This window comes from Carcharhinus amblyrhynchos, chromosome 5 (genome assembly GCF_965287045.1).
Source record: "Carcharhinus amblyrhynchos chromosome 5, sCarAmb.v2.hapA, whole genome shotgun sequence".
Taxonomy (NCBI): Eukaryota; Metazoa; Chordata; class Chondrichthyes; order Carcharhiniformes; family Carcharhinidae; genus Carcharhinus; species Carcharhinus amblyrhynchos.
Genome location: NC_137328.1, coordinates 35,034,727 through 35,095,719, shown reverse-complemented (window position 1 = coordinate 35,095,719; position 60,993 = coordinate 35,034,727). Strand labels below are relative to the sequence as shown.

The following is a 60,993-nucleotide window of genomic DNA, read 5'->3' as shown; positions in this document are numbered from 1 at the left end:
CTCTGCACCCTTTCCAATGCTTCCACATCTTCCTTATAATGCAGCAACCAGATCTGTACACAGTACTCCAAGTGCGGCCACACCAGAGTTTTGTACAGTTGCAACATTATCTCACAGCTCTGAAATTCAATCCCTCTACCAATAAAAGCTAACACACCGTACGCCTTCTTAACAACCTTATCAATGTGGGTGCCAACTTTCGGGGATCTATGCACATGTACACCGAGATCGCTCTGCTTTTTGACACTACCAAGAGTCCTTCCATTAGTCCTATATTTTGTACTCCTGTTACTCTTACCAAAGTGAATCGCCTCACACTTTTCCACATTAAACTCCATTTGCCACCTCTCAGCCCAGCTCTGCAGCTTATCTATGTCCCTTTGCAAACCATCCTCACTGTCTACAACTCCTCTGACTTTGGTGTCGTCAGCAAATTTACTAACCCATCCTTCTACACCCTCATCTAGGTCATTTATAGAAATGACAAACAACAGTGACCCCAAAACAGATCCCTGAGGCACACCACTAGTAACTGAACTCCAGCTTGAATATTTCTCATCAACCACCACCCTCTGCCATCTATCAGCTAGCCAATTCCTGATCCAAACTGCTAAATCACCCTTAATCCCATGCATCTGCATTTTCTGCAGTAGCCTACCATGGGGAACCTTATCAAACGCTTTGCTAAAATCCATATACACGTCAACTACCTTACCCATATCCACCTCTTTGGTCACCTTCTCAAAGAACTCGATAAGGTTTGTTAGGCATGACCTACCCTTCACAAAACCTTTTCTGTGAAAACAATGCCTCTTTGTTTTTCCAGAAAATGTTCCAAATTTACTATTTCTGTATGGTATTAGCCAGCGCTAAGGGGTGGTGGTCATGCCCACCTTTATAACGAAGGGTTCACTCGAGACTTGAGTACGTATTCCAAGTTGATATTTAAATGCAGTATTGATGAGGTGCTGCACTCTTGGAAGCTCCATTTTTCAGATGAAACATTAAACTGCTCTCTAAGGTGGGCATAATAAATTCCATGACACTTTCATTCAAATAAAGGGAAATAATCAGCTGTTTCTCTTGCATTTCACATCAAATTCCATTGAATATTATGATGACCAATTGCTTGTCACATGCAGAATCACTTGTGTTTTGGAGAAATTAATAGTTTAAAATTACAAACATGGCATATCTTACGCTTTGCATTTAATACCTCGATTTTAATAGTTTTGAAAGGTATCAAAGGATCTCAATGTCTAGACCAATGTTTGGGGCTCAGTAACATCAAGCTCACATGGTTATGAATGTGCAGTGGACCACCTTAAAAAGGCCACTGGGCTGACTAATAGGTAGATGTAATTTGTTTGGGAAGCGCTCTGTCCCATTTAAGCAAACAACAACAAAACCCAGATAGTTTGATCATTAATCTAATTTCCTATTATGTTTTCCTATATAACAAAGTGACTGCACTTTTAAAAAAAATGCTACATAAATGCATCTTAAGAAAACAATTAATTGCATGTATTAAAAAAGAGTTTGGATAATATAATCAGGACATCTCTAAGCACTTTGCAGCTCAGAATGACATGACCAACAATCAGTCGTTACATGGGTAAATATGACAACATACAACAATTAATGAATGAATGACTAATCTGTTTTTATATGATTTTAATTTGATAATTGTAACAGTTAGTCTGTAATGGATAGCAAATGGCACTTTTCAATTTTGATATCACAGAGACAGGAATTCAAATTCAGTATCATCTTGCCAACTGCCTCTCATCTGTTTGAAACTATTAAAGTAGTGTGACAAAGAAGGCTGCATGTTTTTAAGATTTCCTCATGATGTGAATTTGTGTAGAATATATTTTCACTTTAATATACAATGGCAAGGACCAAGAGATCCTTGGAGATGCATTCTGAACCAGCTTAATCAAAATGTTTATTACATAATTAAGTAAAAGTTATAAATTAAATATTCTATTAACATAGTGATTGATCATAGATCAATGTTATTGGGACTTGGATGATTTGAAAGGAGGAGATATGATGGGTCATATTTCTCCTCTTTCACACTTTTTGCTGGGTTCTTGGTAATATCAATTCAGATCATAAAATCCTTAGCATAGAAAGCCATTTGACCAATTGTGCTTGCGTGACTCTTTAAAACTTCCCCACTCCTTTCTCCACAGTGCTGCATTTTCTATCTTTTTTCTGTGAATATTCAATTCTCGTTTGAAAGTTAGTACATTTCAGAATTTGAATTTGTCATCTAGTCTTCCTTTCAGTAGAAACAGTTCCTTTTCATTTACTTTATTAAAACCCCCTCAACATTTAAGCATCTCTGTTGAATCTTCCCATATCCTCTTTTTGTAGGATAAAAATAAGCCCATATTGCAGCAGGTGCTCAAGTTGAGAATGAGGTTCAACTGAAACTTTGCAGTTGAGATCATTGTTGTATTACTTCTATGTTCAGTAATATAGGATACTGTGAATACTACAAAGCTGTGTTGTAGTGAGGTTTGAGGGGAAAACTCATGTTTGGCTTGTCCTTTCAAGACTCCAAAAATAGCACTTCCTTTACTCCATACTTTGTAAAGTTGGCTGGAAATTGACATGAATCCAAACATTTTTTATGTACACTTGCTTTATTTGCCGATATTTCTTTGAATTGTTTAACATTGGAAACTCCTTACCTTGATTGCTGCTGTTTATGTAGGTAGGCTTATCCATTCTACTCTTTGGAGAGAATGGACAGTTGCACAAAGTCAGAGGCACCGAGAAAAGCATTTGGGCCATTGAATGCATTTGGGACAAGGGAACACATCAAGCAGATTCTTGGTATTCAGGCAGAATTGGTTGCCTACCCTTTGTAGAACCTGCCTGATTTTCATTCTGTTGATTTCAGTGCATTGAAGATTGGTCTGCTCTCTGCCAGGTAATCTGTAGTTCGGTACTGGATAACAAGTGTTCCATTCCTTGATACTGTTATTTCTTACCTTGATTAGTGCAATCTATAAAATTAAATTCAGTACATGCAGAACTGTGTTTCATTGAATACTCATATCTATTACAACCTTCGTTGGATAGGTATCAATGATCATTTTTCCCCAACGTTAATCGGTATCACACTATGTGATTATGCATGTAGGTTGCTATCTTATCATCCTCAGATCTGGTCACTTAATTACTACAAATTATTCAATGCTTTCTAAATACTTTTCTCAGGAACTGAAATTTCAAAAGCCCAGAATAACTGTGCAAACAATTTTATAATATACACATGTTACAGGAATTATCTTTTTAATCTCTTAATGCTTTTGTTAGTCTTTATTGAAAGACCTTGTCTTTTCTCAAAAGCCCAAGCTTGAACTTGATTTTTTGCCACAGCTCAACTTCAACTATGCAGAGTATCATTACGTTCTCGATTTAATTATGGGCGAGTAGTTGATTTTGTATTCAAAACCCGGATGCATTAAGGTGAAGGGGAGGGAGAGTGTTGACATTTAATTTTTTAAATAGAATAGTTGAATTTTTAAGTCAACTAATTGTGTGTGGATTTTGTTATTTGTCAATTTAGGTAACTAATTATTTAAAACTCAAACATAGCTAGGATTGCTGAGGGAGACAAAGACAAACAAATGTTATTGCTGGAGTGAGTAACATTTTACTGGAAAGATTTTAATTGGTTTTCATCCAACATTTTGCCTGTGCTCCTGCAGAACTAGACAGTGAACACTAATGATCCATCTTTAGTCATTGTGCGTAAGGCAAGTGACTAATTATCTGGTGTGTTACTGGGTTAATCTTCCTCTGATGGCATTACAGCCAAACTCAGTGCATTCTTGCCCTAGCTAATGGCATTACCAATTGACAGGTTTTGTAACACGTAGACCATGCTTTGTTGCTGTTGTCTTCACACTATCTGGTCTAATATGGTTAGAGATCCCATGGCTCAAATTGAATTTACACTTACAAATTGGTTCAGAGGCTTCATGCAAGGTGGGACTAGAAACAAAACATTTTTCATAAGCCAACAGGGAAAAGAATAGCAGTGATGTTGTGATAACCTGTCAATCTGCAAAAAGGCTTGGGAGAATTGTTTAATGGTAATAAACCTAGAAATTGAAAAGCTCATTCCATATATAATCAATTTTAAACAAATGATTGAATATAGAGTTCTAAAATTTTACCATTTGTACTTGAAGTAAAACCAAATTGCATATTGTCTAAAACAGATAGACTTCAGCTTCTGGTGAAAATTCAAATGGCCAGTAGTGGCTTGGTTACTTATTATAGGACACCGCTGATATTCATCTTGCAGGATTTTCCTTTAAAAGTGCCTCTGTTGTTTGAAATTTGCTTCCTTACTCTTAGGTTTCCATATGTTCAATAATTGATTTCATTGTCCCCAGCTTATCTTTTAAATGCTAATACAATCAACTGAGGCTGTATACAGAAAAAGTTGTCATTACTTGCAAGTGTGAGGTAGCTGTTCGCATTCTGCCTCGAGCATCTCCCTTGAGTCCAAATAAGTGAGTATGAGACATGATCACAATTATAACAGAACTCCAAAAACACTTTTCAGTTTCTAGGTTTATTACTATTAAACAATTCTCCCAAGCCTTCTTGCAGACTGACATGTTTGCTATTTTTTTTCCCAGTCCCACCATATCCCACCCCCACCACCTGTAACTTCGGAAGGAGTTACAGTAGTTTCTAATTCTCCAATGACAAAGCCCACAACATGATATGAAATGTTCTTTTACTCTTGAAGATAAAAACTTTAGAAGGAATTTGGTACTAGTCCACAAAAAAATTAAAAAGTTTTAGGAAAAATTAAATGTATGGTAGGTACTCAAATAGGTGAAATTACATTCATAACCATCACTTATTTAAGTGCTCAGAAAAATCTTAGTTCTGTGCAGATGTCAGCTCAAAACAGTTTCAATTTGCATGGACACGAGAATAAAAGTCATCCCTTGTTACATTGCAGCTGGAGTTAAAAATACATGTATAAGATTGGCAGCTGTTAATAATGGTATGAAACTAGGAACTTCAATAAGCAGGTCTACACTTCTATTAGAGAGTTGCACCATGTTATTAAACTCCAAATGGAGATTGCCAACAATAGAGACATTCATTTGATTATATTATCTCCAAGCTAACCTGTGAGGAAGTGAATTAAAGACAATGCCCCCCCAAATTTCTTTTCCATTATTAAAAACACGTTTGATACAGGAATTGAGGGATTAAATCATTTTACTGGCACATTCTGTACCAGTGCTGATTTTAATTCATTAAAGGATGGAACAGAAAATGCTCCCGTTGTCATGGCAGCCCCCTTCGACCCTTGCAGCTATTCGAGTTGTCATGGATGCAACTCTTTGACGAGTCTGAACCATGGAGGTGGCTCGATTTGATCCATCAACAAGTGGCCGTGGTGGAGGATTGTCCAATTTCCAGGCTATGCCAGATCTACAAGAACTAACAGAGAAATGTTCCATTAAAGATGTGATGAATATTGTTTACAGGTTTCATTTGATATCGTGCACAAGCGACAATGGTGTTCAACCTACAGGCTGCTATAATGAAGCTACCATTACTCAGTCTGTAGAGAAAGCCGAGTGACTAATTCATTCTTGACATCAAGAACCTATCGATTCCCATTTGCTGAAATACTGCTGTATTGTACAAGAACCAAGCCAATCACATTTGAAATAGAATGCATAGCATAAAAATCGCAAATGCATTAGTGCTGACGTGCTGCAGTTTACTATAAAAATTATAAAAGGACATATCCAGGTTTGGAGTCCACCATGGCTATACTGTGCTCACCACTTACAGCATCCTCATTTAAAATCAGGCAAATGGCAATAATCAAGTTCAATTAACTGCCACCCATTATTCCAATGATAAGTCACCACTTATAGTGTGTTAAGTATCCCATTTATTTCAAACAGTATGAGGCGTGCAGTAAATTTGAAATTTCACTGTATTAAGTCAAACTTAATCCCCTCCAAGTGATGTTGTGTTACAGTCTGCAATTTGTTGCCTTACAATTGCTCACTGACTGTGTGGAGGAGTTTGCATGTTTTCCCAGTGTCTGCATGGGTTTTCTTCGGGTGCTCTGGTTTCCTCCCACAGTCCAAAAGATTTGTAGGTTAGATGGATTAGCCATGCTAAATATGTGGGCAGGAGGTGGGCCTGAGTAAGGTATTCTTGTCAGAGAGTCATTACAGGCTCAACAGGCCAAATCGCCTCTTCTGCACTGTAGGGATTCTATGAAAGGTCACTTTTACATGAAGCTTTATCAGACAATTGTAATAAGAGTTATTGAAGCAATCAAATTTTACCTGATATCTTGGCGAAGATCAAATGGAATAAACCATCCAAGAAAGATGGTCTCATGTTTCCCTCCATAGTTGAGAGGTATCATTTCACGACTAAGTCAAAAATTTTACCATGTTGTGCAAGACAGAGTACAGCAATTAGGAATACAAATGGAAAATGATTTATAGAAGATGCATCATGGCAAGCATTCCAAAATAGTAACAGGACTACAGTCAAATCATGTTTGTACCAAAGCACTCAGTATTAGTGATGGGGATTGTATTCACAGTTTGATATCATAGCAGTGAACATTAACACTGAGCATGTTTAATGTCCCCTTATCAGTAAATAATAGTTGTGGAGATCATAAAACCCTCCCATGTGGAATATAGTCATTCTATTGACTGGTATTGTGATGATCATGGCCATGGAAGAAGTGTTCACACTACCAGTCTGCAAATTCTTCCAATACTTCACATTTTCCTCTAAAGAAAGAATGTGAAGATTTGAAAATAGCAAATAAACTGACTCATGTCTCACCGATTTCCCACTTTAAAAAGTATTAAGGAATAACAAGTAAATATAATTTCCAATCTTTAAAATCTCAATGAAAACCATAGATGTATCTATATATACACATCTCTTCATCCACACAAAAATTAACTTTGATTCTTTAAATCCCAACGTATTACATTTCCTTGATTTGTCTTTAGTTAACATGAAGGAAACAACTTTGAATGAAAGTGCCTCGACAAAGTTAGAGAGAGAAGCCATTAGAAATAGCTTGTCCACTGGAATCAGGTGGTGTTGATGCTACATGGATATCAAAAGTAAATTGGAGTAAACAACTGTGATTCAGGAATCATCTTTCTACTCAGAATGAAATGATTCTCTGCAGATTACTTTTTTTAGTTTTTATGTTGTGGCACAAAAGCGAGCACTTAAAAAGGAAAATTCACCAACTCCACCCTGTCTTTTTTTAAAAAAAAAATTTTACTCCATCCTTAAAGTTACAAAGTCAACACTCAGAATGGATTGGGCAAATCTGAATCCGTTCCTTGCTTGCTCCAAAAACCAAATTCAGAATCCAATTCATGTCCCCAAAAAAGGGACAAAAATGATCCAAAGCTGACAAGATGAGGCATTATACCGCATCTTGGGATTGGTCTGATTGTTTGATCTTAGCCAAAAGACCGAGACTCCAGCATGCCAGCAGGATACCGAGCTCATAGAGAGAAAGGATTAAAAATCTGTTCCAGGCCATTCACTGAAACTTGTCACCTTTGAGTAGCAGTTGCTGCAGGAAGTGTTGAATTGATTAACTTATCCAGCTACCAAGCCCTTAAACTGAGCCCACACTTACCCTATGATCCATTAGAAAAGTCTCAATGAAGTTCAGTCTAACCCTTAGCTTTCCACTTTCAATACGGATTCAATCCCAATTTCAATTATTCAAGACCTGCCAAGTTCGGTAAGCTATGGGCAGATTGGCCAGCATAGCATTAATGCACTAGTACACAAGGGAGGAATTTAGACTAGGAATTTTAGTAACTTTAAACTTCTAATATAGGATAACACACAGACTCCTGAAGCATTCCCAATGGATCGAGGAGATGGAAATATACTGTTTGGCATATCACAAAGATCCCATGTTAATCCCTGGCTTTAGCCAATAAGTTACAGCAGCAGTAGGGGTGCCTGAATTTGGCTTGACACTATGGGCTGACCACATCTGAATAACTGTTGCAGAGGATGAATTATGTGCTGATAGGATGGGTCTGTGACGCTTGGATTTGTTTTGCTACAGGTGACAAAAAACGGACACTGCTGTTATAAGATAAGCATTTTTTATTACTTTAATTGGAAGGAGAGATTGTGCCTCACTAACCTGAGAGTTTTTCGAGGAAGTGACGAAGATGACTGATGAGGGTAGGGCAGTGGATGTTATCTACATGGACTTCAATAAGGCCTTTGACAGGGTCCCTCATGACAGACTGGTACAGAAGTTGAAATCGCACGGGATCAGAAGTGAGTTGGCAAGATGGATATGGAACTGGCTTGGTCGTAGAAGACAGAGAGGAGCAGTGGAAGGGTGCATTTCTGAATGGAGGGCTGAGACTAGTGGCATTTCTCAGGGATCAGTGCTAGGACCTTTACTGTTTGTAATATATATATATATATATAAATGATTTAGAGGAAAATGTAACTGGTTTGATTAGTAAGTCTGTGGACGACACAAAGGTCGGTGGATTTGCAGATAGCAATGAGGACCAGAGTAAACAGATCGGTTGGAGGCTGGGGCGGAGAGATGACAGATGGAGTTTGATCCAGATAAATGTGAAGTAATGCACTTTGAAAGGTCTAATACAGATGGGAAATATACAGTAAATGATAGGCAAAGGGATCTGGGTGTACAAATACACAGGTCACTGAAAGTAGCAACGCAGGTGGAGAAGATAGTCAAAGCGGCAGAAGGCTTGCTTCCTTCATTGGCCGGGGCATTGAGTTTAAAAATTGGCAAGTCATGTTGCAGCTTTACAGAACCTTGATTAGCTGCACTTGGAATGTAGTGTTCAATTCTGGTCGTCGCACTACCAGAAGGATGTGGAGGGTTTGGAGAGGGTACAGAAAAGCTTTGTCAGGATGTTGCCTGGTGTGGCGGACATTAGCAATAAAGAGAGGTTGGTGAGACTTGGTTTGTTCTCACTAGAACGACAGAGATTGAGGGGTGACCTGATAGAAGTCTACAAGTTTATGATGGGCATGGACAGAGTGGATAGTCAGAAGCTTTCTCCCAGGGTGGAAGAGTCAATTACTAGAGTGCAGATGGCTTAAGCTGCGAGGGACAAGGTTTAAAGGAGATGTACGAGGTGTTGGTTTTTTTTTTTACACAGAGGGTGGTGGATGCCTGGAACTCGCTGCTGGAGGAGGTAGTGGAAGCAGATAACGATAGTGACTTTTAAGGGGCATCTAGACAAGTACATGAATAGAATGGAAATAGAGGGATATGGTTCCCAGGAGGGTACTTCAGACGGGCAGCATGGTCAATGCAGGCTTGAAGGGCCAAAGGGCCTGTTTCTGTGCTGTAATTTTCTTTGTTCTTTGGAAAAGGTATTCACATAAAGTTAAAAGCAAGCCAAGTGATAAAATTCTGATGGTTCATTTCATATTCATCAGTCCTATGGTATAACGATCATGCATTTTTTTAATTAGAACTGAAATTGTCAGGTTCGGAGAAGTGGAATTCCAGCAGGTGCACTTGCCCCCACCTCTCTCCAAACCAGAAATCCTAAAATGGCAGGTCCCACCCTAACCTTTCGCAGCCTGAGAAAGTGTAGGCAGAAAGAAGAAAATAAGCAGGTAGAGGAAATGATCACACTGCAGACGGCCATGTGGTGGATGACATATTTATCTAAGGAAATTTTTTCCAAAAATACATAACTTACAAAGAACAGAACTCACTTTTTGTTGCAGGCTAAAATTTCATTATTCTGCATGGTACATCTCTCTGGGTTTTCAGTTTTCTCCAAAATAGTCTTCCCTACTTTTCCTCTGAAGATTTGATTCTCTTGCACTGCTCCCTTAGCTTGGTCCAAGATTGCAATCCCATAATCGTGAAGAGATTGGATTCTGTTTTTTGTCACCTGAAGCAAAGCACATCTAGGCGTTAGGTCACAGATTCATCCTGTCAGTACTTAATTCATCTACATTCAACAAAACTGCAGGGTATTTTAACACTGATGAGTAATGTATCCTAATTAGGCAAGACGACAGAGGGAGACATATTCTGGATTACACTCCAGATGAAAAATACTGCAACTGTACACTCAGAAAATAATAGCCAAGGTTACTAAAAGACAATTTAAAATTCTGATGCAGAACCTACCTTCATGTCTGCATTCTCGAGTAGCTGCAGACCACATCCATGATTTCCCAGGATGTCATTTTCCAAGACAGTGCCTTCTCCCTTCGAGGTGACACCATGGCTGCTGTTGTCATAGATACCATTCCCCCGAAGTTCAACTTTGCATCCTGCTTCTACAAGAACTCCACCTACACTGTTGCAGGTGATGCTATTGTTTGTGATGTGGGTGAATTGACTGCTCTGATAAACTGCAATCCCATTATCATGGTTGGCATGGACTGCATTGGCTATTATGTTGAGTGTCTCACTGCTTTTTATGTACAGTCCAGCAGCTGATAAGAAATTAGAGGAAAAAGGATATCAGCCAGAACACAAAACTGCATTAGTAATAAATGCACAGGATGGAACAGGAAAAGGGAATAAACAATAATCCTTTATATAACCAATTTATTTGCACCAGGCTAAATTTCTATTGAAATGAACTGATAATTCCAATTCTGCCTTTTGGGAGCACCACTACTGCAAGGAGACGACTCAAGCATTCACAAGGCAACTGGACTTGGGCAATAGTTATGGCCTAGTCAACGTCACCCACATAGGAACGGGAGGAGTAAACCTGTTCTGTCATTCTATTAGATTACGGCTAATCTGTACCTCAACTCCATTTATCAGTCTTTGATCCAAATTTCTTGATAACCTTTTAAAAAAATTAATCTCAGTCTTAATTTCAACTGACACTATCTTTCAGAAAAAAGTGTGTCAGGTTTCCACTACCTCTTTCATGCAAAGAGCAGTAAAGAACAAAGCAGAAGACTGAACAACATGCCACTGGGACAGGTTAATGGATGGAAGAGCATCACATTATTTCTGTGGGGTAGTATAATGATACACCTGGCCTTTAAATCAGGTTGCTTGAAAAGTAACAACCCAGATATCAATCCATATAGCCAATCCTAGTGATGTTTCCTGTTACTATCACTTCTCAAGTCTCTGTGCACTTTCAGTCTTGGCAAAAGCTACTAACTGCTGAGATTACATTCTTAAAACCTTTCAAAATTTCTGACATGTCTGTGGAGCAAAGAGATATTTCAACTTTGGCAGCAAATCAAAATAAATGCAACAGAAGGTCAGCCACGCATTATACATTCCATCCAAATGGAAAGGAAAATCAGGATGTTGTGCATAATGAACAACCGATCTGCCACTGCCTGTTCTTTCCATGCAATGAAACTGAATTTTAATCTTCAACCAATTACATTGCACATACATGCAATTTTCCATTCTCGTTGCAAGTATCTACATCAGCTAGTATCTGCTAATAATTAAGAAAGTGGGCTGATCCAGAAACCTTGAGTGGTGTTCGCACATTGCGGGAGTGTAACAGAAGTCAACAGAAACGAAAGAGAATGTTTAATGGGTTGACTGAAACAAAACTTTTTAAATACCATCACCCCATGTCCAAATTACTTTGGTGGGGGCGGGAGGGATTGAAAAGTAAATCTTATCAATTTAGAACTGAATTATAACAGTGGGCTTTGCATGATACTTTCCTTATAACACAGCCCATCTTCCAGTATACATTGAGTAGCAAATGGAAGATTTGCTGGTGGCTGAAAAAAAAACTTCACCAGAGACACCGCTTCATTCCGAATAAAATCAAAACCAAAGAAGAAACTGAGCTAGAATTCATTGTGAAAGTGAATGTAGAATTAGCAGCACAGAAATTGGTCATTCAGTCCAACAGGTCTTTATCAATGTCTAAATTCCATATATACCTCCATCCACCTTCAACATTAGGAGTATTCCCATCAAGTTTACAAGCTTTTATAAGAATTAACATAATGGTTTTATTTTCAATAACAATTAGTTTATAGTCTCTATCAACCAAATTGTGATTTTGTCTTTAAATTAAGTTATCCTACCTTAGCTTTGTGATCAAAAGTCTGAAGACATTTAAAATCACTTAGTCACATGTTTTTCTCAAGCTGCTTACAAAAGTTGCCGTGGCTTGGATTGCCCACTTACCGCCATTGTGATTGATGTTATTAAACTCAATCAGTGCCACAGTGATTGGCTTGTGTGATGTGTATCGCTCCTCGTCACTGTCAAAGTCATTTTCCCAATTGATGACCTCCCCTTCATCATTGAAATTCTCATTGCCTCCTTGGTTGTTGAGGTAGTCATTTGCATCATCTTTACGACAGAAGACAGCCACTCCGTAGATGTTGTTACGGCTGATCTGATTATTGGCAATGTGGGGGAGACTAGAGGACATGATCCACACGCCACAACCCTTGTTACCTGCGTAATGTTTACCAAAATTAATTTTTAAAATTGGGATTCAGAAAACAAAGAACATCTTCATTTAAGATGCATTATTCTTTCAGACTACCCCCCCCGCCCCCCCACTCATCCCCCACTTCTTTAGAAGTGTGTAACCCACACAGGAGTACAATTCCACCAGTAATCCCACCCCAGGACTTTGTCTAGTAACCGATCTTTTTGCAGGAAGTTAGGCAGTGAGTACTGCCACACAAATTGTAGAGATTGAACCCCATTCGCACAGATATGGTCCTTTCCAGCTGCTATTTGCTGACAGCAGCTACTGTGGTACTGACTGGAAATGGAAACCAAAACCATTCTGGTCACCGAGGAGGGTGGGGGTGTTGCGTAGCAGGATAGTGATTTTAACCCTGCCTAACTGTTATAAGTAAAGAAAGCAAGTAAAGCATTACCTTTACAGGGCAACTGAAGTCTGGTTGGCTGACAGGATGGTAATGGGACTAACCCAGGTATGAAGCACTAAAACTACAGCTTATTCAGAATTTTCAGATACCAGTCCATTTACATTGATATATGGAAGTTTCTAAAGAAACCTTTCTCCTGTAATCACAAATTTACAACACAACAACCAGCTGTTTGATTCAACTAATCTATGCCAGCATTTATGCGCCACACAGTCCCTTCTTTGTCTAACTGTAACAGCATAGCTTTCTAGTCACAGGAACAGGAGGAGTAGCTACTTAGCCTCTTGAGCCTGTTCCACCATCATTCAATGTGAGATCACAGCTGATCTGGGACCTAATTCACATACCTGCTTTTTAATGTGAAAATCCTCTTGGTACCTTTGGTTTAACAAAAATCTATCAATCTCAGATTTAAAATTAACAATTGGTCTAGCATCAGTTGATGCTTCCACATTACTATGGAAATAATAGTATGTGAACAAGTGTTTCCCCAATTTCACTCCTGAAAAGGCTGGCTCTAATTTTTTGAGTATGTCACTTAGTCCTAGACTCTCTAACTTATGGAAATAATTTCTATCCACCCTATCTATTTCCCCTTAATATCTTGAACTTCAATCAGTCCCCCTATAAACTTCTAAATTCCAGGAAATACAATCTCTACACTGCACTCCAGCCAAATCCAATACATCCATAGAAGCCACAGAAAGGGTGCAGAGGAGATTTACAAAGATGTTCCTGGATTGGGTGGCATGCCTTATTAGAATAGGTTGAGAGAGCTCAGTCTTTTCTGCTTGGAGAGACAAAGGATGAGGGGTGACTTGATAGAGGTGTATAAGATGATGAGAGGTATTGATCGTGTGGATTCTCAAAGGCTTTTTCCCAGGGCTGAAATGGTTGCCACAAGAGGACACAGGTTAGGGTGCTGGAGAGTAAGTACAGAGGAGATGTCAGGGGTAAGTTTTTCACTCAGAGGGTGGTGGATGCATGGAATCGGCTGCCGTTGGTGTGGTGGAGGCGGATTCGATCTTTTAAGAGACTTTTGGATAAGTACATGGAACTTAGTAAGATAAAGGGTTATAGGTAAGCCTAGTAGGTAGGGACATGTTCGGCGCAACTTGTGGGCCGAAGGACCTGTTCGTGCTGTAGTTTTTTTATGTTTCTATCCTTCCCAAGTTTTGGTATCCAGAACCATGGTGTGGTCTGACCTGGGCTATGTATAGCTGTAGCATGATTCTAAAGACCAACATTCTATTAGCCTTTCTGATTATTTCATGAAGAACACTTGGGCCTTATCTCAAATCTTTGAAGGTCCAGTATTTTGAGTTTTGAGTTTTTCATTATTTAGAAAAACCCTTGTTCTAACCATTTAAAGCCCAAAGTGGATAACCTCACATTTGTCTACATTGGAACCCGTTTATTACAGTTTGCCATTCACTTAAATCTATTAATATCTTTTTGTAATTTTATGCTTCCTTCTAAACTGCTTACAATGCCACCTACCACAGTATCATTGGCAAATTTAGATAATGGGCTAGAGAGCTGCATATCTAAGTCATTAATGAATAGAATGAATCGTTGAGGCCCCAATACAGATTCTTGCAGGACATCACTTGTCACATCCTGGAAATAAAGCACTTCCCAATTATTCCTAGTCTCTGTCTCCTGTTTCAGCAATTTCCTAACTAGGTTAGTAATTTGCCTTCATTTGTCTGATTAATTTGAACTTTAGTTAACAGAATGCATTTAATAAAATCCCTCTTAAGAGATTGAAAGTCTAGACACATGACATGCATTCTGATGAAAGGTCACAGACCTGAAAAATTGACTGTGTTTCTCCACAGACGCTGCCAGACCTACCGAATATTTCCACCATTTTCTGTTTTAATCTTTATAAACTTCCCCATCCACTATGCCAGTTACCTGTTCATAAAATTCAAATCAGATTTTTCAGGCATTATCTATTCTTTATAAATCCATGCTGGCTCTCCCTGATGAGATGAAAATTTTCAAGGTGGTCAGTCATCTGATACTTAATTATAAACTCTAGCAATTTCCTGACAACAGATGTTAGGCTAACTGTTTGAAAATTCCCCAGTTTCTCTGCTAAACAGAGGAATGACATGCACAATTTTCCAATCTAAAGATAGGGTCCCTAAACTGATAGAACTTTGGCAGGCTATAGTTCAGGCATCTGAAATATTTTGACCGCCTTCCTTTAAAATCCATGGAATGGAAACAATTTGCTCTGGGGTTTGTTGCCTTTTTTTGGTACAGTACCAAAACTTTTATATAGATTCTATCCAAGTTCCTAGATAAATACAAGCAGAATTACAAATTTAAGTCTGAAATTCCATGGTATGTGCACTCATTTCCTCAGCAGGACATGGCTTGTGGTTTTACTGTGTTTTGAAAGATGAAGATGCTATTTGTCATCCTTTAGTATCATCAATTTTTCCACAAGCTATCTTGCTAATGTTAACTTTTGTTACGTCACTGATCTAATAACAGTTTTCTTGAGGATGTCTGGCATGCTGACCTCTTCCTCTATTGTAAATACTGATACAAAATTTTACATCCCTAGAACTTTTTATTTTCACCGACATCCACCATTAACAGTTTTCAAGGAGCTCACATTTCTCCTAACCATCCTCTTTTCCTCTTCAAATTGTAAGTTTTGTTCTGTTTTGTGCTGATTTTATTAGCCCTTGCCAATTGATTATGATGATCTTTTTTGTAGCTCTTGCTATTTGCCTGGTCACCCTTTGCTGCTCAGTTATTATCTTTCCGTTTGTCAGGATCTACACTTGTAAGTTTTTTTCTTTTTAGTTCTATGTTGTGTTTTAGTTGTCTTTGGTTGTCTTTTTTAGCAAGTAAAATCCTTGCCCTTTTGATGTGATTACAGGTTGTATTCTTTTAAGAATCAAATTTGCCCAGTTTACAACGGACAGTCTCGACCTCATCCCCTTGAAGTCAGCCTTACCGAAATCCAGAACCTTGGCTGTTCCCTTTCAAACACTGCACTATACGCAACTTTGTTTCTAAAGGAAGTGCCCCAGGCTGTACCGTCTTTCCTAGTGAAACAAAAATATTTTCTTTTCTGTCTTGATTTGTTGCAATGTGCACCCCATTCTGGAGTACTTTCTACGTATTTTACTGTAGAATAGAGTGTACCTGGGCCACAGGAGTAAGGAATGGTGTTGAAGTAGATCAGTTTAGAGAGATCAAGACCTTAGTAAGTACAATGTTCAAATATACCCAACCAATGCAGAACAGCAATCAACAGAGCTCAACAGGATGATAAGCAACAGTACATCATAAAACAGTAAAATACAAATCAGAGAAATTAATGATCTCTCAATTCTATCATCCTTGTGAATCTTTTCGCAAGCTCTCAGCCGTCTTTATATCCTTTTCACATTATAGAAATCAGAATTGTGTGCAGTAGATATCAGATATGGCACATGGTGATAGAATAAAACAGACATACTGGGAGCATCATTTTGAATAATTGAAAAGACTAATTGGAAGCCCAATTCCAATATAAGTGTAAAGCATTAATAATATTGCAAACAAACTTTGCAGTGAAAAAGCAATATCTGTTCAATAAAGTGCCAGAACTCCCTAATGAAAAGAAAATAGACACAAGTGTTCAGATTTTATTCAGTGCAATTAGTTCCAAGTGTAAAAGGTTAATTTCCTACTCTGGCCTTGTGACAGCTGTGAAGGAGATTGTTAACAGAGCAGACTCATTTAGGACCATGTAAATTAAATCAGGGAGATTAACTGCACTGCGTACTCATCACAGCTATGGAATTCAGTGCAATGTATATATGAAGTCACCATGAATTAATGACACAGTTATTGAACCTTCAGCAGTCCTGTGCATAAAAGAAATGCAATGTCAAAAGACGATGTAATTAAGATTGTGAGGGTTTAGTAACAAATTTCCATCCAGTTAATTAATTACTTATTAATTAGTTCAACTAAGAAAGCTTTTCATGGTCTCCAGATTTGGCCACACCTTACGGAACTGTCCAAGCACCACTTCTACAGTGCAGAAATTGGTCATTAGACCCATCATGCCTGTGCTGGCTTTTAGAAAGAGTTATTCAATTAATCCCACTCATCTGTTCCTTCCCCGTAGCCCTGCAATGTTTTATTTTTAAGTATATATCCATTTCTATTTTGTCTCCCTCCATATTAGAATATCCAATTGTTTCTTAAATGATCCAAGGGGTTTCATTATTCCACCCAAGTCCATTCAAACTGTTGACCACAGTGTGTCTGAAGGAACTTCCTAATATCAAACCTAGATTTGTCATTTACAAGTTTGAATCTGTGTCCTATTTTCTCTCTCTGATGATTTAGTTTTGAGCAATTCTCTAATCGACCTTTTCCATGCTGTTTCTAATCCCACAAAGTTCTACACTGTCATTCCTTGGACATCACCTTTCTAGGCTGAAAGCTTTCACCTAGTTTTACCCTTAACAATGGGAGTTTAGCCTTTTGGCTCTTTTCTGCATGACATAATCCATTGAATGCCTGTCTTGTGTCTCGGTAACCAGAACTGGAGAGAATGCTCACACTTACCAAAGCACTATACAGATTGATCATTAATTTCTCTGACTTGTATTTTACTGTTTTATGATGTACTGTTGCTTATTATCCTATTGAGCTCTGTTGATTGCTGCTCTGTACTGGTTGGGCATATTAAACATTGTATTTACTAAGGTCTTGATCTCTAAACTGATCTGCTTCAACACCATTCCTTACTCCTGTGGCCCAGTTGCACTCTATTCTACAGTAAAATATGTAGAAACTATTCCAGGTTAAGGTGCCCAAGTACTGATTGCATCAAATCAAGACAGAAGAGAAAATATTTTTGCTTCACCAGCAACCTATTTGGATACAGCAATAGGATGGAAAGAGTTAGCGTCAGCTTGTGTGGAATATAAATGTTGGCATAGGATTGTTGGACCAAACAGCCTGTTTCTGTGCTATAGCATCTATATAATTCTGATTGGTATTCTATATATCCCTTTCAACATTAAGGAGATCTTTGCCACATCATTAATTGGACAGGACATCTTAATTATAACCAACCAATTTGCACTGAGGTTAATGTATTTAGCAAGAACAAACTTGTGTCGACATTTGATTACATAAGGCATAAGATGAGTTGAAATATAGTCTATTACGCCCTTACCATATATCGTATTTCCTTCTATTAACCCTTTCCCTCGCTCTCCCACAACCACTCCATCTGAATAACCATAACAGATGAGATTCTTTCTCAGAATAGGATCTCCTCCTCGCCGAATATCTGCACCTCCCCAATGATTTTCACGTATAATATTTTCTAAAATTGAAACAAAGTGTAGGTAATATAGCCAGTTGGAATGCAAACCACATTAAATGTCAGAGAAGTACTTACTCATCTGTAACAAAGTAACTAAAGTCAGTGAATTTTTGGTGGAGCTGGCACTGTTTACCTGTTCATGCCCATCTCTGGGGTGAGGGATTGAAACTGAATAGAAATTACCAGTGCGATGCATATTAAACTCTAAGGAATAGGGCAGTGCTCAAGGTGCATACTTGCCTGTAAAACACTGCACTGTGCTTTTGCCAAGACTATTTATAGCAGCTCGCCATCATTCTCTTTCCAATTCTCTGCTGAAGACTGTGACCAATGCTCATGCATGCTTCTATGAGCTCGACACCCTGCTCTAACTATTTTTCATTTTTGGGTCTAAACAGTAAATGTCATCAGGTTATATGACAGTAAGGAGCATCACAGTAGAGATCAATCCTGTCCTAACCCTACTTCTCCAGCAGCTATACTGGGCAAGGAATAACCACAGATGATAAACACAAATTATTTTTAAGTTTCAATTAACAGAAGCGCTCCAAACTCCAACTACAAGATCAAATCATGAACAGTCAAGAGTTGCACACTACATGTGGGGAAAATTTGAAGACAGCCCTCTCCTGATGAATGCAGTTTTTTGAAAGGTTGTGAATATTAAGTGGGAACAAAAGATGCTTTTTATTCCAAAATAACAGGTAAATCAGACATAGAAAGTTTATACAAACAATAAGGATAATAAAAATACACTTTCTATCAGTTTTTTAAAAAGCAGTAAGTGTTTGAGTTCTTGATACAATATAGAATAGGAAAATATTCATAGAATACTTAATTCAAACACTTGTGTCTTGGTTAAAAAGCCCATGTTGTAAAGCTGCATACTGACCTAATATTTGGCCCCTTCCATTTTCATTCACTGCAACACCTGCAGCAAGTCCTTGGTAAATGTGATTCCCACTGTGAAGAGACACATTATTAACTGAATACACACTGCATTAGAAAGTGTTGTTGTCGATGGTGATGACAGTTGAAGGGGGAGATCTCTGACTACACCTGCAAAGTCACCACTGGCATACCTCAGGATTCCAGCCTTAGCCCCACATCACATTCTCTCTAGTAAATGCTCTTCCTCTGGAATGTTATCCAGAGGCTTTTGCATGCATTTCAATAACACTTGGCACTTTGAGTGAGTGAAAAAAGAAACTTTTAGCATATTTCATGATCTCAGGCTGCCTCACAGGCAGTGAAGTGCTCGTGATGTGTAGTTACTCTTGTAATGGAGGAAAGGCAACCAATTTAGTCCAGCAAGGTCCCACAAACAATTACAAAATAATTGATCAATTTGGGTTTTTTTCAATGATAGTGGTTAACAGATAAATATTGCGAAGGATCATCTGAAGGGGCAGACAGGACCGTGGCTTAACACCGCAAAAATAAAGCACAACATTAAAGCATTTCCTCAGTAATGCGTTGAAATGTCGATCTGGATTTTGTGTTCAAGTCTCTGGAAAGGGACTTGAACCGATAACCTTCTGACTCTGAGGCAAAAGTGATACCATGGAGTCAAACCTCTAGCATCAACACAATACTTGGGTTATGACAATTTGGGAGCTAAACAATGTTACTATCAGTTTGAGATGCCATAAAGACATTCATTGTCTTATCACCAGCACCGTTTTAACCTAGAATTTGTGCTAAAACAGACATAGCATAGTCTATTAACTGTTTGATAGTTAACTTTATCAAATGTCATTCACAATTGACTTTTGAAAATAAATACTCAGTACCTACATACAATCTTAGCTTGGGAATATTCCATAGTATCCTTTAAAAAAAAATCAATGCTTTGAAACCATGTTTTAGTAAAACTCAATGGAATGGCTGATATCAAGGCTTCCAGACTTTGTTACACAAATAGCACAATGTACCTTTTTCCACTGTTACTTTTTAATGAAGATGTGCAGATTACATTTAACTATTCATGATATACACACAAAGGAGGTAATGCAACTTGGATTTGTAGATTCAGCAATTGCTCCTGACAAAAACATGGTGTACTGACTATTTATACCTCAGGTGCTAAGCAACAAAATGCAATTCTCAGTTACTACAAATGTATTTAGAAGACTCCTGGTCATGCAAATATCTTTAATACTCAGTCAGGCATTATACAAACCCAGGAATCACAGCTGTGCCTGAGAGATTAAGACCAAAATGACAGAAGCTGCAAACAAGACTGGTTACTGGAGCACTCACCTCACCACAGGGTTTCCATTATATAAAATGTAGATGCCAGCTTCTTTATTTCCAAAGATTCGATTACTGCGAATGATGCCTTTTCCATTCCCAAGCACAACAATTCCAGAGCGATGGCCACTGTGTATCTGGTTACACTGCAGAGCAAAGCAAAACAGACAGGGAACTGCCACAGTTAAGTATTGCTGTTTGAATACCATCATTAAAAGATCTAAACATTCAGACTCAAACCATGATGCCATTGCAAAATAGCTCAGGTAGAGCTCAAGTTGAGTAACTGACCCCCACGCAGACAAGAACATCTCTCTTTCTCCATCCCGAACAGATTCAGTCAAATTCATGGTTGCTAAGGTGGCGCACACAGTTAGGGCATTCCTTTGAGATTGGGAATAAAGGAATATTATTAGGCCAGAATAGATAGGAGTTTTATGGTTGTCTTAGACCAAGTTTGGATGTTCAAAAGAGTCAAAGTTACAGTGTTAGTGGGGTAGAAACGTGCTATAGTTAATCTTAGACCACTGGTTCCAGCTCCCGATCACAATCCAATGATTCTTTTCAGATGTCAGGTGATGACAATTGCATTTGTGTGACTGAATTAGCATTATCAGTTTTCAGGAAGAAAAAAGTCAGTTGCTTTCTGGCCAACAGTGTAACAGTTTTGATTATCAGGGTCTCTAAGTTGTATTTCTAATTGGAGTTTGTTTTCACCCAGCCCAATTTCCTAATCTAATAAAAAAAGATTTAAGTAGTTGGGGGAAAGAAAAAATAGGAGTAGGATGATTCAAAAATTGTTTTTTTGCACCCTTCTGTAAAGATTGAAGAATCTGGCTGTTGTAGAGGGAAGCATTCACCACACTGATGAGCCAAATATGGGCTAGGTGGAATAAGCTATTCTCCAGTCCATCCTAACACTTATTAACCCCAATATCAGAGGAGTGGCATTTCCATTTCCCAAAACAGCATTGCTCATCACAGTTCTCAATGTAATTTCCAATTTAATGGCAAATTAAGCAAGTTGGAGGCGCCTTTGTGCTACAAGGGGCTCATCACTTGAGCATGGCTCAAAGTTATTCATGTAGAATCAGTATAACCAGCTTGGACTGAATTCAAATTCTGACATTAAAAAGATGAGAACACTTGTAACCTGCTACATCATTAAAGTAAAAGTAAAGTTTATTTATTAGTTACAAGTAAGGCTCACATTAACACTTCAATGAATTTACTGTGAAATTCCCCTAGCTGCCACACTCCAGCACCTGTTCAGGTCAATGCACTTAAGAACATAAGAACATAAGAAATAGGAGCAGGAGTAGGCCATCTAGCCCTTCGAGCCTGCCCCGCCATTCAATAAGATCATGGCTGATCTGTCGTGGCTCAGTTCCACTTTCCCGCCCTCTCCCCATAACCCTTAATCCCCTCTCTTATCAAGAACCCATCAACCCGCTTCTTAAAAATATTTAGCGAGGTAGCCTCCACCACCTCAAATGGCAGAGAATTCCAGAGATTCACCACCCTTTGAGTGAAGAAGTTCCTCCTCAACTCCGTTCTAAACCGCCTCCCCTTTATCTTGAGGCTGTGCCCCCTAGTCCTCCTGTTTTTTTGAGCGGGAAGAGTCTCTCCACCTCTATCCTATCCATCCCATTCATCATCTTATATGTCTCAATGAGATCTCCCCTCATTCTTCTAAACTCTAACGAGTACAAGCCTAGTTTATTCAGCCTCTCCTCATAGCTCAACCCCCTCAACTGCGGTATCAGCCTAGTAAACCTCCTCTGCACTCCCTCCAAGGCCAAAATATCCTTGCGCAGGTGTGGCGCCCAAAACTGCACACAGTACTCCAGCTGCGGCCTCACCAATGCCCTATACAGCGGCAGCAAGACCTCCCTACTTTTATATTCAATCCCCCTCGCTATGAAGGCCAGCATCCCATTCGCCTTCCTGACCACCTGCTGCACCTGCAAGCTGGGTTTTTGCGACTCATGCACAAGGACCCCGAGGTCCCTCTGCACCGTCGCCTGCTGCAGTTTTTCGCCACGTAAGTAATAGTCCTTCCTACCATAGTGGACCACCTCACACTTGCCAACATTAAATTCCATTTGCCATTTCCTGGTCCATTCGCTCAGCCTATCTAGATCCTTCTGCAGACTCTTCACACCCTCCGCACAATTTGCCTTTCCCCCAATCTTGGTGTCATCAGCAAATTTCGACACCCTACACTCGGTTCCCTCCTCCAGATCATCTATATAAATGGTAAATAGCTGAGGCCCCAGCACCGACCCCTGGGGCACTCCACTAGTCACCAACCACCAATCCGAATAGCACCCATTGACCCCCACTCTCTGCCTCCTATTTGACAACCAATCCTCTATCCACGCTAACACCCTACCCCCAACTCCATGTCCCCTGACCTTCTGCAATAACCTCTTGTGAGGTACCTTGTCAAACGCCTTCTGAAAATCCAGAAAGACCACATCCACCGGCTCTCCTCTATCCACTGCCCTAGACACATCCTCATAGAACTCCAGTAAATTTGTCAGACACGACTTCCCTTGTCTTTCAGACTGTGGAGGAAACTGGAGCACCTGGAGGAAACCCATGCAGATATGGGGAGAACGTGCAAACTTCACACAGACAGTGACCCATGCAAGGAATCGAAACCAGGTCCCCGGCACCGTGAAGCAACAGTGCCAACCCATAAGAAATGCCAAAGTGACGGTGTTATCAAATAGGAAACAACCTACATGATTATTTTTCGTGCGCTAAAGTGAAAAATATTTCTGCCTGTTTAGAAGCAAATTCTGATACAACTAGACTGAGATTGGCTGCATGTTAAAATTAATGGTAGGAGACTAACAGTCATGCAAAACAAAGGGTTAATTACCAGTATCAAAGGGTTGGCTCCCTTCCGGATATCAATACCAGCTTCTGAATTGGAGTGGATGTTGTTATCCGCAATTAGACCACCTGCTGCCAGTCGTAAAAAGATTCCTGATGCTTTGCACTGACTAATTTCGTTCTTTATCATTATAATCTGAAGGCAAAAAGTAGGATCATTAGCTATTTATCAAGCAGAGTGTATGTGATTAACACAAAACCATATTAAGCCATCCATGTTCACAAGCTACTAATTACGACATGAACTCATTAAACAATTGTATTTGATGGAAATTCAGTAGATGTGGTCAGCCTTGGCTCTGTAGTAACACCTGTACAAAAGTCAACAGGTTTTGGGTTCTCACCTCAGCAATATATAATCTAGCTCGACACTTCAGAGCAACACTGAGGGGATGCTGCACTATCAAAGATGGCATCTTTCCTGCAAGACTTTAAATTAAGGCGGTATCTCAGAAATTTCCTCCTGTTCTACAATACACTGAGAAATCTACATTCCTCGTTTTTGGTTCGATCCTGTCTTTCATTCCACAATTGGTCTAATTGTTCTAACCTCTGGACCTCCCCCATCAAACCTCATCCCATATCTCTTCTCTTTTAAAAGCCCCTTAAAATAACCTTTCAACAAGCTTTTGTTCATATGTAATAAGAACTTTCATTGCTTGGTGTCAATTTTTGTCCAATTACTTTATGGCTTAGTCTTACATTAAAGATGTTATATAAATGCAAGTTTTCTTGTGCACGTATTATGAGGTCTTTTTTAAATGAGAGGATTGGGAAAACAAAGAACTTACATAAGAACATAAGAAATAGGAGCAGGAGTAGGCCATCTAGCCCTTCGAGCCTGCCCCACCATTCAATAAGATCATGGCTGATCTGTTGTGGCTCAGTTCCACATTCCCACCCTCTCCCCATAACCCTTAATCCCCTCGCTTATCAAAAACCCATCAACCCGTGTCTTAAAAATATTTAGCGAGGCAGCCTCCACCACTTCAACGGGCAGAGAATTCCAGAGATTCACCACCCTTTGAGTGAAGAAGTTCTTCCTCAACTCTGTTCTAAACCGCCCCCCCTTTATCTTGAGGCTATGCCCCCTAGTCCTACTGTCCTTTCTGAGCGGGAAGAGTCTCTCCACCTCTATCCCAGCCATCCCATTCATCATCTTATACGTCTCAATGAGATCTCCCCTCATTCTTCTAAACTCTAACGAGTACAAGCCTAGTTTATTCAGCCTCTCCTCATAGCTCAACCCCCTCAACTCCGGCATCAGCCTAGTAAACCTCCTCTGCACTCCCTCCAAGGCCAAAATATCCTTGCGTAAGTGCGGCGACCAAAACTGCACACAGTACTCCAGCTGCGGCCTCACCAGTGCCCTATACAGCTGCAGCAAGACCTCCCTACTTTTATATTCAATCCCCCTTGCTATGAAGGCCAACATCCCATTTGCCTTCCTGACCACCTGCTGCACCTGCAGGCTGGGTTTTTGCGACTCATGCACAAGGACCCCGAGGTCCCTCTGCGCTGTTGCCTGCTGCAGTTTTTCACCCCGTAAGTAATAGTCCTTCCTACCAAAGTGGACCACCTCACACTTGCCAACATTAAATTCCATTTGCCAGTTCCTGGCCCATTCGCCCAGCCTATCTAGATCCTTCTGCAGACTCTCCACACCCTCCGCGCAATTTGCCGTTCCACCAATCTTGGTGTCATCAGCAAATTTCGACACCATACACTCGGTTCCCTCCTCCAGATCATCTATATAAATGGTAAATAGCTGAGGCCCCAGCACCGACCCCTGGGGCACTCCACTAGTCACCAACCGCCAATCCGAATAGCACCCATTGACCCCCACTCTCTGCCTCCTATTTGACAGCCAATCCTCTATCCACGCTAACACCCTACCCCCAACTCCATGCCCCCTTACCTTCTGCAATAACCTCTTGTGAGGTACCTTGTCAAACGCCTTCTGAAAATCAAGAAAGATCACTTGTGCCTCCTATTTTTCAAAATAACATTTTCTCAATTTTTGGAACAATATTTTGGATTGCATTTCCCCACTAGCCATTCCAAGCAGTTACTGACCAACTCTATGTTAATATACTGTGAAATATAAAGGCAATGACCCGCATCACACCTAGTACTTTGAAAATGTTTCTGGAAAGGCTTTTTCCTTTTACCATCATTGCCTAAAGACCCAATAATTCTGCCCAAGATCCTGGACTATTTCTTCTGCATTATTCACTTGTTCCACTGGTTATATTTACTTTTTTGAGACCCCCTTATAAGTGGGGACAAAACTATGGGATAGGGAGTCAAAGACTATTCCCTAATAAATGTGTGCAACTTTTTCAATTTTTGAACTTGGACCATTTTTAACCTTTATATTCAAAAACTCTTCAATTTTCATTCCACTTCAAAGTTGCTTCTAAAACAAATTGCAAAGTTACGACCACATAATGTATCAAATGAACACTTTCTGTGAATCACAGACTGCATTTGGTTAGGGAAAAAATAGCAGAGTAGAAGAGAGACTGGAGGAGGAAATGCCAAAATACTAATTCAATATCTCTTTAAACCAGATAGAGTGGTTTGAAAGTGGTCCTTGATAAAAATGACAGCACATGGAATGGGAAAACATCTCTGTGAGCTGGGCTGATGATCAGTTGGAAGGAGTAAAGACAGTAGGGATAAATTAAGTAGATACGACAAATGTGCTTCCTGGGACCTGTATTAGGGCATCAGCTATATACCATATATAATCAATATCTTGAAAGGAGGAAGAGTTTTATATCCAAATTTGCAGATGACAGCAAATTAAACGACACATTAAGTTATGTAGATGGGAGCAGGAATGGGGAAGTATGGCAGATGAAGCATGAGTGGCTTGTACTTCCTCAAGCTTAAGATAACTGAGTGGTAATCTAATCAAGGTCTTTAAAATAGACGTCTATAAATTTAAGTAACGATAAATTATTTCCTCTGGTGGAAGAATCCAGAACAATTAGACAAATTTAAAAATTAAAGACAGTTCATTCAGGAGTGAAATGGGAAGCATGTTTTTCATACAAAGGGTAGTTGTAACCTGGAACCCCCACCTCCAAACAGCCATGAATGTGGAGCCAGTTAATTTTTTAATACTGAGATAGAAGGACCTCATCACTAGTGAGTAGTGGCTGGCTGCCCTGAGCATGGATACCATTAACCAATTGCGACCTCTTATTTACTCATGGGTTATGGGCGTCGCTGGCTGGGCTAGCACTTACTGCCCAACAGTAATTGCCTTTGAACTGAGTGGCTTTTTTGATCATTTCAGAGGGGCAGTTAAGAGTCACATTGCTGTGGCTCTGGAGTCACATGTAGGCCAGACCAAGTAAGGATGGCAGATTTCTTTCCCTAAAGAGACATTAATGAATCAGATGGGTTTTTATGTCAATCAACAATGGCTTCATGGTCATCATTGGATTTTTAATGAATTCAAATTTCACTATCTACCATGATGGGATTCAAACCTAGGTCCCCAGCCTTTTAATCTGGGTCTCTGGATTACTGTCCAGTGACAAAACTACTATGCCACCACCTCCCCTATTCCACAAATCTGTCCGATAATGGGGCTCACAGTAGGAGGTCCAATGATATTTTCTTTCCTTCTCTAGCCAGGGGTCCTGAGCCAATTGATCATCATCTTGCTTTAACCAACTAACTTAGTAGGGACTTTGCTCTCCTGATTTAAGATCACATCTGAACTGCTACTCCAGAGATCATTTAGTCACAGGACAATTTAAGGTCAATTGCACTTTACTGGTAAAACAAATTACAAATATAGGGAGGAAGTTAATGAACTGAATGACCTACAGCCTCTATAGTCTACTTAAAAGAACAGCAGCAAATTTTGTTAAATGGCATAAAATTAGTGTTAGTCTCAGGTTATTATATCATTTAAGAACCTCTGTTTTTTAAGCAAACTACAGCTCATTCAACTAATTAACTGCTCTTCTGTCCGTGAAGTACCTGTCTTCCCCTCCTCTGTTTCAAATGATTAAAATGGTTCTCCCTCCTTCAATTTTGAAGCACCAGGAAAAAAACAAAAACTGTCTTCACGATAGATGCTGACTGATGTACTGTGTCTCAAGTATCTGCTGCTTTATCTCCCAACTTGGTGTTTTTTTTGCTCCATATCTTAATTATGAAAATTGCCATTTAAGGCTTTTTTCAGTGCAATATAAAGATCAGTATTTAAAATGTTAAGATGATGACAATCTGACTATTTATATAGTAAATGTCCCAAGATCCTCACAGGAGCATAATCAATAACTTAATACTTAAGCCAGGTGATCAAAGAGATAGGTCTTAAGCAGAGTCTTAAAGGAGAAAGAAGAAGTGAATTGGTTTGGCAGGGAATGCCAGAGGTTAAGCCTACTATACACAATACAACAGTGGGACAGAGGAAGCGTGGGATGCACAAGGAGCTGGAGTTGGAGGAATGCAGGGTTACAGATTTCTTCAATGTGTTGCAAATCTTTGGAATTCTCTGCACCAGGGGATTGTGGATATTTCATAATTGAATATATTTATTGCTGAGATAGACAGATCTTTGATATCTCAGGAAATTGAGGAATATGCAAGGTGGAAAAGGGAGTTGATGCTGAAGATTAGCTATGATTGTATTGAATGATGAAGCAGGCTCCGGGCGCCGTATGGTCTGCTCCTATTGTGCTCTTATAACCTGAAATTTAAAATTTGATGGAGCTGTTTTTTTAAATATATTTTTCAATACAACGGTGTCAAGGCCTAAATAATTAAGTCATTACATTTTGAACTATTTTTGGCTGCTAGTCTAATTACAAATATGATTGTTTCATATACAATTTATTTTCATTCAATAAACATTTAGCAGCTGACATGAGTAGATTAAAGATTGGATGAAATAAAATTACACTGACTTAGATTGCATCTCTCAGTGACATTTTAAAAATTGTCATTGTAACAGTGGGGGCTTTCCACAGCAAACACACCCCCTTTGCATTGTGTGCCAGATTACTTTAATACTCAGAAAAGACTTTACCTGATTTCAGTCGGTGTCATAACTCAATCAATCTGGATTCAAATATGACACAGGATGTAGACAACATCAAACCAGTGTCAAATTTGAATCCTAAATCTCTGCATGTTAACAGTTGCTCAATGTACTTTTCAAATTAAAATGGCCATGCAAGAATGAGGAAAAGCTAAAGAGGAGAAACGTCACGAAGTTGAACTGAAGATTCAAGATGGGAAAGGAGAAAGAGGAATGGCCTCTAATTTATTTTTGAAAAGGAAAGGGCCACTCAGAAACAGACAATAAGGCATAAAATCCCTAATACATTCACAGTTCCAGAAATAATTTGTAAAGAAAACATACAGCATTTGCTTTGCGCATGCTCAGCAATCCTGAATTGCTTCACAAGTAAATTATACCAGTTAAGGGAGGAATTCTGACTGAGACAGCAAGGGAATGCCCCTTTTTTGAAACAATGTTGCAGATCTCTTCCATTCTCCTTTTGGTGTCTTTGTTTACTGTTATATCCCTGTTAATACTGCACGCATTACTTATAGTGCACTGAAGCTAGATGATACACTCAAATTCTGGAGTCTTGAACCCAAAGTCTTCTGACCCCAAAGTATGAGTCCTAGCGACTGAGTTAGACCAACATCAAATTATTGTGTTTATGAATATCTATTCATTGTAACTGTATTAAACACTTTTTTCTTTCAGCAGGAAGCTTTGCTTAATCTCACTACCAGTGGCTCAAAATTAAATGAAGGTCTATTTTTAAACTTGTGTTGCTCTCCTGACACCTTGATACTTGTTTATTTAGAGAAGTTTAACTATTAGGTTTAATGATTCCTACAAACACTTGCTTGATCTCACTCCATTCTCAGCAGCACCAAGTTAGATGAAAATATTTAGAAAGTCAACTTTCTGGCATTATTAATTATAAAATCTTGTAGAGAAAAAAAATTATGAATAGCATTAATTGAGACATTTCGTCTTTAAACATTAATTTTATAAACGTAGACCTTGGAAAACACAGCATTGCTGTTGTGAACCAACTGGCTGTCTGTTTTAGCTCATCAAAATCTTTATGTACCAGAAAAGATCTGTTCTTTTGAAAACTAATCACACCAATTAGATTGTATTTGCCTCAATAGCACAGGTAGAGTAAAAACTAAACTTAATGCCAGTAAATGATCATTAATGCAATTCAATTTTTGAAACATTTTTTGCCATTCCCTCCCACTTTGTATTAAGTTTTTTTTCCTTCTTCCTCCACTCTCAAAGATGATATATTATGCATCAAAACTTAGCTGGTACTATAGCCTTCGTCTTGAATTGATCACTGCTGAAGAATGCCGATTCAACAGACTGCTAGATCATCAAGGATCAACCTGGAGTCCTGCTGTGCTTATTATCCAATAGTTAGAAGAAAATATTGAACTAGCATCGAAAATGATCACAGGTTTGTTTAGAGCCTGCAGTTTTCCTTTATACGGCACAGTGGCACAATGTTTCGCATTGCTGCCTCACAGCGCCAGGGACCCCAGTTCAATTTTGGTCTTGGATCACTGTGTGTGGAATTTGCAAAATCTCCTGTGTCTGTGCAAGTTTCCTCTGGATGCTCCAGTTTCCTCCCACAATCCAAAGACGTGTAGGTTAGGTTGACTGGCCATGATAAATTGCCCCTTAGTGTTAAGGGGACTAGTAAGATAAATACATAGGCTTACAGGGATAGGGCTTGGTGGGATTGTTCTTGGTGCAGACTCAATGGGCCAAATGGCCTCCTTCTGCACTGTAGGGATTCTATGGTTCTATAAGCAAATGAACAGGATAGACAGTGTATACTTTACAGCAGTACTGAGGGACTGCTGCAATGTTGAAGGTGTCATCTTTCAGAGGGGACGATAATCCCCGTCTACCCTCTAGACGATCACAAAACACCATCTCAGGAAGAACTGGAGTGTTCCCTCCAGTGTCCGGGGGAATATTTTTCCTTTAACCAACGTCATTAAAAAGATTATCCAGTCATTTAACTCGTGAAGTAACTACACTTCAGAAGTATTTCATCGACTGTAAAGCACTTCGAGACATCGGATGTTGTGAAACATGCTATATTAATTCTCTCTAATAAATAGATACATATTGTAGAAATTCTAAGTTATATCTGAAATTTATTTTCGATTGTGTCTTCCACACAATCAGATCGCAGAGCGGATGCATTTCCACCTCTTGACATCAGCTCTTCTGGGAACATCAATAGCCACTTTTTTCCATCAGATCATGTGCACAGTGTTTGTATAGATCAAACAAAGTCACAGCCTTTAGGAACCTTTGTCCTACAGCCACAGTGTGGTAATTAAGTCTGGAATTATTCAAATTCACTATCCCTGTTCCTCTGATTGTTATCACACTATACTTGGGAGATGTTTGAAGGTAACTGCACATTACAATATTGAACCCTGATATTAGTGGAAAACTTACCACCGCCAGGTCACATATTGATGGAAATATCCACAGTGGACTGTATATTGTGTGAATATTGTTCCCTCTGACAATCCGTAATGAATCCTTCAGAGAGTTATGGTAAATTCAACATTCAGGGAAGATAGTGGAGGAAAAGCCAGTGCAGATGTCTATTTTGAAAGCGTTGAGCAAGACAAAACTTGCATCTATATATCGTCTTTTATAATTTCAGAATGTTCCAAAAGCATTCAAGTTTCCCCTCTTTACCAAAATCCTTCATAAATATGAGCCCCATTATTAAAATTCCCCCATACCTCAGCTCCAAGAAAAACAATCCCAGGTGCTCTAATTCCCCACCATAACCAAAGTAGCTCATCCCTCAAAAAAATTCAGGAAATTCTCATTTGCATCCTCTCAGAGGCTCTGACATCCTTCCTAAGGTGTGGTGACTAGAATTGAATATAACAAGTGATTTATAAACTTTTAGCATAACTTCCTTGTTTTTGTACTCTATTAACAAAGCCAAGGATCCTACATGCCTATTCAAAAAAAAACAGCCTTAACAACTTGTCCTGCCATCTTCAAACATTTATGAATGCAAACCCAAGGTGCCTCTGTTTCTGCACCCTATTTAAAACTGGACCATTTCATTCATAATGTTTTGCCTCATCCTTCCAAATGGCATCATTTCACAACATTAAATTGCAGCTGCTGTGTGCCCACTCATTTTACCCATCAACATCATCCTGAAGTGTTCAGGGGTTCACCTTGCCCTTCTGTGATTTAAATTGTTACCCTTAGTTATACCTTGGCATTTTGGATGCATCGTACAGCGTAGCTCAGATTTCTGAAGATATTGCATTCCAGCCTAGCTTGCCCTTGACTGCAGACAAACACACCGCCCTTTCCATCCCGAAACAGGCACTTCCGGATTATGCAGCCCTGCAGAGTGGTGGCAAGAATCTGAGCATCTTTATCTTTCTGCAGCTCCTTTTGGAGAGTTTTTAACTCCAAGTCCATTTGCAGGAGGTCAGTTCCCTTCTTCTGAGATCTAAATGGATTGGTCCTTGCCAACAAATGACTCAAACCATGAGACTGATAGGAGAGTTTATACACAGACTGCTCATCATCTTCATTCTCACTACACGTGCTCATTTCACTGTCACTGTAATCTGTCTCCAAGGTGATGACCTCCCCCTCACAAGGGCTCCGTTTTGTAACGAATCCTTCTCCATTACACTGACCATCCTTCTCGCAGGGCATCTGGAAATTTTGTTTGGAGGCTGAAGCCTGGTGTGAATCAGTCACATTCTCATTCAATTCAAATGTTCTAAAGTTGCTTGATGAACGCTGACAGTGATTTTCAGAGCTACAAGTATTTGTAAGTGTTTGGCCTGGCACATTCAAAACAGAGTTGGATTTGGCAGCCACCGCCAGGTGTTTGCAGGCCCAGTTTCTGTCAGTCAGACCAGGGCCCTCTACAGTCACCGACGTGCTTTCACTCCCAATAAACTCGCAGTTTTCAATTATGCTGAGAGCTACATTGTGGAAATTGATGCTAGACTGGCTGAAAGTACAAAACTTCACTTGACAGGTTCCAGGTGCGTGGATCTGCAGCTGCCCATTTTCTATATTGCAGTTATCAAACTGGACATGGCCGGACAGCGTCTGTAAATTAAAAGTGACAAAGTCAATATGTATGCTTGTCAATCTCTTCACATCATGTTAGACTAAGAGTGTTCTTTTCAGTTTTATTTGAGATGGGGGAGGGGTGACACTGACAAGGTAGTACTTATTGCTCAACATTGCTTGCTCTGAGGCATTGGATCCATCAGGTAACATGGGACCAGAGCCATATATAGACCCAGATGGGCTAAGGGTGGCAGCTTCCCTTTTCTGAAGGACATAAGGTGAACCTGTTAGGTTTTTAACAAACCAACAGCTTTCACTGCCTCACTTGCCTCATCAATAAACTATCAGCGTTATTGGTGGCATTTTAACTTGCAATCTCTGGATTAGTTGTCCAATACCAAGACAACACATCTTGTATAAATACAAACAATTCCATAATAGTTACAGGTTGACTTATGATTCCCTCATTTGCAGTATAAGGCTTTTTTGCAACAGAAACATACAATGGAAATTCAGGAGTGAAATTCAGTATGATTTATAGCAGTCATGATTTTTTCAGTGATTAATTCCAACTGATTTTCATGTCCCTGTTAGTTTTATGGAGGTCTGTGCCAGAGCTAAAACTAAACTGCTATACTTAGTTACTAACAGAAAGAAATTAATGATTAGGGGTTTTTCTAATATCAGAAAAATAGCATTCATTCAATAGTTTACTTTGTATTTTTTCTAACACTAGTCTTCTCAAAAACAGACACCCCTAGAAGCAATGTTCATGGATACATTCACCAACATTATTTCATGTTGCCATTAAGAGTTGTGCAAATGGGACGGCACGGTGGCACAGTGATTGGCACTGCTGTCGCACAGCACCAGGGACCCAGGTTCAATTCCAACTTCGGATCACACTGTGTGGAGCTTGCACATTCTCCCCACGTCAGCATGGGTTTCTTCTGGGCGCTCCAGTTTCCTCCCACAATCCAAAGACGTGTGGTTTAGGTTGATTGGCCATGCTAAAATTAACCCTAGTGTCAGGAGGATTAGCAGGGTGAATATGGCTGGTTACAGGAATAGGGCCTGGGTGGGATTGTGATCAGTGCAGATTCAATGGGCCGAATGGCCTCCTTCTGCACTGTAGGGATTTTATGAATGCTGCCCCATTGCATCTCATCACCTGATTTGTCCTCCATGATGAGAAGGTGGTGCAAGGATTGGATCATCTCCTCAATGCGGAATCAGTTTACTCATACACAAAGCAGAACTGGGGAGAATTAACCTTGCACTATTCAGCCTGTGACACTGCACAACAAAACCAAAAATTAAACCATACCCCATCAATCTGTGTCACTGTGCACACAAACCCAGTGTCCTAAAAATCTGTGAGACTGTATAATGATATCCAATATAGAGCAGTGACCTAGTCTGTGGCACTAAGTTTTGTATGTATTGATGTTGTGCTGCACCCAGTAGCAGTAGTGTCTTCTCAGCAGTAAAACCATGGTGATCCACTGGTAATTTATCACCCACGTTACAGATATAACACAGCATTGTGACCAATGAAAGATACTGCAGTCACTGTTTAGCCAGCTTCAACAGCTGTGACAACTAAGACTCCCCAGTGAGAGACGAATGTTCCTCACTGGCTGTATACACGTCGAAAAGTCTAACCCGACATTGCTGCCAACTGCTGGAAGCAACAATGGCTGAGGATTGGTATAAAAACACACTATAAATACTTATCCTGAACCAAGTGCTGGTAAAAATCAGCTTTGACTCCATTGTGTGAATAATTCCAATTACTCCAAGCTGCCCCAGTTTCACCAGTGGCTCAGCAAAGAATGAAATACAAAGACAAATCAAATACACTAATAGACATTACAGACCAGTTAGCTGGTAAAGATGCAGTTCAAGGATTTTCCCCCAACAGCAACAATCTTGCCTCCTCTATCTCTATGGTACCTTGCCTCCACCTTTTCTCCTGACAAATGACGTCAGACCTGCTGTGTTTTTCCAGCCTACTCTGTTTTTGGTTCAGGTTTCAGCATGCACAGTATTTTGCTTTTAATCTTACCTCCTCCTTTGACACAGATGAACAAAAGGCTAACGAAGCAGCCAAGGACAATGTTATGATAAAAAGGAAAATAAACGGAATTGCCAACATTTGTATGTGAATTGCTGAAAGAGAGTACAGTTCCTTAGTTGCTCAGCCCCACAGCATCAGACAGATCCCACTTCCCATTTGGACCAAATGAAAAATAATTTCAAACTAGGGTTCTAATAACCAGTTTTGACTGCTTAATTCAGGAACTGAGAAACAAAACTTTTTGAAGAGATCCTGTATTCAAAATGAACAAAAACCAGTTGTTAGAGTTTTGAGTGTTGGCTCATTAACACAGTATTAAGAAATTCAGGTCCAGTTCTACTCCTTGATGGAGCCACATTGGCATGGGCCAATGCTGAGATGAGGCTGACGAATGAAGGAAGATCAGATGGGAAAATCAAGCCAAGATGGTATCTTGCACCTTTAAGCTACCTGCAGGGGCACTTGTGGAGGGGCGTGGGAGCTCATCATCCACTCAATTCTTTTAAAAAAGTGCAAGTCAAGACTGAGTCTGAACAACAGTATGGAAGTAATGAACAAGGGAAATAAATTAGCATAAATTCCAAAGAAAGTGTTCTGACTCAATGGAACCTCAAAAGCTAGAGAGGCACTTGATAATTTTAGCTCTCTAAAATTGTAGAATTAGGCACTTACAATTGCAGCTTCAAATTGCAAAATCTTTTTTTCAATAGTTGTTCTAAGTATCTGTAACTATAGCCTTGCAATAGAATTCCTTTCACTTAAAAGGCCCACAATCTTCCATTAAACATGAACAAGTTGTCCACTGTACATTAATCAAGCTCTAAGGGACTTAGTTTTCTCAGGTAATGTGCAGCTTGGAGCTTTCCACAGTATTAAAGAAATTTATAGCACAACTGGAGGCCATTCAGATAATATGGTGTGTGCCATGTCTTTGCTAGAGCATCAAAAATTTAGTCCTGTGCTCTGCTCTCCCCATGGTCCAGTGTGTTTTCTGCATCACCTATTTTTTAATTCTCTTAAAGATGCCCCAAATCCCTCACTACGCCATTAATTTCTTAATTAATTAATTAGTTTCTTAAAACTCTCCCCATAATTATCACTTCTGAATGATTGTAAAGGTTGATGGATTTTGCAACTGTCTCCAGCTCTGACTGACTTCATCTGGATTCCATCTGAAATTCCACCCTTCATGTTTTAATTCATCTCACAATTACAGATATCTCCTAGACATTGTGTTCCTCGAACCATTGCTCTCATCACATTCTGCAATCCACACCCAATGCCATACACTGCCACATGCACATATGCAGCTTCTCTCTTCAGCAGCAAGAACTCTCTCAAAGCTCTCCTGGTCCACAATTTAATTTCATTCTGTCTCATTCCAAAGATCACAAGCTTCAGCAATTCATGGATAGCAATGGCCCTGCAGATCTTTCTTCCACTTCACTTCCCTCTGACCCCATCCCTTCTTCTAATCTTACTCCTTGCTACGTATTTACAATACCCTCTCACCTTCTGCTCTCTGACTTAAAATGATCTGTCCTGAACAAAGGCTTCAATACCCTCCCCTTACAACCCAATCTCAATGACTTTCGAACGTGGCGTAACACTTAGTTCTTCCTCCATCACTTTCAACTTCCCATCCACTTCCTTCGCCAGGTTTCTTTCCCTCCCAGTGTTTTTAGAATCTTCCCTCTGGCTCCTCACCTTCTCCAGATCTTAAGAACTGTCAGTATGGCATTGGCCATCTCAATTTTTCTGCTCCTCTCACTCACTTTAACCTGTCTTCGTCTGAAATCTCTGCACTCCATTCTCTTAGGCCAAAAAAACAACTCTCTTGACCCCATCTTCTACCTCCCCTTGGGACCATGATCCCACCACCAAAGATCAAGCCTTCATCTCTAGGTCTGTCACTGACCTCATCTCCTCTGGAGCTCTCCTTTTCAAGGCCTCCAATCTCACAATCCCCAAACTCTGAACTGCCTGTTTTTATCTCCTTCCCAAGATCAACTGCCCTGGTAGCCCTGTTCAGCATCTATCAAATCTCCTCACACCTTCCCTTCTCTAAGGCAAACAACCCCAGCTGCTCCAATCTGTAACTGAAGTCTCTCATCCCTGCAACCATTCTCCCAAATAGTTTCTGCATCCTCTCTAATGACTTCACATTCTTCCTTAAGTGTGGTGCCCTGAATTGGACACAATGGAGGTGCTTCTCCCATCCTGCTGCACTACTTTCTTAGCACTGCGTACTGGGAGAATCTCATGGTGGCTGATGTGCACGCGTGCATTCCTGCACCTTTAGCATCGGCGTGAAGCTGTTGTTGGCGATCAGGCTGGCAGTATGAGGGTACTGCGCACACGCCAATCTTGGCACTGACAGATCAGCCGCTCATGCCAATTTCAGCCTCTGCAGTGGGGATAGGCTCAGCTCACTGATATATAATGACATACAAGCTAGTGACTTCTGCAGTGCAGAGTGTGGGAGATTCTTCTCTGAATTCCCACCGAGAATTACTCCAGTTTTCAAGCAAATTCTACACTTTGAATTTTTTTGGGGAGAATTCCGGTCAATATTCCTGTTAAAGCCAAATCAGAATTTTTAAATTGATCTCAACTTCCTCTTCCTTTCTTTTGAGCACTATGCCCTGAGGTATATAGCCCAAAATTGTGCATATCTTTTTAACCACTCACGTGCCCTTCAACCACATGTGCACACATACCTCAGGACTCTTGGTTTCATCATCCCCATTAGAATTATGCTTTCTATTTCATACTGGTGCTCCTTGTTCTTCTTACTAAAATATATAACTTCATATTTCTCCACATCTGCTACTATCTGCCCATTCCACCAATCTGTCCTAGTCCTCGTCTATCATTATCCTCCTCACAGTTTACAATGCTTCCAAGTTTTGTGTCATCTGAAAAGTTTGAAATTGTGCCTCACACACCCAGGTCTAAGTCACCAAGAAAAGCAAGGGTCCTAACACCAGGCCCTAGGGAACCTTGCTGTATAGTTTTTTCCAGTCCGAAAAAGCAGCCATTCGCCACTACTCTGTTTTTTATCACTCAACCAACTTTGTATCCATGCTGTCATTGTACTTTTTATTTCATGGGCTTCAGCTCTGCAAGTCTATTAGGTAACACTTCATTAAGCATCTTTTGGAAGTACAACACATCAAGAACATTACCCACAACCATTCCTGTTGACTCGAAAAATTCAGTCTAGTTAGTTAAACACAATTTGCCTTCAACAAACCCATGCTGGCTATCCTAATCTGTATTAAGAAAACTGAAATCCTCCATTTTTCACTACTCCCTAGTTTTTACAATTCTTGGCAATTTTTCTCCATTGTATCTTCCCCATTCATTGCTGGCCTTTGCAACATACCTATTAGTGTTTTTCCATATCTATTTTGTTAAAATCTTCAAAAAATCTCCGTGTCAGTAATTCTTACATCTTAATTTATGCATGACAAGGAGTTTAAAAAAAAGCATAAATCAGTGAGTTATTAGACAAAATGTGCCCTTAATTAAAACTCTCCATTAACTTTTATTACAAACAGTTTTCAAGGAAGTGGCAAAAAACTGTTCTCTTCTTTTCTAAGTTACTTTTCCTTTCCCACATCTACATTAACACCTATGCTAGCTTCTTTCATATTTGCTCCAATCTGCCTTTGGCATTACAAAAAGCACAAATCACACCTCTATCATCTCTACATTCAATTTTCCAAGCACTGCTCTTGCAAACTTCCCCTCACTTGCAAGCCCCACAGGTTACAATTCCTACTGAATACCTCAACTTGTGTGCTCACCCATGTAAAATCCCACACATTCATCTGGCTGCACTGCATCCCCAATGAATTGCTTTTAAGTTTCCCATCCTTGTTTACTTTATGGCCTTGCTGCACCCAATTTCAGCAGCTTCTTTCACTCACGCAGCTGCACACAGCCCTGTTTGTTTCATACTGGCCTACAAGTCGCCCCTCTATCCACTCTTTCAGTCATTTATGCTTCTTCCCAAATGCCTCCATCTTCCACCACACCCTCAAATGGAGCATAGCCATAGACCAATGGGTGATTAGTGGGATGCAATCAGCCATAAATAGATAATGTAATGAATTTCTGATTGATTGGCTCAAAGAAATTTCAAAATGATCCTTTTAGACATCATTATTCAGGAGATTAAACAAGGTTTGGAGATTTATAATGGTGTCAATCGAATGTGGACCATTTTAGAAAGTTGCGCCTAGGTAGGTTAAACACTTACTTAATTCCATACGTTATATTTCCATAGTTCAAATTGTTTGTGTGTGCCTTCCTTTCTCTGTGTTCAAAAATGCAACAAAATAAGATTTTCCTCAAGCTATTATTCATGCTAAGCTTTTCTACAGTGACCAAGTACCAGTAAGACCACACATTCACTTCACCTTTTAATCTTATGTTTGACCATTTATTGACAGTGTAATTATATAAATTATTGGTATAAAATTTGACAAGCTACTGACTTAGCCTAACTACAGGCAAAATGAATATTGACATTTAGAGAGGTTTATAATCAATAATCTAATAAACTGATTTAAATTATTAATCTAAATTAGGCTATTAATTCATGATTTATTGAATATGACTATTTATCGCATATCAGCAACTCGGTATTTTCAATTAAATACAAAATAGTCTGCTATTCAAATTAATAATGTTAAGGACTATTTTTGCACAATGCACCAAGTTATTGTGTATAGGTCACAGGACTGAAGTACAACACCTATAAGCTGGGCCATCCAAAATGCTCTGCACTAGAGAAGTGAGGAATAGGAGTAGGCCTTTCAGACCCTTGCACCTGTTCTAACGTTCAATTAGTTCATGGCTGATCTGCAGCTTAACTCCATTTACTTCTCTTAGAATTATGTTGGGTAAGGGTATCTAGAGATACAAATCAGTCTTGAATATTACACAGTTTCGAACAGTGCAAAAAATGCAAACCGTATCGTCAAATATGCAAATAACCATAGGGCAAATCAATTTGCACTATTGGTATGCAGGATGATTTCTCATTTAAAAAATTGTAAAACAAAACATGCTGAAATGTGGCCAAATTTTAGTCCCCCTCCTACCTAGGACAGGAGTAGACTTACAGCTCAAGTTATATCGATACCCTATTGAAATAGTGAGTCTGATGCATCAACATAGATTAGCAACTCGTATCCAACATATATGATTTAAAAAATTATGGCTTTTTTATGTTATTGGTTTTCAGAAGGTGACCAACCCCTCCATACCAAAAACATTGTAAGGACCCTTAAATTTGCAGGCCACCTGTTACCAGTTGCCAAAAGGTTCAACACAAAAAGTGCTAATGCAGATAACCAGCATCAGCCAAAGCGACCCACTTCCTCCATCCCCCCTATGGATATAATCCACACCATTACCTGGAAAGGCAGCAAGAGCACCTAGTGTCTGGCAGGTTAAACCTTAGCTCTTAGCTGCAGGAAATGTGATGTGGTTTGGCAAAGAAAAGTGCAAACTAATATGGATTGAGCATGTAAATTATTAAATCCAAAAACCAACCTGTTCAAGAAGGGTCAGACAACCAGAGTCTTTGCAGCAATTACTCAACCTTCCTTTTTAGTACACACTCTTATATACAGCCGGAATGATCACTGCCTATTATCAAATGGCACTCTAAGTAAAAGGCCTCTCATTTCAAGACATGTTCACGTGACTGGTGCATATGTTAGATCAAACTGTAGTCTTTAGCCTCTCAAACCAGATTTCAAATCAATTCAGACTACCCAGGCAATCATCTCCTTTGCTGTTTGCAAGGATCCTACATAGGATATTCAGTCTAACACCTATTGTGAACAAGCCTGTAACACAAGTCTAATGTTAAACTGCAAACTAACTTAGGGGCACAAGGCATCTGGTACAGGAAATGGAGAACAGCTGATGGTGCTAGCCAGTGACTCATACTGAGATGAAACATTAGATTGCTAAGTTCCTACTAGATATTCTAGAATAGATGCTCACCTTGTACACAACAGGAGTGAACCATGCGGGCATGAGGGCCAGATTGCATAGTCGTACTGTTGGACAATGTTGGTCGAAACTAATGAGGAGTGCCACATCCCCTAGCTTTCCATGTCCAATTATTTCCACAGGGACTTTTAACGTCACCTCATTCTGTTCTTCATATACTCCAGGGGAAATAATAATCTTATCATACACATTGGCAACTGCTAAGGCACTCCTGAGGTTTACATGTTCACTTGTTGGGCCAACAAATATAGTTTTTCTATCCTTCTTCCGCCTAAATAAATACAAGCAGTTTGAGGATTCCAGGTCTTGGGCATTTCTGGTCCAGATCTTTGAAGTTAAATGATGTTGTTTAAAAGCATCCCGCCAGGAATGAGGCTCAACATTTGGATGAATAGGCCAGTTTGGGTGTTTGCACTCACTACATCCAAGACATAGCTGTCTCCAACGGGTATTATCCAGGCTGATAATCAGTTCTTGCCAAGCTCTGCACACCACGCAGCAGCGACCCAGGTCTGGAAGAGGTAAATAAGCCAGAATCAGGCGCCACAACTCCAGTGGGAGACCACTGATCTCCATGGTTACCTATGAATGAAATAGAGACCATTAGACAAACTTATTAAAAGAGAAAGAAAGGAATTGTATTGGTGTAGTGCTTTTGAGTCAACAAAATATTGCTAATGCCAATGAATTCCTTTTAAGTGCAGTCATTGTGTTTATTATTTAGCCAGTTTCATGCACAAACAGCAGTACAATGACCGACGACGTGTTTGACTAATGTTTGTCAAGGGATGTCTATTTTCAGGGTACCCATGATCTTTTTCAAACAACAGCACAGAAACTTCTGCAACCATCTGAACAGGAAGATAGAACCTCATATCATCCAAAGTCAGCACTCCCTGCGTAATGCAGTGAATTGTCAGCCTGGATTATATGCTTAAATCCTAGGTTAAGAATTAAACAAAACCTTCCATTTATCATGGGGCCACAGTCATTGTTGGTAAATCTTGGAATGACAAATGTTGTGTGTTTTTATCCTCCATATTACTTTTCAGATGTGGCACTGACTGTGCATGGTCCTTTAGGATATCAAATGAGAGTTTCATCCGGGTTAGTTACCAGAATACCTGAGGAATGACAGTACTTATAAGAACATAAGAACATAAGAAATAGGAGCAGGAGTAGGCCATCTGACCCTTCGAGCCTGCCCCGCCATTCAATAAGATCATGGCTGATCTGTCGTGGCTCAGTTCCACATTCCCGCCCTCTCCCCATAACCCTTAATCCCCTCTCTTATCAGAAACCCATCAACCCGCGTCTTAAAAATATTTAGCGAGGTAGCCTCCACCACTTCAACTGGCAGAGAATTCCAGAGATTCACCACCCTTTAAGTGAAGAAGTTCTTCCTCAACTCCGTTCTAAACTGCCCCCCCTTTATCTTGAGGCTGTGCCCCCTAGTCCTACTGTCCTTTCTGAGCAGGAAGAGTCTTTCCACCTCTATCCTATCGATCCCATTCATCATCTTATACGTCTCAATGTGATCTCCCCTCATTCTTCTAAACTCTAACGAGTACAAGCCTAGTTTATTCAGCCTCTCCTCATAGCTCAACCCCCTCAACTGCGGTATCAGCCTAGTAAACCTCCTCTGCACTCCCTCCAAGGCCAAAATATCCTTGCGTAAGTACGGCGCCCAAAACTGCACACAGTACTCCAGCTGCGGCCTCACCGATGCCCTATATAGCCGCAGCAAGACCTCCCTACTTTTATATTCAATCCCCCTCGCTATGAAGGCCAGCATCCCATTCGCCTTCCTGACCACCTGCTGCACCTGCAAGCTGGGTTTGGAATCCTATTTTTAACCACTCATTCATTGAACTTGGGTTTTGGATGAACAGCACCACAATTTAGAAACAGTTAGAGTGTATGAATATGCAAGCACGACATGGTACAACTCATATTTTCACTCAGAATGCTGTTTCTGGGTACTGGCATGTTTCGCTCATAGGAAATCGCTATGATCTATGTGGATGTATATTTAAGCAGTGAGGCCAATCCAACAAGCAGTCAGAGGATCTCCTCTGATTGCTTGATCAGCAGCTACTGTCAAAAATAACTCATCTAATTCTGCCTGTTCATTTCCAACTCATTGATCAAAGCTGCGTCATAAACAATTAAGTAGGAGGAATAACAAGCAGCACAGGCTACAGAGCAATAGCACCTCTTTTTATATAAATGTTTTACAGTGCACTTGCATCATACAACTGTACTACTGAATCATTTTGCACCAAAAAGAACACAAATTTACATAACACTTTTCACGACCCCAGCACAAATTAGAGAGACAGCCAGTTAACCTAGACTACAAACTTTACACACTCAATCTCCCTGTGCTGTCTGCAGATTTTGACACAGTTGACCTCACCACCCTCCTCCAACATTTCTCCATCTTTGCCCAGTTGGGTGGGACTATCCTCACTTGGTTTAATTCTTGTCGATCCAGTAACAGCTATAGAATCTCTTGCAATGACTTCTCTTTCCACTTTTGCATATTTACCTCCAAGGTATCCTGGGCCCCATTCTATTCCTCACCTGCATCACCTTCGTAGCAGCATCACCTGAAAACAAATCAGATTCCACAGATATCCTGACAACAACAACTCAACCTCAGCACCACCTCTCTTGAACCATACAAAATCTCTGGTAAGTAAGTTGGTTAGACATCCAGTATTGAATTAACAGAAATTTCCTCCAATTTAGATAACAGGAAGATCGAAGCAATTGTCTTCAGTTCCCACCACAAACTTCATTCCCTAGCCATCAAATTTATTCCCCTCCCTGGTCCCTATCTGAAGCTGAATTTAGCATCCTATTTGATCCAAAGTTGTGTTCCATGTCCTCTATCACTAAGACTGCAATCTCCATAATATTATCCATCTCTGCTCCTGCCTCAGTCCATCTTCAACTTAAATATTCATCAATACTTTGTTATCTCCAGACTTAGCTATTTCAATGTTCCCTAACAAGTCTCTCATCTTTCCCCCTCAGTAAAGTAAAACTGCTCTAAAAATGTTCACCATCACCTACACATGGTAGCCTATAGTGGTTCCCAATCCAGCAACATCTCACATCTAAAATGGTCACCTTTACTCTCTCACTAGTCTCCCCCTCCATATTTCTATAACTTCCCCCAGCCCTACAACACTTCAGGAACTTAGTGTTCCCGCATGTCTGGCCTATTAAGTATCCCCGATTTCTTTCACCCCACTGTTGGTAGCCTTGTCTAGATTCCAAGCTCTGGCATTATTAAAGCTTGAGCTTTCTCTCCTCCTTTCAGATACTCCTCAAAACCTATCTTTTTGATTAAGCATTTGGTTAATTGTGGTAACTTTCCTGCAAAATATCTGGTATCTTTTATCACATTAAAGGCACTATATAAATGCAAGCTTTTGTTGTTATATTGGGTAAAGAAGGAATGAGAACTTCCTGCTCTCCTAGCTAAGCAGTGGAAGCGCACAGAAATGCAAAAACAACTTCAGTTTTCCGACATTGGTAACCTTCATTAGTAGCCTAGCAAGATCCTTCACAGGGCAACAATGCTCCTTAGGGCGACACAAAATACATTTTATATAAAAAGCCAAACTGTTCAGCTGTAACTGAATCAAACTGTTTCAAGAAGGCTTAAATTGTTCATCTGGAACTGCACTCATTCCCATCACTGACTTTCTGATAAACTAAATCAAATTAAAAACCTAAGCAAGAACATGAATGTGCAGGAATACCAAAACATTCGAAAGGTTGCCAAGAGGCTGACATTACTAACCCATCTAATTGCAATATTGGTACATAAGGAACTAAATAAAAGCAAGTAATGTATCAAAAGATTTTAAAGGACTTCAGATACGATTACTAGTAGCTGTTATGTAGCCAAACATGACAGTCATTTTCACTATCAACATTTGGCATATTTTTCTGATGTTATTGGTTGAGAAAGGAATGTAATCAGAACACCAGGATCACAGTCCACTCTTCTTCAGATGCTTGAGTTATTTTCCTGCATTTTCTGTTTTTATTTCAGATGCCAGGGCCTTTAACATCCACCTCTAGCAGACAGACAGAAACCAAGTCTTTGGTTTATAATTGGGCAGATCAAAAGATATGCAGGAGAGAGTTTAAAATGGATAAAGTGCTCAATTTATTCCTTTGTGAAGAATAATTAACTTGAATTTATACCACACCCAACCACTTCTCACAAATAGGGGAGGTGATGGCCCAGTGGCATTATCGCAAGACTATTAAGCCAGAAACTCAGCTAATGTTCTGGGGATCCAGGTTCAAATCCTACCAATACAGATGGTGGAATCTGACTTGAATTAAAAAAATCTAGAATTAAAAATCTATTGATGAAGCGAGTGTGAATAACAATGTATTGAGATAATAAGGGTAAAATAGGGAATAAGCTCACTGAGAATCAGGTATTACTGGGATATAGTCACAAATTCAGCAACATTTCAACATCAGCTATATTTGTTGATTCCAATTTCCTAAATCTTTTAAACCAATGGGATATTCTTAACATTGTCTTAAAGGAGTTAATGTGCACCAATGTAGTAACTCCTTTACTACATGTTATTTAATGGTCATTTGGACCAATGGGTCTATTCCACAAACATGCTGCAAACAAGGATCCTCCCAATCTTTCGCGTAATTTGAACCCATAACCTTCGATTATTTTCTCCCTTATGCACTTATCTAGCTTCCTCTTAAACATATCTACATGTCAATTACTCCACATTGTAGCAAGTTTCACATTCTGATCACTCTCTAGGTGAGGGATTCTCACCCAAAATCGTACTGAATTCATGACTATTTTATATTCATGATCCCTGTTTTGGATTCTCCAGAAACAGAACCACTTTCTCTAAATCTAATCAAATGAATCCCCTTCATATTTTTTTTTAAAAGACCTGTGTTTGATCACCCCTCATCCTGTTTAGTCTCAGTTGTGGTCTCATCCTTGTTTTTACTCCCCCTCCAGTGCCATTCAATATTCTTTCTGTAATATAGAAATCAGAACCATCTCCAACCAAGGTTCTATGCAAATTTAACACAAGTACATGAGGAGTGACTAACTTTCCTTGGCAAACAACAACCAAACAGTTTGCAAATAAAACACAAATAGATAGAAGGGCAACAGAACCATAATGCAATCAGAATTATTGGCTGCATTTTCCATAAACACATAGGTGTCACACTGAACCATCCAAATCAGGAGAGTTAGAGCTGAGTTATCTTCTATCAGTTGGTACAACTCCATAATGAAGTGTGACATATCCGTTCAATGGCCTTAATGTCTTATGACACATGATCATATCACTCAAAACATCAAGATATTTCATGTGCAATGAATTATTCGGAAATACAGTCACCATTAATATCACTGTCAATCTTTTAGTTAAAAGGAGTTCATAAGCTCATCTTTAACAGATGAGCTGTTATTATTGAAATGACTTAAAAGGGTTTTCTCATGTTACCGAGTTCACTAGGTCCCCTTATCAAATTGCCTAGCATCACATCCAGACGAAGTGTTTCTGTAGCATATTGTCTACTAGAATAGGAAAATTGAAAACAACACAGTTTGGAGGGCTGAATCCAACACCTCATTTCTTCCATGGTCCTTTAAGTGAAGAAAAGATTATTTGGTCACACTTAATAAAACAGTGGTTTGGCCTCTGCTGAAGTAGTATGGGCACAAAACTTTACAAAGATTGGGAAGGCCTTATAGAGGATGCAGAAAAGGTTTATTGAAATGGTACCAGGACTGGAGACTGGGAAAGTTCTGAGAACAAAGTTCTGATTGTTCTCCTCAGAACATAGAAGTTAAGAAGAGATTTGACAGATCTGTTCAAAATCATGAAAGGCTTTAATAGAAGGAGGAACTGTTTCCTGTGGTAGAGGGTTAGTTCAGTCTTTCATGCCAGATCCTGGATCAGGCTTTCCCGGAACACATTTCATCCCAAAATTATGGGCTCTTTAAAGCATCAGGCGGCAAATTCACAGTTTGTGTTCGGGCCTGTGCAGGAGTGCAGACCTAGCACGGAAATCAGAGTTGGGGTGTGTCACGCGCCTGCATCCTCCTGCTCTTAGAAATTTTACTACCCCACAGATAGGTTTGTCAGCCCTGCTGTCAAGGCTTCACTAGTACCCACAAAGTGAAGCGTCCCTTATTTTTGATCAGAGTTGGTCACTCAGAGTTGTGATCAGGAATACACTGTCTGGGAGAGAGGCAGAAACAGATTTATTGGTAACTTTCAATATGGAACTGAATAAATACTTTAAAAGGAAAACACTGCAGATTGTGAAGGACGAGGAGAGGGTGACTAATTGGATAACTCTACCCAAGATCCAATATTGGGCATGTGGCCTCTTCTGTGCAGTATTATGCCATGATAATAGGGGTACTTGCCATGATCTCAGCTAGGAAAGATGCATTGTAAGGAAATGCACGGGATAACTGATACTTTCCCATTTGAAATGTAGATTTAATTGAAGATCTTTCTGTGGATTTGCTTTGAATGTACATTGTTTTGCTCTCTCTCATGTGAGGATGTAAACTCATTTGTTCCGATTCCAGAGCAGGACCCAGCTCGGGAGGGGCGGGTTCATGCACCAACTCTCCCAGTGCCGGTACGGGGCTCCGAACTCACCTTTGTTTTGTTTCTTCAGTGAGGCCGACACATGGCGCCCGCAGAGCTCCGAGTCCGCGGACTCTCACTCTCCGCTCGGCCCGGCCTGGCCGCAGCAACCACCGACCGCTTTCTGCCGCTCCATCGGCCTCCGAGAGCAGCGAGCTGAGCCTCCGTCCTCCGCTGCCGCCTAACCGGCCGGCTGCCTCCACCCGAATGCCGGAAGCAGCCGCCGCCACCGCCCGGCATCCCGAGCCCGGGAGAGACGGGGGGGGGTGGGGCGGGCGGGGGGGGCCGGGGGGCGTGACATCACCTAGCAACAGCACGGTCGTTAGGGAGATGAGCCGCAGGCTTCCAAAAGGCACAGAAGGATACTTCGGATAAGACATGTCTCCAATGTACACTTCACACAGAAAGGAAGAGAGGACATTGTTACATAATGTAACTCACTGACAGATTGTTTCAATTGGTTATTAAAAATCCATTCAAAGCACTGGCTGTGCGCTGTCAACACTAAAAACCTGACACTTTCAACTAATCCATCTGACAAATACATCCGACAAACGTGTCATAGGTGCTCTTAACACTCAAATTCAGACACTTTCACGGGTAGTTGATAAAATGCACCTAAATCATGGAAAAATTCAAAAGTCATTTCCTGGCCGTTGATTCCAAATGGCTTTGCCGTCATCCAGATCCTAAATAGGATTACCAGATTGTAAGTAGAAGTGATCTTTCCCAGCTTTAACACAAGTTACAAATACTGGCAGGTTATAGACTTGTCAAAAGGTCTTCTAGACTGTAGACGAATCATCTTTCTGGTCTTGTACACTCCATTCCTCGACGATACTCAGGGGCTTGACCGAACACTTAAAATATTGTTAGTAAAGCCAATTTATAACATTCTAAATAGTTACCTTGAGTAAAGCAAATACTAAACTCTTCTGTATTTTGAATTACTGATTTTCTTTATAATTGCGGCATTACTTACCAGAAAAATCTTCGTAGGAGCACACTGGAATCAAAATCTGGGGACGACTTTTCCCTTTTCTGTTCCCCAAGTTACCACTTCAAGAATTATAAACCGAAATTCCTCTAAGCAAGCACTGGGACATTTATTGTTAAATAGACCATGAATCATTAACGTTTTCTGACAGTATCTGACGGTACTTATGGGATAGCCTATAAAAAGGAGTATTATACGATTCTATGCTAAACGGAGCATCTTCAAAACCTATCAATAGTTTTTGAACAGCAGAATTGAAACTTAAACTTGTCAATTATAAAGCAGAACAACGACGCCCCCAGATGTTATTTTTGGATATATTGTGATCCTTACATGTAAAATATAGAATTTCCAGGACTGTAGTGATACCATCATAGGTGGTATTACGTCTGAGTACGCCTAATCTTGTAAGAGAAAGCCTCTACCTCTAGGTTTATTCCAAATAGTAACATTATGTAGTTGACTTAACCTTCGGCATTTAGAATGGCATTATTTTCGAGCAGCTCTTAACTCCGGAAGTACCCTTACAGATCCTGGGTTGCATCGGAACTGTTTTAGTATATATTTATCACAACTCAATCTCCATCATGGTGGCACAATGGTTAGCATTGCTGCCTCACAACACCAGGGTCCTGGGTTCAATTCCCAGCTTGGATCATGGTGTGAAGTTTGTACGTTCTTCCCAAGTCTGCGTGGGTTTCCTCCCATACTGGTTAGGTGAATTGACTATGCAAAATTCTCCCTCAGTGTACCCAAACAGGTGCCGGAGTGAGGCGACTAGGGGATTTTCACGGTAACTTCATTGCAGTGTCTATGTAAGCTTACTTGTGATTAATAAATAAACTTTAAGTTCAAAGTGACATAGAGAAAGAAATCAGGGCAGAAGTAGGCAATTTGGCCCTTTGAGCCTGATCTGCAAAACAATTAGATCATGGCTAATGTGTTTATGGACTCCACTCTAGTTTCCTGCCAATATACCATAAGCCTTGACTCTCTTGAAGATCAGCTTTAATATATTTAATGTCCAGCCTCCACTGCTCTCTGGAGCAGAGAATTCCAATGATTAACATTCTGAGAGAAGAAATTCCTTCTCATCTCCATCTTAAATAGGGGATCCTTTATTCTGAAACTATGCCCTAGTCCTAGACTGCTGTGAGGGGAAATATCCTCTTGGCATTCATCTTGAGACTCATCTATGAAGAAGCAACATTCTGAAAGCTTGTGCTATCAGATAAACCTGTTGGACTTTAACTTGGTGTTGTGAGATTTCTTACTGTTCCTATATTGTAGCAAGCAGAACTGCACACACCATTCTCATAGATTCATTGAATTCCTACAATGCAGAAGGGAGCTATGTGGCTCATCAAGTCTAAACAACCAGAATTCCACCCAGGTTCTAACCCCGTAACCCCACATATTTACCTTGCTAATCTCCCTGACACTAACGGGCAATTAGCATGGCCAATCAACCTAACCCGCACATCTTTGGAGTGTGGGAGGAAATTGGAGCACCTCGAGGAAACCCACACAAATGTGGGGAGAATGTGCAAACTCCACACAGACAGTCATCCAATGCCAGAATTGAACGTAGATCCCTGGTGCCTTGAGGCAGCAGAGCTAACCAGTGGATCCTTCCAGCTGTGACATTTTATACAACTGCATCAAAACTTCCCTATTCTATGCCTCAGCGAATAAAGGCAACTATCCCAGATGCCTTCTTAACTACCTTATCTGCCTGTTCTGCTTACTTCAGGGATGTATGGAAATGTACCCCAAGGTCCCTCCGCTATTCTGTACTTCCTAATGTCCAACTATTCATTGTGTATTCTCTTGTCTTGTTAATCCTATCAAAATACATCACCTCACACTTTTCAGGGTTAAATTCCATTTGCCACTGTTCTGCCTGTCTGACCAGTTTGTCCATATCCTCCTGTAATATAAGGCTTTCCACCTCGCCATTTACTACACCACCATTCTTAAGCACACACAGAATCTTAAGCACTTCAATAAGATCACTTTTCATGCATCTGAACTCCAGTGAATCAGAGCCCAACAATTCTTCATAAGACTACCACTTCATCCCAGGAAACAACCTATTCTGAACTAATTCTAGTGCAAGCATATTCTTCTTTTAATTAGGGGATTAAAACTATACATAGTACTCTAGGTGTTGTTCACCAATGCCCTGTATAGTTGTAATAAGAATTCCCTACTTTTATTCTCCATCCAGGTGGCATGGTGGCACAGAGGCTAGCACTGCTGCCTCACAGCATCAAGGACCCGGGTTTGATTCCTGGCTCAGGTCACTGTCTGTGTGGAGTTTGTACATTAGAGTCATAGAAGTTTACAGCATAGAAACAGGCCCTTCAGCCCAACTTGTGCAAGCCGCTGCTTTTTTTAACCACTAAGTTAGTCCAATTGCCCGCATTTAGCCTATATCCCTCTATACCCATCTTACCCATGTAACTGTCTAAATGTTTTTTAAAAAACAAATTGTACCTGCTTCTACTACAGCCTCAGGCAGCTTGTTCCAAATACTCACCACCCTCTGTGTGAAAAAATAGCCCCTCTGGACCCTTTTGTATCTCTCCCCTCTCACCCAAAACCTTTTATACTCCCCTACCTTTGGGAAAAGATGTTGACTATCTAGCTGATCTATCTCCCTCATTATTTTACAGACCTCTACAAGATCCCCCCTAAGTCTCCTATTCTCCAGGGAAAAAAATCCCAGTCTATCCAGCCTCTCCTTATAACTCAAACCATCAAGCCACAGTAGCATCCTAGTATGTATTTTGTCTGCTCTTTTTAGTTTAATAATATCCTTTCTATAATAGAGTGACCAATATTCCAAGTGTGGCCTTACCAATGTCTTGTACAACTTCAACAAGATGTCCCAACTCCTGTATTCAATGTTCTGACCAATAAAACCAAGCATGCTGAATATCTTCTTCACCATTCTGTCCACTTGTGACTCCATTTTCAAGGAGCTATGAACATGTACTCCTAGATCTCTTTGTTCTGTAACTCTCTCCAACGCTCTACCATTAACTGAATAAGTCCTGCCCTGATTCAATCTACCAAAATGCATCACCTCACATTTATCTAAATTAAATTCCATCTGCCATTCATCAGCTCACTGGCCCAATTGATTAAAATCCCGTTGTAATCCTAGATAACTTTCTTCGCTGTGCACTGTGCTACCAATCTTGCTGTCATCTGCAAACTTACTAACCAAAATTCTCATCCAAATCATTATTATAAATGACAACAGTGGACTCAGCACCCTAATCCCTGAGGCACACTACTGGTCACAGGCCTCCAGTTAGCAACACAATCCTCTACAACCACCCAGTCTTCTGTCAACAAGCCAATTCCATTTGGCTACCTCAACCCGGATCCCATCCGTGTCAGCATGTGTTTCTTCTGGCTGCTCTGGTTTCCTCCCACAGTCCGAAGATGTGCGGGTTAGATAGATTGGCCATGCTAAATTGCCCTTTAGTATCAGGGGGACTACCTGGAGTAAATGTATGGGATTATGGGGATAGGGCCTTTGTGGGATTGTGGTCAGTGCAGACTCAATGGGCCAAATGGCCTCCTTCTGCACTGTAGGATTCTATGATTCTATCCCCCTTGCAATAAAGTTTAACATTCCACTTGTCTTCTTAATTACTTGCTGACCTGCATGCTGACTTCTGTGATTCATGTAGAAGGACCTCTGTACTACAGCATATTGTAATCTCTCTATTTAAATAATAATCTGCTTTTCTGTTCTTCCTACCGAAGTGGATAGCCTCACATCTTTCCATATAATATTCCATCTGTCAACTTTTTGTCCATTCACTTAAACTATCTATATCCCGCACCCTGCACTCTTGACCTGGTTAGCTTCATTGTGGGGACAGACATGACCTAGTCCTCTGCAGTTTTCATGGAGGTGGGTCGGCTTTTAAAGGACTCATTGGCGCCCTCACATGAATCATTGTCTGCATGAGGGGACCTTTTAAAGTTAAGTTCAAAAGGTCCTACTCATGCCCCCACATATCAATGTAAGACACCCCCTCCCCTCATGGCTTCTTATGCCCCCCATGCCAGAGTAAAGACCCACACCCCACCAGCCCCATGGTCCCCTGTGCCATGGTGAGGTCCCCATCCAGCCTCTATGATCCCTCATGCCCCTCCTGCCAAGGAGGGGCATGAGTGATTGTACCAACTCCTATGCCCCTTCATAACCTTCATGCCAAGTTATCTCACTTCCATGTCCATTCACCCATGACACACTGTGCAGAAGTAATGAGTAAGTAAAGAGATAGCAGGATCCACAAGAACAGCTTTTAAAAAAAAGTCATTTAGTGTTAATTTTCCAACTTCTTAAAAATAGCTCCTTATTAATACAGAGCTGTAAAAATATCAATCATCTGGGCCCTTTAAAGTTTCAATAGCTTTATTGTTCAAGCACTCTCTTTGAAGGTGTAAGAAATGACATACAATTCAGCCCATCCAAACTTCCTGATAGTTCCATGATATGCTAAAATTTGTTTCCCAGTCTCCATTGATATCTGGTGGAGAGGCAGTTTGCTGTTCTTGGATGATGCAAAATGCAAAGATGAAGTTTAAACAGCCCTTCTTTTTAAGACATATGTGGAGATGCGGGCATTGGACTGGAGTAGACACAGTACAAAGTTTCACAACACCAGGTTAAAGTCCAACATGTTTATTTGGTAAAACAAGCTTTTGGAATGCTGCCCCTTCATTAGGTGAGTGAAGAATTGGGTTCACAAACAGGGCATATGTAGACACAAACTCAATTACAAGATAATGATTGGAATACAAGTCTTAACGGGTAGTCAAGTCTTTGCAGTTGCAGACGATGAATGGAGAGAAGGTTAAGCACAAGTTAAAGAAGTGTGAATTGTCTCAGGCCAGGACAGTTAGTGAGATTTTGCAAGCCCAGGCAAGTTGTGAGGGTTACAGATAGTGTGACATGAACCCAAGTTCCCGGTTGAGGCTGTCCTCATGTGTGCGGAACTTGGCTATCAGTTTCTGCTCAGCGATTCGGCGTTATTGTGAGTTTTGAAGGCCACTTTGGAGAATGCATACCCAAAGACCAGAGGCTGAATGCCCTTGACTGCTGAGGTGTTTCTCGACAGGAAGGGAACACTCCTGCCTGGTGATCATCGAGCGGTGTCCATTCATTTGTTGTTGTAGTGTCTGCACGGTCTCTCTAATGTCTCAGGACATCCTTTCCTGCAGCATATTAGGTAGACAACGTTAGCCAAGTCACAAGAGTATGTGCCGTGTATCTGTTGGATGGTGTTCTCATGTGAGATGATGCATCCGTGTTGGTGATCCAGCGCATCTTGCAGAGGTTGCTGTGGCAGGGCTGTGTGGTGTTGTGGTCACTGTTCTCCTGAAGGCTGAGTAGTTTGTTGCGTGCAATGGTCTGTTTGAGGTTGGGTTGTTGTTTGAAGGCAAGTAGTGGGATTGTGGGGATAGCCTTGGCGAGATGTTCAACATGTCTTCATCGATGACATGTTGAAGGCTCCAGAGAAGATGTCATATCTTCTTCGCTCTGGGGAAGTACTGGACGATGAAGGATACTCTGTCCGCCGTGTCCCGTGTTTGTCTTCTAAGGAAGTCTTCATCCAGACACATGGAACAGCCATGGGGACCAAATTTGCACCTCAATATGCCAATAACTTCATGCACAAGTTCAAATAAGACCTCTTCACTGCACAGGACTTTGAACCAATGCAGTATACTAGATACATCGATGACATTTTCTTCCTTAGGACTCACGGTGAACGCTGAAACAACTATGTGATGACACCAACAAGTTCCATCCTCACCATGGACTACTCTCCAGAATTGATTGCATTCTTGGACACACGCATCTCCATCAAGGACAGTCACCTCCACACTTCACTTCACTTCACAGATAACCTCACGATGCTCCCACCGTAAACACGTTAAAGAAGCCATCCCTATGGGCAAGCCCTCCGTATATACAGGATCTGCTTAGATGAGGAGGATTGCAACAGACACTGAAAGACGTCCTCATAAAAACAGGATATGACACTCGACACATCAATCAACAATTCTGATGTGCCACAGCGAAAAACCGCACTGACCTCCTCACAGCAGACAGAGTACTTTTCATCATCCAGTACTTCCCTAAAGCAGAGAAGCTATGATATCTTCTCCAGAGCCTTCAACGTGTCATCGATGAAGACAAACATCTCGCCAAGGCCATCCCCACAACCCCACTACTTGCTTTCAAACAACCTTGCAACCTCAAACCATTGTATGCAGCAAACTACACAGACAAACTACACTGGAGAACAGTGACCACAACACCACACAACCCTGCCACACCAACTTCTGCAAGATGTACCGGATCATCGACATGAGTGCCATCATCTCTCGTGAGAACACTATCCAACAGGTACATAGCACATACTCTTGTGACTCGGCCAATGTTGTCTACCTGATATGCTGCAGGAAAGAATGTCCCGGGGCTTGGTACATTGGCGAGACCATGCAGACGCTACGACAATGACTGAATGACACTACTTGGCAATCACCAGGCAGTAGTGTTCCCTTCCTGTCGGGGAATACTTCAGCAATCAAAGGCATTCAGCCTCTGATCTTCAGCTAAGTGTTCTCCAAGGCGGACTTCAAGACACACAACGCAGAATTGCCACGCAGAAACTGATACCCAAGTTCCACACACATGAAGATGGCCTCAACCAGAATCTTGGGTTCAAATCACACTATCTGTAACCCTCCCGACTTGCCTGGGCTTGCAAAATCTCACTAACTGTCCTGGTTTGAGACAATGACACCTCTTTAACCTGTGCTTAACCCTCTCTCCACTCGCATTGTCTGCATCTGTAAAGACTTGATTACCTGTTAAGATTTGCTTTCCAATCATTATTTGTAATTGAGTTTGTGTCTCTATATGCCCTGTTTGTGAACCCAATTCTTCATTCACCTGAGGAAGGGACAGTGCTCTGAAAGCTCATGCTACCAAATAAATCTGTTGGACTTGAACCTGGTACGTGAGACTTCTTACTTTAAGACATAAACATGGACATTTTTAAAAGCTGACAATTCTTGTGGTGTAATTTCAATCCCAGTTTGCAGTGCTAACCAACAGAATCTGGAATAAAAACAGAAAAATGTAAATGCACAGCAGTTGACTTAGCATCGAATAGAGAAAGTTGATTCAAATTTCAGCTGAGTCCCTTCACCAAGACAGGCCAGGAGCCCATTTCACTATTGATTAAATTAAATGAGGCTGTAGCACCCAAAACAGAAAATATTCATATCTACAGGCACAATATTAAACTTAACTGGGTTAAACTCGAGAGCAAGCAACTTTGAAATGTATAAGCAGACAGGCTGTAAGTCTTTAAGCAGGTTAGAGAACCTCCCATTGAAGCAGTCCAGGGAGTGTTCAACCTGTAATTTTTCCCAGTGGATTTATGGTATCCTATTGTGGCCTACTAACTGTTATGTAGTTTGTGGAAAGATGCTATATTTCACATGTGAATCATTGTTTACTACTTCACACAGTGGACTGAAATGATTTCTTTCCATGCTACAAATAAAGGATAGTCCTCTGGGAAGAATTGTGAAGTATGAATTATGTTTTCATGGGCGACATTTTATGAAGTATAATTCACCATTCTGCTTATCCAACACAACTATAACAAATGTGTAAAGAAAAGTGGCATTCCAAGGCTCCCCTAGCTCTCCTTCACTCTCTGTAAAGTTCTATTTAACCTAAACACTGCTGCCATTATCCTATCAAGCACCAGGTATTGTTTGTGTTTCATTCCTGTGTGCAATATCCACTCCACCAATGTCTCCAAAGTAACACTTATATCCTTGTGCTTAATTCACTTTATGGCTTCATCTCTTCCAAACCTGTTCTAGCTCTACAACTCCTCCTGAACCCTCCATGATTCGGACTCAGGCCTCCTGTGAATCTCTCCCCACTTTGTCCCACCATTGGTAGTTGTGATTTCAGTCATCTAAGCCCCATGCTTTGGAACTTGACCATGGGTTGTTGGTTTGACATGATGGACATTTGTACACTCTAATGATCCTTTGGAGTGATGCTGTCAGGAGCCCCTTGCTCCTTGCAGGGATACCCTTGGTAGCAAGGTCAGGAGGAGGTGTTGGACAAAATGCATTCCAAAAGTGCTCAGTGGCAGAACAGGGGAAGGAAGCTTGGTGGTCCTGGTCATCATGATTTAGCATGTCACCAAAATCCAATCACCAACTTGTCAAAGTCTCGTGGACAATATGGGCACCCCAATGTCCTCATATTACACAAAGTCATGCCTAGGCTTCTATCAGGGTCTATTACAAATACCAAATCCTTTGTTTTTGGAGGATTGGCAATGGGGACAGGACTGTAAACCTTGGAGTCCCTAGTAAAGATCTGCATACAGGAGACAAATATATAAAGATGGTTGGATACCTGTATTGGGACAGAGGCATCTTTGGGCAACAACATCTGTGACTGAGCAGTCCTATTCAGGATACCTCCTACTCACCCCAGTGGGGATGGGGCAAGGTGCCCTAAAGATAGGCTGTTCACTTTCCCCTGACTGGGAAATCACATCCTGCAAGGCTTTTTGTGGTCAAAGGAAGAAAACTTTAAACTTTCCAGCTTGGAATGTTAGAACTCTCATAGATAATCTCAAGAATGACTGTCTGGAAAGAAGAAGTGCAGTCGTATCACATAAACTATCAAAACTCCAAACTGACATCACCACCCTCAGTGAGAGGCCTCTTAAGTAGGGGTAGCTGAAGGAACAAGCAAGGGGATTCAACTTCTACCGGAAAGGAAAGGCTGACAGCGATCTTCAAGATCACCAGGTTGATTATGCCACCCGGAGTAGAATCTAGGAGGTACTGCCAGAACTTCCCAACTGTACAATTGAAGAATGAAATCCTCACTGCCAACCCAGGAGAAGAAATGATCATTCTTCTGAGGGACTTTAATCCGAGGGTTGGCCTTGACCCAATATCTGGAACAGAACCATTTGGAAAAAGTTGTGTGGGGAGAAACAATGCAAATGAAGCCCCCCCGTTGATTAAGTAAGCTTATGGCCTCATGATATCAAACACCCTCTTCTGCCAGAAGGATAAATACCAAACCATACAGAGACATCCTAGTTCACAGTATTGACACTTTCTGGATTATTTTATTGATCAGGTGCAAGAGCTAAGTCATGTCCGTATACCTCAATCCAAGTGGGGAACTGATGCCTGCTGGACCGATCATCAACTTGTTCAATCAGTGATGAATATCTGCCTTGCGCCTAGATATCGCAAGTCCAAAAAAATGAACAATCTCTCAACCCTAAAGCAATCCGACTGAAGAGAGGAATTCCCAAGGAAGTTCACAATCGATTGAGAAAACTTCCACACACCCAATTGAATTCCAGAAGAGTGCGATCAAATAAATCAGCTGTACAGATGCCTGTATCAAGACCATCGGGTCTGAGTATCATTGTCACCAGGACTGATTCGATAAAAATGATGCTGAAATATATGACCCTCCCCCCATAACCTGAAGCAAAAGCAAATAGTCTTCAATGCCTGGCAGGTCAACCCAAGGTTGCAAAGCAAGAAGACAGCACTCCAACAGCTCACAGTTGACACCTAAATACAATTCTGGAAGATAAAGGACAAATGGTGGGAAGAGAAAGCCTGAGAGATCCAACAATATGTTGACTGTCATGACATACAAAGCTTTTTTGAAACTACCAAGGCCATTATCTCTAGATCAAAGTCAAATGGACAAAATTCTCTTTGCTCACAGGATTGTGTTTCTCTTCTTAAGGATGACAATACCATATGTCAGTCATGGAAAGAAATTTCGAGCAGGTCCCCAAGCATGACAGCTGATATTCTCCATGCTATCCTCCTGTATCTTGTGGTAAAATCCATGGGTCATCCGCTCTCAAAGTGATCAAATAGACAAAGAACAACAAAGCCTGCATTCCCGAAGGTATCCCAGCTGAGGTCTTCAATATTCCATGCTATCATGGATATTTGAGCGAAAAAAGCTCTCACTTGATTTCAGAACACAACAATTTTAACTGTCTTCAAGAAAGCAATTCTCCTGAATTGCTTATTTCCTGTGGCTGAGGAAATACTCCCAGGCACCAGCCAGAGTTTCACTCTCTCCCAACAGCGGGTTTTTAGGTGGGATAGGGCAGTGTGAAATTGAAGGAACTGGATTCCTCTGGATTTCCCCTCCAACTCCAACCAGGTAGCGATTCTGTGCAAGGCCTCAGATGGCAAGTCCACCCTCGCCACAATTGAGACACTTAAGTGGCCAATTATTGGCTACTTAAGTGCCATTTCCCACCCCGTTTCAATTTTTTGGTTGGCAGGGGGATGGACCTGGGAAATCCAAACATCCATGGGCCTAGATCTTGGGCAGGAACGGGGGTGGGAGGCTCAACTAGAAACCCCTTTCTGAATGGCAGTGCCCTCTCTCTTAAGGTCTGGTGGTCACTGGACTGTCCTTTCCTCAGTGGCTTTGCCCTGTCACCATGATCATCCCATTTGCTCTCCCCCAACCCCTCCTACACCCACCACCCCGCCCCCCCACTCCCCGGGCAGGCCTTTCCTACTCTTCACAACTAGGACCCCTTAAACTTACCTTGGCCTCTGCTCCCCAGACTTTGGCTCCGACCACTTGTTGAACTTCCTCTCTGTCCACTTCAGTGAGAGCTGCTGGCCAATCGGATTGGCAGGACCTTCTCTTGTGGGAGGGACGGAAGTTATGCCTACAGCCAATTGATGCTTATTCGAGTGTAAATCGTCTGTGGGAAACTCTGAATTAGTGGGGATGTGTTCCCTGCCAACCCTTTGGATGGTGGAAAGGGAGACCCCACTATCCAAAAACCTCAGACAGTTAGACCTTCCAGAGAAAGCTTCAATACAGTCTTGATTGCAACAAACACAAGAAAACTTGAGAACAACACCAGGAACTCTTTATTGTGTTAATCGACCTGTCCAAAGCATTTGATTCAGTAAAACATGAGGCTTAGTCAGTTGATTGCGCTCCAAAGATGTGGATATCCAAGAAATTCCACCACAATCCTGCAACAGAAAATGCTGGAAAGTCTCATTAGGTCTGACAGCACCTGAGGAGAGAGAGTAGAACCAATGTTTCATGTTCTTTCTTTTCCCTATTCTCTCTGCACAGATGCTGTCAGACCTGTTGAGCTTTTCCAGCAGTTTTTGTTACTACATCTGCAGTATTTTGCATTTATTGCAATCCTGTAATCACTTCATGATGATGTATCACAGCAACTGTCTTGAGCGAGAGATCTGAACTAAATGGCATCAAAATCCGGACCATGCAAGCAGAACTGTATAATAATATCCACACTAATTACAATCTATTCATCAGTGGCTATTCATCTCATCAAAGATTAACTGCCCTCTTGTGTCAATATTAAATATCGTCTCGATGGAAACCTCTTTAATCACGATTGGTTCCATGCTAAACTAAACTGACCACCCTAAATATACAGTTTGCACTTCACTGCAATCTCATTGCCCACTCTGGCTTGCCACTCTTCAGTTTGCAGACAACAAATTTGGACTGTTTTTGAATATTGCCAAAATAAAATTTATTTATTTCGGCTGACCTGCTGCCATGGCTCCATTTTTTTGTCATGGATCCCGTAGCCCAGAATGAACAAAAATCTGTCGATCTCAGTCTTAAATATATCATACCTGAAATTTCATGGAATGGCAGAGTCAATTGCCTAGTTTCCTACCTCAAAATCCAGGCGATCATTTCTCGCCTGACCTTCAGTTGGATGTATCTCCTTCTACAATAAGTAAAGACGATGGCCAGGATTTTATTGGCAGATGTTAAGTCACAACATTGGGACAAAATGCTGGTTCCAGGCTTCTGCAGGAAGACAGTGGGACTGCAGCAGCAATTTTCCTGGTGGGCAGGCTGGTTGTTGGTTCATTCAAAAGAGGCCCTTTATATCTGCACCAGCCATCCTATCTAATCTGGCAGCTCTGCAGTAGCAACAGAGGTGACCATTTGCTAAGGTTGCAAGTAGTTTGAGTGGGCATCCCCTTTTTGAGGAGATTCATAGGGGAGTTAGAATTTTTTTGTTATACTGAGTCCAGGCAGGTAGGACATTGTGGTCGAAGGGTTTCATTTTTACTTAATTAGAAGACATAGGTCAATTACAGCTTTTGGACTGAGTGGGGAGAGCCGATTTTAAAAAGGACTTTCAATTCCAATTAGCTGTAAGTCCATTCTGGGGAGAAGTGTATTATCACAAGCTCCACAGAATTTATTAAATTAATTGCGATAAGTACAAAAATACAATGGATAGAAAAGGCAATGGGAGTGGTCAGTTCACTTTGGATGACCAGTTTGAGGTTTGCTGGTCAACCACTGTACTATCACTTGAGGTATTCTGTTGGCTGAAATCTACCTTCTGTCTTGCTTCTTTATGTTGCACACCTACTGCTAAAAGTTGCTGCTTATTACTCCTTGCTAACCATGACTCCTGTGTATTGTCAGTGATTGGTCCAGGC

General features: G+C 40.6%; 1 protein-coding gene across 2 annotated transcripts; it reads right to left on the bottom strand.

The window, feature by feature from the left end:
* Positions 1-4,657: 4,657 nt before the first annotated feature.
* On the bottom strand, positions 4,658-47,642 carry fbxo10 (F-box protein 10). Of its 2 annotated transcripts, XM_080188625.1 has the most exons (12): positions 47,409-47,642; positions 40,699-41,289; positions 31,767-32,627; positions 23,454-23,603; positions 20,573-20,709; positions 19,203-19,273; positions 18,158-18,310; positions 12,230-12,505; positions 10,226-10,536; positions 9,802-9,983; positions 6,363-6,452; positions 4,658-5,493 (listed from the first exon to the last, which is right to left on the bottom strand). In XM_080188625.1, exons 2-12 carry the CDS (start codon positions 41,281-41,283, stop codon positions 5,307-5,309), a joined length of 3,003 nt encoding a protein of 1,000 aa, XP_080044751.1. In that variant the 5' UTR covers positions 41,284-41,289; positions 47,409-47,642; the 3' UTR covers positions 4,658-5,306. The 2 variants fall into 2 exon arrangements, with proteins under 2 accessions (XP_080044751.1, XP_080044752.1); XM_080188626.1 differs by lacking the exon at positions 6,363-6,452.
* Between the last annotated feature and the right edge of the window lie 13,351 nt (positions 47,643-60,993).

What these genes read in the sequence shown, in the direction of transcription:
- fbxo10 (XM_080188625.1), bottom strand. Translation starts at nt 41,283, where the DNA reads ATGGAGATCAGTGGTCTCCCACTGGAGTTGTGGCGCCTGATTCTGGCT. An exon ending in GAGCCAACCCTTTGATACTG is followed by an intron (nt 20,710 to 23,453) that starts GTAATTAACCCT and finishes TTTGCTCTGCAG; the next exon opens with TGTAACCAGATACACAGTGG. An exon ending in AATGGAAACCCTGTGGTGAG is followed by an intron (nt 19,274 to 20,572) that starts GTGAGTGCTCCA and finishes GTCTCTTCACAG; the next exon opens with TGGGAATCACATTTACCAAG.